A 72,089-nucleotide genomic window follows, 5' to 3' on the forward strand; every position below is an offset into this window, starting at 1 on the left:
TAAAATTTTGTCCGCATACAACGCTTTATAATTTGAATCGTTTATTTTCAAAACACGATAAGTGCATTTTGAATTTTTTTTTGTTGAACCCACAAAAACGATGATTTTATTTATTCTTATGAATTCAAATTTAATAAATAAATAATTTGTTGTGTAAGGATAATATTTGCATTTAAAGTAAAAATCAAACTTGTTAAATACAAAAAATATTTTGTCAGCTACTTTTTTTGATGAAAGGGACTTATAATGTTTTGAAAATAAACGATTCATTTATTTTCATTTTGAAATCATATATTTTTCGTATAGGTGTAGAAAAAACTTTATTTGATTGTTTGGTTGATGATCTGCCCGACAAAAATGTTTTTAGAATAAATGTGTGAGAGAAATTTTCTTTCCTTCGGCCCCCCCCCTGAGAATGGGGGCTCTGGGCACGGGCCCCATGTGCCCTTATGGTAAAGACGGCATTGGCTGCAATAAGTGTTCATTTATTAATATCTTTAATGCAACATGGTTGCACTATTTATTGCTAGATTGTTGCGCTATCGACTACAACGTGGTTGCACTATCGACAGCAACATGAATATACATTTCGATTTCTATGGAATCTTTTCAAACAAAGTCCTTGTTATTTATATTACATAAAATAACTAAATTAGTAACAATACTGTCTATAAGGAGAACCGAGATTGATTCCTCGTCTCCTGCTCCTCATCTTTCTCCACGTGCGTCGGTCGTCTTCTGACGACGAAGACATCACCATTTCATTTATGAAATAAATTTTTTTTTGTTTTTTTTATAACTTTTACTACTTTTCAATGTGTGATTTTTAAACTTTATTTTTCCTTTGCAAAATATTCGAAAAACAACTGAATACTGTCAAATTGAATTTTACATCTGAATTTATGAACTTAAAAACACCTTCAGAGAGCAGTTTAAATTCATTTGGATTTAACCAAGATTGAATTTAAATAGTGAATATTATGGACTGGTATTGAGTTCCACGAATCTCCCACTCAGTGCTGCCACCCCAAAGATAATTGATAATTTTAAGAAAAAGCGCAGTAGATTGCAATATACCGCAGTAGATTTTTAAATATACAAACAACATTCAAATCACAGAAATATATTTTACTTCAACACAAATTAAAAAATTAGCTCAACAATTAAAAAATACAAAACAGCTTTATCTTCGGTTCCACGTCATTTCACATCATTTTGTTCGCCCGAAATCTTAACAAATATTGCGAGTTGCACTTTTCACCAGTAGCCAAAATAAAACTGAGCAAAAAGATGTCGGTAACTTCTCAAATTACCTGAAAAGATTTAAAAATACGGCTAGTTTCCCGAACATGAACAGCTTTTCGCCCGGAACTCACAAATAACAAGTGAAGTTCAATTTTTCGTTTGGAATTTTGTTCACGTAAAACTCACGATAGGGCTGCATTTCAATTTTTAGGGAATACATTTAGAGTGAGTGAACGTGGTTCAGTATTTAAAATTTTGAAATGGACAACAATCAAACTTTGGTTAGGTACTATTAAAATTTTTAATAGGAGAGTAGATTCGTTTTGCTGCGCAGTAGATTTTCATTTGGTCTAAAATGCAGTAGATCTACTGCTAAAGGAGTAAGGTGGCAGCCCTAGACTGGGCCAAAAAAATAAAATATTTTTTTTTTTGAAAGTTACTTCGAAAATCTTGTTCAGGATGATGAAAAAAAAATTTGGTGAAAATTTGAGCCGTTAAAAAAAATTTTAAGAGGTCTATCATCGGTGTTTTTTATTTTTATACATGATATGATGTTTTACAACAGAACTGCTAGACGATCAAAGTAAAAAAAATTTCTGTTCATTTTTTCTTATATAAAATTAAATTTCCTACAAAAAAGATCTAATTGAAAATTTTCGTCAGACGAGCCGTATTCGAGTAATTAAGCTTTTTAAATCGAAGTGTTTTTTCAATTTGCCTGTTTCACTTTGGAATTTTGTGATGAGCAAATAAGTAAATAGAAAAATAAAACCTCGACAGATTCTTATAGGAAATTTAATTCTCTACAAAAAAGGTCTCATAGTAATTTTCCCTTAATTGAGTTTTGAAGAAGTTATTCACGATTTAAATCGAGAAAAAAATTTAAAAATCAATTTTCAATTTCAAAATTTTCTAATTCACTGAAAATTCAATATTTTCAAATTAGCAAGATGTTTTCTTGTAGGGAATTAAACGTTCTATAAAAAGTTCCTTGGCAGCAAATTAATTGCTTTAACCGTTAAGAAGATATTTGTATCAAAACCAATGCCCACTGATTTCAATAATTTTCTTATGACAAGTATGCATTTGCGATTTGAATACGATTATCTTCTAAACGGTTAAAGCAATTAATTTGCTGCCAAGGAACTTTTTATAGAACGTTTAATTCCCTACAAGAAAACATCTTGCTAATTTGAAAATATTGAATTTTCAGTGAATTTGAAAATTTTGAAATTGAAAATTGATTTTTAAATTTTTTTCTCGATTTAAATCGTGAATAACTTCTTCAAAACTCAATTAAGGGAAAATTACTATGAGACCTTTTTTGTAGAGAATTAAATTTCCTATAAGAATCTGTCGAGGTTTTATTTTTCTATTCACTTATTTGCTCATCACAAAATTCCAAAGTGAAACAGGCAAATTGAAAAAACACTTCGATTTAAAAAGCTTAATTACTCGAATACGGCTCGTCTGACGAAAATTTTCAATTAGATCTTTTTTGTAGGAAATTTAATTTTATATAAGAAAAAATGAACAGAAATTTTTTTTACTTTGATCGTCTAGCAGTTCTGTTGTAAAACATCATATCATGTATAAAAATAAAAAACACCGATGATAGACCTCTTAAAATTTTTTTTAACGGCTCAAATTTTCACCAAATTTTTTTTTCATCATCCTGAACAAGATTTTCGAAGTAACTTTCAAAAAAAAAATATTTTATTTTTTTGGCCCAGTCTAGGCAGCCCTACTCCCACTACCTCCCACAATTCTTTCGAATTCTTCGGTTTCACTTCATGGCCCTAAATTTCAACATCCCAGACCCACAAGTTTTCAATGGGGTTAACGCATAATAACGCATACCTTTTTCTCTTGAAACCATTGTTTTGCCCTTTTCGAAGTATGCTTCGGGTCATTATCTTGTAGGTGTACCCAAAAAAAACGGTTTTTTCTCTAGAGCACAGGGTAACATAAATTCCTTAGGAATTTTTACATACGCCATTATACCCTTGATTGAATAAATAAGCCCAACCACATTGCATGAAAAGCATCAGTTTTGCACCGCCATGCTTCACCGTTTTCCCGGTGTATCGTGGATCGTTTACTGCATTTGTTGTGTCTTCTCACATACTCCCGACGACCCTTGGATCCCAAGAGAGATATAACTATGGTTATGATTTTCTTTTGTTCTTTAAGTTAGGCCGTATGTATGTAGCTTTATTTAAAATCCATCACTTAAGATGAAATCGTATTAAAAATATATTATGTGATATTAATATACTATGATATTTAAAGTGGAACACATTTTATACAGTCTTTACGTTATAATATAATAAATATAATTTTGTACATTTGTTGTTTTATTGAATGATTTAAATTTTTAATTATAAATCTATTTTTCTTAAGGTAAGAAGATGTAGAGCTACGAAATATTATTTAACCTCTATAACTGTTAGATGTGCATTTTTGTATAAAACGGAGGAAGAAAGGTATGGTCATCTTAAGTAATTTCGAAAAGTGCATTCGAGTTTTCTCTGGCTATACTTATTGGCGAGTTATAGAACCTGTCAGAGACCGAGAAGCCAATGTTCTCATCAAAGATGTCTTGGACAATAGGATTAGAATAATGGTGAATCAACTGAATTCTTTTTTTGGAAATAGCTGACACATAATACAGCATTTTATTACAAAACCATTTACCAGACGGACGTCTATATTTGGATATGCACTTCCGAATGATTCTTCTCTCAAATCTTTGAATCTCTAGTGCAACGTTAGGTGTAATTTTGAACCAAGACAAGAAACCATAAATTTTGAGCATTGCGGCTGCCGTTTTGAATTTGTTAAGAGCTCTCCTAGCATGAGGGTTCATTTTAAGACGTTCATGAAAAGATATGCCCAGGTATTTGACTAATTTCTTAACTAATTTAAGTTGTTTGCTTTCACGAACAGCGAGGTGGTGGCCGTGGCCCGAAGCGTTCTTAAAACAAATAAATTCGCATTTGTTAAAATTCATGTCAATACTTCATCTCTTATAGTAAGGTTAAAATTCGAAGAAGATGATTCTTGATTTCACTTAGAGCTTCATGCGGTCTCTCATGACTGCTAAAGATGATGGTATCGTCCGCGTAGAGAGCAGAGTTAGAGTAGGGACATTGTGCGGGGAAGTCTGAGAGGTAAACATTAAATAAAAATAGTCCCAATATTGAACCTTGTGGTACTCCTGACAGGATATTGATTGGGTTGGACGTTTCATTGTCAAAGAGAACAATAAACAGACTACGGTTTGACAAAAAGCTTTTCAAGATTTTAATAAAATAAGTAGGGAAGTTCAAAATGTGAAGTTTATAAAAGAGCCCATCGTGCCATACCGAATTAAAAGCTTTGGTAAGATCAATTAACATGCGACAGTGCATTTTTTTGCTGTTAAATTGTTTAAAATATTGTTTTGTAAAAAGAGAACTGCTAATGTTGAATGAAATGGACTCTCATCAAAGTGATTGTGAATTTTAGTAAGTAGAATTTTTTCAAGAATTTTGCCGAGATTGGTCTAGGGCTGCCAGACGTCCCGATTTCGCCGGGACAGTGCCGACATTTAGAACATGTCCCGATATCTGTCCCGATTTACAAAATGTCCCGATTTTATCCCGATATTCTTTTTCTTAATCAGTCTTTGTTCGAAACCTTTAGCGAGAAAAAAAAATGAATCACTCTTGTAGGTAACAGGATTAACACAATTTTGTATTCAATGTCAATAGTATTTTTATACCTAAAGACCTTGTTTTATACCTAAAGACCTTGATTTAAACTTCTAAAACAAAATTGCCACAGTTTTAAGCGATCGGGAGCTAATGATAAAATTCAATGAAAAGTGAACTCCCGAAACCTCAACGCAAGATATTACCTTTAAAATGGATACAAATTATTTTGTCTTCTGTTTAAACTCAAATAAAAGAATTTAATAGTTACGTAAGCAAGTGAGATGTGGAACATTCAGAATAAAAATATGTTCTTACTTTTTTGTTATGTGTTAAAATAAAAAAGCAAGATAACTTTTGCAGTTCAGAAAATTGCAGTCGGTAATTGCCAAAAGCTTAGGTTTTTCTAAAATTTCACCATTTCAGATTAAAAAAAAAAACACTTTTATAACAATTTTTTTTTTCTTCAACGCAGCACAGTGGCCAATCACGAATCTAGCTGGACAAAATTAATAACTGGCGTTAAATCGACTTTTTTTCTAAACAGTTTTAAACAAATGAATGTGAATAGATAAAATTCTATAAAAAAGAAAGTTTTTTTAAAAAGAAATCTATAATTTCTGCAAAAAGTGGATCAAAATAGTGATCAAGAAAATGCATTTTTGAATTTATGTTTCCGTAAACATATTCTATGATTGGATATACTTAATTATTTAAAAAAACGCTTGAAAAATCTCAATAAATAAAAACTCTATTGCTATTCACGAAAAAAGAGAGGCAGAATAATTAGTTTTTATTAAGAAATAGAACTTTTACACACGTTTTTGACAGGTGACATATATGATTTATTTTCTCAATATCATGCTTTAAATTAAAATTTTAGCAATGATTTTAATTAAATATGTTTTCCAATCAAAAAAAATGGCATCAACTTTGAAAATATCTGCAGATAATTTAAAAAAGTAACTCCTTTTCGTGCGATGCAAACTTGAAATTTAAGGGCCTATTAAAAACAGCTGTGTTTATATTACCTTCGATGATTTTCAAGCTAATAATTCTCTAAATTTCTTCGTGACCCTATTTCTGGCCTTTTACACTTGCTTGCTTTTTGCATTTAACTTGTTTTAGGTGTTCCGACAGAAAAGCATCATTCATCAATGATAATGCCTCATTAGTTGAAAATTCCAGTGGTTTAGTGGTTCCAGAGGATCAGAACTTAATCTTTTATACATTTTGATCCTTCACTCAAAGAAAATTCGATAAATCCTTTACGGTTTTATTGGAATATGCTTTTTCAATTTTGCGGAGAGCGATTCTACTGATTTAAACTATTTCTAATGGATAGGTGCACTTTTAACCTTCCGTTTGTTATATTTTTCCCGTTTTTTTAATTTTTAAAAATTCTTTTCTTCTTTGTTTCACTATCTACTGTTTTTGTTTATTTAGTTACCACATAATATTGGTCAAGCAAAATGAAATTCAGTTTAAAGAGCGGTCCAAAGTGTCTTCCACCTTTTTTGTTTTTTTTTTTGCTTAACTTGAAGAACAAAACTTTTACATATGTTTTTAAATTTTATTTATTGTCAAAAATGTTCCAAAGATGATACCTGCTCATTTAAAGTACAAAAAAACTGTCTTTTCGATCTTATTTGGCAGTTTTAACACATTTTTCGAAAATTTGTTTTTTTGAAAATCTTGACTTCATTTTGAAAAGTGAAAAAAGTTGTATGGCGGTCGAGAACACGCGAGACCATTGTTGCCAGGACCGGCTATTTATAGCCAAACCGGCTCCTTCAAGTTTTCTCCGGCTCCTTCAAATTCTGATTTCCGATTTATCAAAAATTGGCTCCTTAAGTTTTCAATTTGGCGGTTTTTGGCTCCTTCAAAATTAAACACTTTTATAATAAAAGAACTTGATTATTATGATCACGCCTTAAGTCTTCGAAGTACATAGAACTAAACTTCTTAGAAGTAGAACCTACTTTTATTTTCATTCATATATGAGGCATTCAGAATTATAATGGGTCAAGTCCACTTCTCTTTAGGTTGGATGTTTTAAGGTCTTAAAAATTAAGGGTTTCGTTTTATGTCAAATAAAATAAAAGAAAGACATTTTGGAGACAGAGCTATCGATCTATGTAACATTTATTTCAAAAGTCCCTTTCTGAAAGTTCAGAATAATGCACAAATTTCTAATGGACTTAACCTATTATTATTCTGAACACGTCATATAACTTGAAGTCTGATAAATTTAATACAGAGTATTATTTTTTTTTATCTTTTTTTAATTTTTTGTTTATGTTATCATATATCTAAGTTAATTTGAAGTTGAAAAAAAAAATGATTAAAAAAAACAAAAAAAAAATGGTACAAAATGCATTATTATGAGTTTTTATGAACAAATTTTTGAAATTGGCGATTTTTGGCTCCAAGACTTCTAAAATTCGGCTCCTTGCCTCTAAAATTATCTGGCAACACTGCGCGAGACATGTAAATAGCTAATCTCAATGACAACACTCCACAATACATTAATTAATTAATTTCAGACCGGAAAAATGCGGAAAAATTAACTTTACCTCTAATTGAAAAACAAAGATATTTTTTTTTTGCACTTCCTAGCCTTCTTACAGAATTTTTTTTTAATAGTTGCAATGGTAATTAATAAATAAAAATTATAATACTTTACCTCCAAATGTAGATTAACAATTAAAAAAAAACAATTACAACAAAAAAACTACCACAGCGTTTTTAATCGTCAACCAAACTCAAGCGAAAAATAGAAAACTTTGTATCATCTCCATCCAACTGTTGACAAGAACCAACTTTCAAGCTTAGCTTACGCTAATCCGAGATAAAAACCAAAAAACCAAACATGAATAAATTACAGTTACCCATTGTATTGAGAAGCTCAACTCATGATTTAAAATCATGTGGCTAAACTTTTTTTTTTTTTATTTTGTCCAGTCAGATTGGCGAATTACCACACGGTGAGCAGGCTTAAAGTAAAAAATATAATAAAATACAAATTAGAAAACAGTTGAAAACATAAATGGAATTAGTACATTTACTAAGAGAACCATTAAAAGACAGTTTTTAAGCGATAAATGTGACTATGGAAGATTAAAAAAAAAAAATTTAACCAGCTCATACTTTTGCAAGAAGTCCACAAAGTGTATGAGTAAGTGGTATGCATGGAAAAGTTTGTAATCAGCTACGTAATTATTTTTAATATTTTCGATTTCACGTACTTATTTTTTGCTGTCCCGATTTGTCCCGACTTTTGAGACCTGTTGTCCCGACATTAATAAAATTTTATCTGGCAGCCCTAGATTGGTCGGATTGGGCCAGCAGACATTTTGTTGTTAAGTGATTTTAAAGTGGATTCAATAAATGACGTCGATGCAAAAGGTTCAGAAGAAATACTGCCCTAGCGAGGTATTCCTTTTCGGAGCGGAGATTTTCGGCAATGCATACTTCGTCGGAGGTTCAAATTGCATTCGAGGTGTCTTTGATCGGAAAAAATACTAGACAAATGCGCCAACGCACCGCATCGCAATAATTTGACATGCGTCAGATTCAAGATTTTAATAGAGATGTACAAACAAAATATACCGATAAGTTGGTATATCTTCCGATATTATTATATAAAAACACCAAAATACATTTAAGTTTTCATATAACTATATAGAGAGTTTCATTTCATAGTTTCTCATAAGTAAGAGTGTCAACATACAGTAAAATACACCCTTGCGTTTATTAGAAAATTAATCTATATTGCGATATTTCTATTCAACAAAATATCGATATTTTTTTTTTGAGAAGGCGATCTCTATAATTATCACAGATGACAGAAAAAACAATTCAAAGAATAACAAACGAATTGAAGTTATTTCATTTAAGAAAATTAAAAAGTGTCCATGGCAAGTGTCACGTTATTTTTGGAGGCCGAGTCCAAACAAATAAGGGCAACAAAACTCAAGAAAAATGGAGGATTTAAAAAAGTGAAAGAAAATTTATTTGTGCCAGTGCCCGCGATTTTTTTTTTGTTTATCAATAGTTTTATTTTATGTTGGACTTATGTTTTATGTATAGTCACGAACATCTTTTTTTTCCATTCACCAACATCCCTTGGTCCAATTCAATTTGACTGATTGGATCTTCCCAAAACAGCCACAATTTTTGGTGATCTTTTTGTATACTTTTGTTTTTTTTTTTTTTTTCGTTTTGCCTAAACATAAAACTTCATAATTAATGACACAACAAACTTCAATAGACTTTATTTCGTTATAAGGTCTGTTTAATGAATCTGAGCCGCACAGAAAAGATCCGAAAACTACAGGTTTGTGTGTTTCATGAAGAAAAACCTTGCCTAAACTGTTCTACAAACTGTCATTTTGTGTTCCATGAAGTTTTCCAGCACAGATTAGTACAAGTTTTTCTGCTCCTACTTTTGAGGTAGAGCAAACGAGTGAGAAGTGTCAAACAGCAACTTGATTTGTTTTATTCTTACAAAACTATATTTAAAATTTTTTTAGAATCTTCATAATATAAAGAAAAATTCAAAATGTGAACAAATATTCTGATTAATTATAATTTATTTGAATGAAAAGTCATAACAAAAAAAAATATTTTAATTTTAAGTTTCAAAACTGATAGGCAAAAGTCAACCCTTTAAAATAGGAAGGTGTACTTTTCTGATCTTTTTTGTTCTGACAGTTTTCAAGAATATGTGCTGTTCTAATCTTTTCTGTTCCAGTTTTTCTTCATTAAATAGACCTTATAATCACATTTTAATCAACTATTCCGCAACAAAAACTTGTCAGAGGGCTTCGGAAAAAAAAAAATGATTTGTATCTGTCAAGAATACAAACATTAGACGTACTTCATCTAATGCAAATGACATGCGTTTAAATTTGTCGGAGAAAATTTCCGTTCAGCTGATCGGAGAAAAATACCTACCTCGAAGCAAAAATTCTCCGATTCGTAGAAATGGGAGAAAGTTCCGCTCCGAAAAAATCATCAGGGGAAAAGGTTACCAATTTGAAGTTGTTGTTCCAGATTGAAAAGGTACTGTTAATGTGCCTGCTGACATTACGGTTTCATTGTCTTTGTAAAAGAACTGTTGTTCCAAGTGAGTTCCTGAAGGGAGGCGCTATTGAAATTTTTTCTCTGAGTTAACTGGTTAATATATTTAAAAACATTGGGGGAAGGTTTAAGAATTCTTAGATTCGACAAAACTTTGCGTTAAGATCGACGACGCACAGTGGAACGAGTGTAAGGGAAAAACGGCAAAATTAATATCTTGGGAATAAAATAAAAAATTCAATTAAATATGCTTGAAATATTATTTTAGCACTTATATCTATGATTTTAACCTAAAAAAAGGAAATTGGTACACTAAAACATATAAATCTAGGATATTTTACATAAAAGAGCTGAGCAGCGAACTTGATTTTATTTTAATTTTTACTTATGATTGTTTGCTTATGATTTGCTATTTATATTACATAATAAATGTTCCAACCTAGATTTCCTTTTTTTTTTGTGCCTCGCTTCCAACGCTTTTTTCGAAAGAACACCTATAGGTAGATCAAAAAACCTTATTATATGTCTTTTGCATGGTGCAAAAGTATATAGTACCAGCTGTACATTTAGAGGTAAAGGTCTTTTGTTTCAAGAATTAGCTCTCCAAATGTGTCCATATTTATTTCTCGACCAGCAGCGAGTATTCTCAAAATTAGTCCAAATTTAAAGATGAGATCCTTATCTATACCAGTTATTTCGGAACTCAATTCTGGATTCGAAAAAAAAAACATCGCACAGTTTTGGGTATGTCCACCAGAATTATCATTTTTTCCTTGAAGTTCTGTTGAATATTTTTTTTCCTTTCATCAAACAGAAGCTTATGTTCTGGTTTACGAACTTGCCAAGTTTTAAATTCAATTCTGTACGAAATGTGGAGAAGGCACTGAAAACACCGTATCTAACATTAGATAGTTTATAGGCCGAATTTATAATGCTTTGTTCTTCAACAGATGGTAGATTCATTTGTGACGGTTTTGCTCCATCTTCCATCTAGCATAGTTAATAACATTTTATAACTAATCGTTATTATTTTACCATCAACATCCATGGCTTAGTTTTCTAGCTCCGAAATAGTTTTTCAAATGTTTGCTGCTCATTTGTCACGAGGCTGCTACTTTCTTTTGAAAAAATTAGTTTCATGGGTCTGCAGTAAAACGAAGAACCTGGTCTTGCATTAACCCAGACTTCGCGGTTCATTGAAGTATCAACAAGCTTCAAAGGAACAAGAGCTGTTACAAATAAAAAGCTGTCGGTAGTTTCCCTGGTGACAAAAGTTTGCTTGTAATTGCTGTGGCCAGAACTGCCATCGAATCCCCACTTGCAAATAAGCTCAAAAGAATATCCCTAAACCAATATAAACTATAACAACCGTCTCCGATACAGAAGTCACTTCAGGCAAAAGTTCTGCTTTATATTTTTTAAGCTGGTATTAAGTAGCTAGGAAAACAGTCCTTGCTTACACTGTTGACGACAGTTCTGAGCAAAGTGTATTTCCGCTTTGACAATCCCAAGTCAAGGAATAATGTTAAGCTTTGTTGCAAAGACAAGACATTTTCACTTCTTTTCGGAGACTGAAGTCGCGATTTTCGCAGCATAGCTTAGTTCATCTGGGGTGTTCAACTGAACTCGAAAATAGCACTGTATTATCAAACAAAAATTATTTCAAGGATAACAATAGCTGTTTTCCTCGTGATCCGGATCAGATCATTGTTTTTATTAGCTTTACAACAAAGGCAGGACTTCGTTTTGTTATTGTTTCGCAAATAAATAAATGATCTGATCCGGATCACGAGGAAAATAAAACACAGCTAATATGTAAATAATTTAGATTTTAGAAGTCTAATTTCCGAATAAAGGGTTGTTTTATTACTTACCGAAAACAAAACATTGATGTACTGTCGACGAGCCGGCAAAAGTTTTTTCTTAAACGTTTTCCAGCGGAAAAAGTATTGATGTTTTTTTTTACCGAAGAATTGATTCTTTTTTCGTCTTTTAATGCAAATCTACACATATTTTTACACTGATTTTAGCACGCACTACAAGTTTGACAGTTTCACTACAAGTTTGACAGTTTTGCAAACTTCAAACGAAATTATTATTTAAGGAAAAAGATAATGGAAGAGAATTCGTTGGTTTTATTAATAAATAATCTTACCTACAGTGGAAAAAAAAGATATTTTTCTTGTTTTTTGAAAATATTGCCTTATTTTTTTTTTTAATTGAATTTGATCGTTTGGATTTAAAATTTTGTCGCCAACAACACCACATAATTTGTATTCTTTTTGAAAACATATATTTTCCGTATAGGTGTAGAAAAAACCTAATTTGATTGTTTTGTTGCCATAGAAAAACTAAAATTTTTTTGTAGATGGTATGCCCGGCAAAAATGGTTTGAGAATAAAAGTGTAAGAGATATTTGCGCACCTTCGTGGCCCCCTGAGAATGACGGCCCTGGGTACGGGCCCCGTGTGCCCTTATGGTAAAGACGGCATTGCACTCTTTAAAAAAAAAACCGAAGAAAGGCTATAACTTATGTCGAATTCCTTTCAATTTTTTGAATCGCCTCAAAAAAATCGAATTTTTGGTCTTAAAAAGGAACATGAAAACAGACCGAATTCTTTTTGCGATTGTATGTGTGTCATTTGACAACAATTTTTACACGAACGTCAAGCTGAAACCAAAACAATTTCTGCAAAATAAAACCAGAGATTCCTTTGATCAATAATTTTGTTTATTTTCTTCGGTAATATAGATTTATTTTAATCAGAATCAAAGGGAAATTGCAGTTATTATTAAGATCTGAGTGAAGATGAGGTAGAAGGTTATTATTTTGGCCGTATGCTGTGGTTTTACAGAGAAAAAATTTTCTGACGACAATTACGAGAAGAAAAGTCACAGTAATTTGACTTTTTCACAAGAACTATACCAGAAAAAAATATATTTTGATCGCACATTGTTTTTTTTTATTTATATAATATTTTTCCGCAATAAAAATACGATATTCTATTAAAATTTAGTCTTTATTTGAAGTTGGTGTTCTCAAATAAACAAACAACACGAAGAAAACTTTCAGCTTGACGTTTGAGAAATGTCAAATGTTCCAAGTGTGTGTGCAAATCCGTGTAAATCTCTCAAAAAAGAGGGATTAAAAAAAATTCGAATTCTGCTTCGTTTGAGGCGAATTTTTTTTCTATGGAACATGATTTTCAGAAAAAATTCGCTTCGAGATCGCCGAAAATTCGATTTTTCAATTGAAAGGAATTCGACATTATTAACCAATAGATAAATGCAAAAAATTTTAATGCATTTTAAGCTTTCATATATTAGGGATCACTTATCAATTAATTTAAAGTACCGCTAGAATAGTTGTATTTTGCAATTATTACCATGAGTTGTCCCACTGTGCGACGGGCAGAGGTGTTGTTGCATTTAACATGTAAATTGCTTACTGCTGGAACACAATGGTGTCAGAGCCGGAGTCGGAGTCGTAACTGGAAAAGCTGTCAAAGTATTTAATGTACGTATAAGCAATTGTCGGAGTCGGAAAAGTTGATCAACTTTTAACTTTTACGTACGACACATGTGACGTTTGCATTTTTGACGTGAATAACTTGGTGATCATATTTTTTTTATAGTTTTTCAGTAAAAAAGTGGATAAATATGTATTTAAGAAATAAAAGTGAACAAAAAAATATATTTTTTAAGAAATTTGATGTGGTTGTAAACTACGAATATACCAAATAACATCAAAAAGCCGTACGACACATTGTGTGCGTAATTTTTGTGAGACGTTTTTTTGACAGCTTTTCCGATTCCAGTTACGGCTCCGATTTTGCATTGTATTCCAGCAGTTAGCCCAGACTGCGTTTTTTTGTCCAGTTAAGCCCGGTCGTATAACAGGCTGCCACCACAGCACGAGCTGCGTACCAAGCCTGGTACGCTGCTCGCTCTAAATTTTAGCTCCCATACAAATTAGCCGAGCTTAAATCTATTCCATACAAATTATCGATAACTTGTATGGCGGCCTGTAAAAAAAAAACCCACCTAATATGGTGGTTTAAATTTAGAACAATTTTAATCCAACATCTTTCAATCAAAGCTAATTCTAATATCCTGCATTGCTGAATTCAAACTAAAAGAATATTCTTTTCATATGTGAACACTGAAATTAGTACCTTCATAAAATCCTCCTGAACACTGAACCTTCATTTATGTGTGTTAGAACGAGAACAAGAATATACTCCAACATGAAAATCTCTACATCTGTCTTATTCATGTTTGTACTAAAGAAATGGCATTAAAGTTATGTACTAAAAGAAAAAGAAGTATTTTTCTTCACTTCAACTTCATCTGCTCACTCTTTCAGTCTCATTTAATAAATTTTGTTTTACATCTGCCACCGATTTTTACAAAGCAAAAGCAAGCACAGTCGAAGACGCGTAGGGGTAGAGTATTGTATTATATTAAATTGTATACTTTTCGTGTGTTGTTGGTTTTGTTTTGTTATTATTTTTTGTAATACAAAAAAAAAAACTCAAGTTATCCACAACAATTGAAAGAAAAAAACCATGAATATAAAACAATTCGATGTTATTGTTTTGCGAAATTAGCATTCTAACTGCAAATATCGTTCGTTCGGTCTAAAATTGAAAAAATTCAAAAAGGGAATGTTTTCGGCTGAGTGAAGTGCTGTGTGTTTTTTTTTCCTTTTTTTTTCATTTTCCTGTAAAATTTTTGTGATATCGGTGATATACATAAAATGTTTCATTTAAATTCATCTGAAAGAATGTTTCTTTAGGTAAAATATATTTTGTTTGTTTTATAATAAATTTTAAATTCCTTATTCTGTCTTAAAAACCACAAAAGTAGGCATTTATTTCAATTTTCAAATAAAAAGGAAAAAAAAGGAATCCAAATTAAACAAAAAAAAAAGAAGAGAAGAAAAAAAAAAATCATACGCCTACATAACATCTTGTAACATATGTACGCATTTAATTTTAATGTGTATCTCATGAAAGAGTATAGTCTACAATGTCTTGTGTCTATAAAACTTTTAAATTGCTTCCTCTGAATTATTAATTGCCTTAATTTAAGAAGAAAAATGTAGTTGGTATAATATAATTGAATAATTACAGGCCACCACAAAAGTTCGAAGCCGAAGAAATTATTTGTCTACCTTTTTAAAGATTCCACGAACATTTCTCGAATTGAACTCGTTTTGAAATAATTTTTGAGTATACCATAGATGCATTTATGTTTCATGTCTTTTTGTTTACATTGAAGACTAATAAATTAAAAATAATAATGCTGTTGTAGGGCCACTGTCGTCCCCGGTAAAGTACATAACAATATTATTAGGAGATGAAGAGAAGCCTTCATTTTCATGTTCATTTCATCTCATAATTAATTGATTGATTCAATACAAATTAAACATCATGTTCCATGGAGTTGTTATATTATTTGGTATGCATTATGCTGGTTGTTTTAAATTTCAAAACTCTACTAATGTGTTTAGGGGGTTAGTAGTATTGGGAAGGCTTGTGCGGCTGAAATTGCGCAACCGAAGTTAAGAGGGATAACAAATGAATCATGAGTATGGAAGAGGTTTCTATATTTGTCATTAATATGAATATTTTTAGTAACATTGTTTAAAAACTGAAAAATCATTAGGAGGATGGGACCGACTAACATGTTAAACATAGGAATACGTACACAATTTCATCTAATTATCAGTTCAATAGTGCTATCCGATTAGGCCCGTAGCCAGGGGGGATGGGGGGGGGGGGGGGGGGTGGGGCATTGAGGGACAATGCCCTATCTTAAATTTAGAATGCCTTACTTTAAAATAGCCCTACCTTCGAAAATACCCTATATTAAAAAATGCCCAACCATCAGAAAGGGATTACCTTCAAAAATGCCCTACTTTCAAAATGCTCTTCTTATAAAAATGCCGTACCCACAATAATTCCCTGGCTTAAAAATGCTCTACCTTAAAACATTCTCTAGTTATGAAAATGTCCTACTTTCAAAAATGCTCTAGCTTTTAAAATGCCCTACCTTCAAGAAAGCTCTAGCTTTAAAAATGCCCATCTTATAAAGATGCCGTAGCTTCAAAATAGCTCCAGCTTTAAAAATTTTCTACCTCAAAAATGCACTACCTTCAAAAATGCCCTATTTATGAAAACGTTCTAAGTTCAAAAATGCCTTACTTTTGAAAATGACCTTCATTTAAAAATGTCCTACTTATAAAAGAGGCGTTTTATTTCTCTTTTATGATATTATAGTACGCCAAACAACTGAAGATATCTTAGACAATAAAAAAAATATCGGAAAGATTTAAACAGTTTTGACAGAAGACAACGTTTTTTAAAGGAACCGGCACATTACGTCGCGTCGGCGTAAAGCAAAATTGTTCTAAATCCACTTTTTACCGAAAATGAGTTAATGATGCAGTTTTACTAATTTGAGGGTGCTCTTTCGGAATTTGAAAACCGTTTTTGTCAAAAAAAAATTTTATTCCGCAGATAATATAATTTAATGGGACACAGAACAATAAAAACAGGGAAGTAGCCTTTTGAAAATGAGCCCGAGTATTTTTGATTGTTCTAAGTCCCATCATAGTTTGTTTTAAGTCCACTTTTTACTTAAAGCCTGTAACGCTGCTCGCGCTAAATTTTAGCCAAAATAAAATTTCCATACAAGTTATCGATAATTTGAATGGGACTCATTTTAGCCCAGCTAAAATTTTTCGATAATTTGCATGGGAGCTAAAATTTAGCGCGAGCAGCGTACCAGGCTTAAGGAAAAAACGTACTTTTATAGGAATTTTTCTATGTCCAATTTTGCGTTTTTATTTTTAAAAAATATTTAAAAATAGTATGCACCTACTAATGAGGTAAACTTGTATATTTTATTCAAGAGAAAAGAACAAACTTTATAAAAAACATATGTTGAACGGCAAACGAGCAGAAAATATTCGCTTTAAACCAATTTGAAACTTAAAAATCGTCCCCCGTAAAATTTGCTTTTTGTGACTTAGAACAATTTTGCTTTACGGCGACGATTAGAGCATAACAGTAAAAAACGACTTTGTTTTTGCATTTTTGCAGCACATCCTTAATATTTCAAAAACGAAAAAAGTACCTAAATATTTTGACTTCGGATTCGAGTTCAGCAGTCCCAGGAAATAAGGCCGCAATAAAAAAATGAAATAAGGCCCCAAAAAATACACACAAAACAACAAATTTTGGGGTGTTTTTTCATTTTTGGAGCCTTATTTCTTTTTGTTTTTGAGGCATAATTTCATTATGATATAAGACCCCAATGAAATAAGACCCTAACACTTAATTATGGGGCCTTATTTGATTTTTCATAATTTACATGAAAATGCTTAACTGAATTGTTCTTCAAAAAACTTTTGTGAAATTCCGTTTATCAAGGACCTAGAATTGTCAAAGTACCGCTTATTGTGGACTCGCTGATGGTTTGCAGCAAGATTTTTAGATTGGAAAGCATATGTAAGTAACAGAATAGCGGACAAAATCGCGATTTATAATAATAACGCATAATTTCATTATGAAATAATACCCCAATTTGGGGCCTTATTTCATTTTTTTGGGGCCTTATTTCCTGGGGCCTAGTTTTGCGGAGCCGAGTTCAGCACATAAAATAAACTTTAAAAAAAGTTCAGTTTAGTATCAAATACAAAATAAAAGGTTAATGTTGTTAACAATGAAATAAATTAGATTTCACTATTTGTCAAAGATAACGCTGTGTGACAAAAACTAACATTTAAAGATTACTTTAGTCAAAATTTAGTACGTTAGTAAAGAGAAATACTTTCTTTGTTCAATATACCCCCGAAATTTGGATTTAGGGCAAAAAAAACAATAGAGGTATTCCCGATTCGATGCAAAGGGTCTCGCATTTTTTTAAAAGTAACATTTTCTTACACTAAAACAACCAAATACACCTACAGACTATAATTTTGTTACACTTTTCGTATATATAAAAAATACAATGGTGCAAAATTTGTCTTATTTGTAGTTGTAGTAGTAGAAAAATAAAATTTAGCAATTTAATACTTTTTTGTTGCACCGGATCGTGAATAACCCTAATTTTTTTCGACCTTCGTTCAGCAATTGCAAAAATCCTAGCTTTGTCAATTTTCAACTGAACTGAATAAGATATTGAGGCCATTTCAGGAACATGACTCAGAAAAAAAATTTAAACGATTACCTATGCCCTACCTGATAAGACCGTTGCCCTACTCTGGCTACGGGCCTGTATCCGAAGCAATAAGCAAATGCATCTGTCAAGCATCTGCTTTTAAATTAAATCTCAACAATTTTATAGTTCAAACACAAACGCCTTCCATTTGAAATAACTCATTTCCTTCCATTTGATTCTCAAAGCCATATATCAAAGTTTTAAAACGAAAACTATTTAAAATATTTGTCTAACCACCGACGAATTTCTAATTTTAATTTTCCACTATATCCAGCAAAAATAGACTTTTGTCTGTCTGATAACTACAAGGTCGCATGTAGAAAACATGGTACATAAATGCCTCAAGAAAATGAAATTGTTTTTAAGTACTCTTAATGTTAATTTTGTCTTTAGAGAAAGAAAGACGTTTTCATAATAATATGGCGGACGTAAATTGATCACAAAACATTTTAATTTCCGCAAAAAACTTAATGAAATGTCTTAAAAAATCAATTATGTACGTACCTATTAGATCGAGAGCTGACACTAAATCTCTTGAGTGAGAGGTAAACGACTTAAATCAATATAGTAAATAGGTCTATTCAAAATACAAAGTGGCGCTTTTTTGAGTAAAATTTGCAACAACATTGCAGGTTTTTTAATGTTTAAAAGTAATGTTTATAAGTAAATGTGTACATTAAAGAGGTTTAGTATTAAGTGGGGGTTCCCTTTATTTTCCAATAATCCCTTATTAATCTTTCTTAAAGTGTCTGGCATCAAGTTATCGGAATGCCAGTCCATGCTTTTTGAATTGATGACAACAAGTCGTCCAAATTTGCATTTGTTTTGTACTTTATGGCCTTATCGAAATCGTTCCACAGACTCTGTGTTGGCTAAATCAAAATTTGATTGTCTCAAAGCGAAACCTGTCTGATTTGGTGTTTTGTTTTGGATCATTGTAGTGATCGAATTTTCAAGTCAAGGGCAGATTCTCAAACGCAAAAAGTTCCATGCTACCTTGTAATATCTCCCCCTGTAGTGATACTGATCCGTCCTCTCTAATACTTTTGTAATCGGACCAACACCATGCCACGAAAATGCTATATACCGTGGTTAATCGTCTCTGTAGTATAATTTGGATTAAACTTTTGATTACATATTTGGATTACGAATGTACCCTTTTCCATCGGACCCGAATCTGTTGAGCTTAGATTCATCGCTACAGAGCATATTTTTCTAGAAGACGCAACCATTTAGGCCTGCTTCAGCAAGGCAATAGTGCACAATTCTAAGCGTTTATTCGTCCTTTTTCAATACATAGCTTTTGTTGTTCTTCTGCCTGGTTTCTTTCTAGGAATGCTTTAAAATGTCGCAAATAGATTAATCTTTTTTTTGGTTTAACTTTGATTTTAGCTTATAAATTACCAAGGATACTTTCATGATGCTGAGATTGAATTTGTAAAATGCTATTATTAAAAAGAGTAGCCTGACAATGTGCAAAAAAAGATATAAATATATACATATAAATGGATATTTTTTTCGACAAAAAAAAAAAGGTTTAAAAAGTTTCAAAATTCTTTCTGGTTATATATATATCTGGTTATACTAATCCCATTAGTTTTCTCTTTTCTTTATTCAGCTACCCCGTCTATTAACTGTTGAACCTTAAGTGTATAAAAAATATATGAGTAAATATATACTCTACTGAAAGTTGAACACAATTATTTAAAATGTGATCTGAACAATTATGTAGATGAGATTAGTTCCTGTTGATAGTAGAAATCTAGTGAACAAATTACACTTTCCTTTTCTGGCCGCTCCGCCAAAGTTACAATTAGTGTTATCTCCACAGGTGGCAAGCAGTTTTCAAACTTTTGCAAGAGATTCGAGATATACTTTGCAATATAAATCAGAAGATTTTCCTGGCAAACTATCGACTATCAATATTTTTACCTAATGCTCTTTAGCGGCATAAAGAAGCGTACAAGTATTGGAAATATTTTTGTACCTTCTTCCATGTTTTGTTGGCCAGATGACAACATTTTAATCAGTTTGAATTTCTTTTAATGTAGTGGCAGAACATTACAATTTACATATGATTGATTCGCACTTCGTTCTCGCGCGTGAATATTTATCGTCGAAACATTTCTTTCTATTAATTTTGATGTGCAGTCGTTGGAACAAAACGAGTGATTATGTTTTATGGTGTGAAAAGCCAACGTACCTTCGTTAACGTTATTTATTTTTTTCTGATTCGTTTATTACTTCATTTCCAAAAAACGAAGTTTGATTTTAGCTTGATGCCGCAGCTATTTACGTTTGCGGTAGTTTTCACAAAGTTTGCGCTTTTATGTTTATATATTTTTGAATGAATTTAAACAATTTGCATAACAACATACAGAAGGCATTCCTTTAATAAAAAATATCAACTCTTGGCCTTAACACCCTACCTGCTTGATTTCTTTATTAAAATTAAAATTGCGCCCGTAGAGGTTAAAGTCTTTTCTTATTTTTTTACAATTTTGACTGACCTAATTTATAATATCCAAAAACAAAAAAAAAGCGATTATACGATGTATACGCACCATAACCATTAAACCATTGAGTACTGCAACCCCTCTGCTTGGACACACTCTATGATTTGAGTATGTTCAAAGTTGGGTGCGTACAAAGATTCCTTAAATTTAAAAAAACTCCTTAAATACAAAAGAAACTTTCCTATTTCCTGAAACATACTAGTCCAGTGCATTTATAATTTGACCCAGCAGTTTGTACCACCCCCAAATTTTTTTTTCTCATTCGATAGAGCATTGGCTGAATATCATTACCCTTATTTTTCGCACTCGTGAAATTTACCTATCGGCCGCCATCTTGGATTTTAGTTTTTGTTGAATATCTCGAGTGCTCAAAACTTTAAAATTGTCACTTTTTTCTGGTTTTTTTACTTTGTCGGCTTGTAACTTTTTTAATATTCAGAATATCGAAAAAGTGTTCTTAACATAAAAGACGCGAAATTTAATTGCCTACGTTTCTTGTATACATAACTTTTATGTAGGATAAATAGAAATCGAAATATTCAACAAAAACTAAAATCCAAGATGGCGGCCGAAAGGTGAGTTTCGCGAGTGCGAAAAATCAGGGTAATGATATTCAGCCAATGCTCTATCGAATGAGCAAAAAAAATTTGGCGGTGGTACAAACTGCTGGGTGCCCATATATGAACATCATAAATGCACTGGACTATTATACCCCTTTTCCAAAATCCTGCAGTGAGCCCAAGCGAGGAGTTGCAGAGGGTACGCCCGTGTTTATTTTTTTAATAAAAACGTTGCCCAGTGCCCATGTTCTGTAACTTTTATCACTGGCGATAAAATATTTGAATGACTTTAAAATCCATTTTATTTCATCAAAATAAAGGAAATTTCCTTCAAAATCATAATTTCTTAATTCATAAATTCTAAATTTGAAAGAAATTTTGTTTTATTTATGGAAGAAAATAGATTTTAGAGACGTTGGAAAACGTTTATCGCTAGTGATAAAGTTACAGAACAGGGGCCTAGGTTCGTAAATTTCTACAAAACACTGAATACCTTCATTCTGAAAAACTCCAAAAACAAAAGTTCTATTTTTTTTTTTTTTATTATTTTTCTTATTTTATTGTTTATGTTTTTTTCATAAATTAGTACTATAAACAAAATTGTGTGTTTTTAGGGATAAAAATTAATTTAAAAAGATACGTACAGTAGTGGTGCACATAGCTTCCGATCGTTTAAAAATGTTCTGATTTAATAGTTTATGTAAATAAAGATCTACAGGTGTAATAAATACTACTGATGGCTTAACATTTTAATACACTGGAATTACCGAAATCAATTGAAATTACTACACATCACAACCGCAAGCGATGATTTATATTTAAATACAGATAGAGAAAACAAATTTGTATGGGCTTATGTAGTAAACTTCATAGTATCACGTGTGTTTGAGAAAGACATTTTTCTTGTGTTTGTATCCTTCTTGATACTTTTTGACTGCAATGTCTAATAAAAGAACCTTAAAAATTTAAAAGACAAAATAATTTTCAAACTAAGAATTTTAAAGTTTTTCATAGATTTGTGTTAAAAAGTCATTGAATACAATAATTTTCATTTTTAGTATTCAATGCTCTTATTGGTTGTTTGTTAGTCAAACGCCTTAGACTAAACGGGTATTATGTCTTCTAGTTTAATAAGAACAAACAATTCAAAACTACTTATTAAAAAACATTACTTTGGTATATTGGGCTTTAAAACGAATCGGTTTAACCTTGTCATAATTTTTTCAAGGCCTTATGAACACTTCATTTTATTCATCAATCACGTCAATATATTTTTTGTTGTCTTTAATTCAATTGCTATTAGCTTTATTTGTTCTAAAATATTGATTTATTTCTGTATACAAATATAATTAATTTAAATATTGACATGTGATAAAAAGTACATGGGTATCCTTTAACAGACTAATTAAGTGCCTCTGTGTCTCTGAAAAGTATGATTACTATCTTTTACCCTATACAAAATATGTTAAGGTACCTATATTTTATGTGAAATAAGTTTAAAAATGAATTTCGAGACATTTTTTTTCTTGTATAAATTTATTTTGATATACAATGGGAAGGTTCAGAAACGTTAGGGACTAAATATTTAGGTATCGGTCTCTGATTGGTCAACTATCAAAACAAATCCTTCCAATTAAGGTAATCTTATTGGAAAGCTGACCGGAAACTTAGGCAATAAAATTTTACCTAAAAATTTAGGTTTTGACAGCTGATTGTTTTTAATTACTGAATTACGGTAACAGAATTAAATCTTTTTGTGTGAAAAACGAGTAAAAAGTGCATTATCTGTTAAAATTAATATTATTTATTTATTAAAGTTAAGAGAAATTCGGTGTGTACCCCATGGGAACTGTAAAATTCTCAAGCTAATTTTGAATTTTGACAGTAATGAAATATCCAAACTAATTTAGTCAATTTACTCAAATTTCCGTTCCGATAATGACGTTGCCTAAATATCTAGTCCCTAATATTTTCTGAACGTGCCCAATATCATTATAAATAAGTTCATTGTTTTGTTTTCTTAGGAATAGTTGCAAATAGTATTTCATTTCTGAAAATCAAATGCTCAGAGAGTGTTAATAAAATGTCCTCGATTGATCTATATCTCACTACCTTTCTCTTTTGTTCATCGACATTAATTTTGATTTCCATAGCATGGTTATGGGATGAGTATTTAGAAATGTAACAAGGAACTGAGCACTCAAGTCCAGCCTTCCGACATTCATTACAACTAAGAGGCGTTTCCCTTTTTTAGTGCAGAAAAAAAGCTCTGAACAGAGTCTGAACATTCTGAGCACACTTTGAAGATTCTCTGAACTGAACGTGATCTGATTCTGAGCGCTCTGAATTATTATTGAAACAGAACTGAGAACAAACTATCACCAAATGACAATTGTCAATTTATAGCTTTCATTGACGTAAAGCGTTCAGGTCCGAGCTCTGAACGGTTTCTGAACAAAAAAGATACACTTATTTTGAGGCTCTGAAAAAATAAGAAAGACTATTTTTTTTTTCTGACGGTTCAGTTCAGACTCTGTTGAGAACTAAAAAAAAAAAACCCCTAAGGATGGGTGAAAGGCCATCCACAGTTTTTACTTGCGATATAGGTACTATATATCAAGTTATGCATTCGTACAAAAAAAAAAAGTTGAGATAACATTTTTCCATGACATTACGATGGTAGACAATGCCAAAAAAGTGGGTCCCGGAAGACCGTCTGTCTGTCTGTCAGTCTGTCTGTCAGTCTGTCTGTCTGTCTGTATAAGGAGCTACAGCCTAAACGGATGGACCGATTAATGTCAAACTTGGTATGTAGCGTTATTTGGCGACTCTCCAGAGGGGTTTTTGGAATTAATTTTTTTGGACCAAAAATAACGGTACTTGTCATATACCGATTTTAGTAAAATTGAAATATCTCGAAAACGGCTCTAACGATTTTGTTTAAAAAATTCAAATGTTAGTTTTAAGCTAAAGTCTATCTTTCAATAGAAAACATTTTTTTTGAAAATCATTATTAACGGTACCTGCCATAGGACCGCTTTTTTCAAATCGGATTTTCTGCAAAACTACTTATTGTATTTCAACGAAATTTTTTATACAAAAGCATTTATATTATTTAAATATAAGCCAAAAATAAAATTTTGAAAAAAATAATTTTTGGATTTTTAAAAAAATTTTTAAAATTTTTTTTTGAAAATTCAATTTTTGAAAACGGGACATTGAATTTTTTTGAAATTAAGTTTTTGGATGTTGATTAGTGATTTCTACCAAATGGCATACTAATTTTATTTTAAAACTTTTTTTCCAAAAAAATATTTATAAAAAATTAGTTTTTTAAAAAACGGCTCTAACGATTTTGAAAATTTTTTTTCTAAAAATGCATGTTAATATATCAATCAAAACTGCATACTTGTTTTGGAGGGCAATTTAATTTCAGATTTTATTTTATTTTTTTTTTTCAAAAACGAATTTTGTTTTTTTTTCCAAATTTCTATATAAAAAGTCTTAAAAATTTAAGCAACTTTAACTCTAAGAGCAAGTTCGTGAGACCCAGTCGTGCATTTTATTTCATTATCGTTCAGTAACACTGTGTCCAGAGTATTTTAGAGGCAAGGAACTAATTTTGAAAAATCTTCGAGCCAAAAAGATCCGTAACTAGTTACATAGCAGACTAGCCTCTTATTTACTTTTTTAAAAGATTTTTGAAAGAGTATGAATCGAAGTTCATCAAGTGAGCTATAACTCTACCGAAAATCGATCCCAAGCTCCTTTTCTTAAATCCAACTTGACTATTTTAAAATTTCCAGCACTTTTGATGGATTTGGTTCTTCTCCAAATAGATATTGCCTTCATTTTGAAGACGGCAGACTCTGTGTCGAAGGAAAAGATTATTTTCTTATCGTTTCGTCGAATTAAAATGAACTAGGTGGGAAAACTGTTCAGGGTTAATTCTTCTTCATGGTTTTTAACAATTTTACATTTGTGAATTTTGGTGTGAGTGCGGTAAGCAAAACAAGGAGATCAACGTCCTCGCCATCTACAAACACAGAAAAGTGATCCTTTTCTACCTCAAGATAAAACTCTCCAGCGTCTTCAATTGCTTGATAGTGTTCACAGCCCTGACCAAGAAAGTTAGTGCCTCAAGATTTCAATAAATTTCAACTAGTTTTTCATTCTTTTAATCATATTGGTTGACTCGTAGTTTTTAACAGTAAAAATTGTTCAGACATCATCAGCATAAATTAGCATCACTTCACAGAAATACGTGAAAATGGCCCTAATCTGTCAAATTTGTGTTTTATTGAACAAAATAAAAAAATAAATAATTTATTAGTATGGTATCGTCGCATGTGGTATGTAACATTTTACACGTACGGAAGTGTTATTTGTGTTTAAAAAGAAGTGTCCTTCCAAAAAAAAGATTTCGACCAATGTGAATGAAAACAAGCAATAATTGTGTATTCATGAACCTCATGCTTTAATTAAAAAAAAATTTGAATAACAATTTGTTTATTTAATTGTTTTTTTTTTGATTTGAAGATTGGAAAAAAATCTATTTTTGTATGAAAGTGATAACAAAATATGTAGGTGTCAAAAGAAAAAGTCATAAAAATGTGATAATCACATGTAATTGATTCACAATATTGCAAGACGAGCGAGATGAGATTTTCCTTGACGATTTTAAAAACTTTCAAACAAAAGTTTTCATGAAATAAAAAGTAGTATTAGTCTAGTCTCTAGTGAACATGGTTGTTGCCTTTGAATCCTACCGCTCAAGGTTCAAATCCCGATATAAATTGAGATCGTTTTTTTTCTGCTTACAAAATCGCAGCTTTGTGAACTGCCTAACGATTTTAAAACGAGTTTTGTATAAATGGAAAAAGCTGGGAAAATCGCAACGCTCTCGTCTCGTCGTCTCGCAATATTGTAAATCAGGCATGATCTTACGCAGATTTAGTGAGTTGTGACTGTCATCTAGATCTATAAACTATAAACAAAATAAAGCAACATAACCTCAATACTAATGCGAAGAAAAAGATAATTACATTTCCTAGAACTTTGGTCTGATAGCCATTTCTCTAGGAAGAAAATAGTGTTTGTTCGAGTAGAGTATGTTTGAGGAGGTACAAAGCATTTATAAATTTTTGGGTTTATCAATTTCTCGAAAATCGGACTTCAGACGTTTTTAATGTTTTTGAAGTTTCGCAATTTTGGAAAATAGAGTGGACCGCGCTATTTTTTATTGCTAATAATGCGTGAATCAAAGCAAAAAATAAAAAATATTAAAACTATTTAAAATATCAAAAATTTCTTTGGTAAATATAAGAAAAACCAAAAATATCGATATCCCACCAATGAAAATAATTGACAAAAACGACTATTTACTGACTTGGATGTAAGGAGATAGGAGAATTGAAAGACATTTGAGAAGTTGTGAATCCAGATCGTCTAAGCAGGTAGCCAAAAACATAGACAAGTCAAATATAGTAAATGTACTGCACGTCAAATATGGAGGAGGCTCGGTGGTGGTTTAGGGATATCGGGCCTTTAGTGAGAATCGATGGCATCATGAAAAAAGACAAATATTTGTTCTTTTATAGAAAAATTTGCCGCATTTAACTGCATCAAGGGGCTACAACAGGTGTGAAATAACTTTTCAGCAGAATGAAGATAATGTGGATGATTTGATTTTGGTAATATTTTCATTTATTTCAAACAGAAAACATGGAACTCTGTTATTAAAAAAATAAAAATTACATTAGATTATTAGATTTTACTATACTAAAACGCATTTTGTAAATAGACCACTGATAGAATCTCTACAGAATATATAAAAACAATTCCGAACTTTGAGTTTTAGAGTAGAGAAAAAAAAACTAAAATAAAAAATAAAAAACCAAAACTTATCAGTACGCATACTAAATGTGCGTGTGTTAAGTATAACTCAATCTGCATAATGTTCAAATAGATTCGTGCTTGCAATTTTATAATATTCCGCATGCCGCATTTGCTTAACGTTTATTTTGTTTCAAAATGTATGATCAAAATAGGATATTGCATAGTTACTGACATTAATAAAGTAATTTCAAATTTATGTAGAATTGCATTTAGACTTAAGAACTTATAGGTTGGAATTGAAGAACTTATGGGAAACTGATTGGCAATCGTTGTCATTGATTTCCTCTTTTACAAGAAATTCAAAGAAATAATCAATTTGTATTCAGGCCGCAACAAAACAACATGCACGTCCTGTACCCACAGTTTTTATAAGAAAATCACTGAGTAATCGTGCATATTGATATAAAAATGCCGGACGGCGCGGCGTTTAGGTGCAAATGAACGTTTCGAATAATAATTCAGAATGGAGAAATACTTTAAAAGGAATAATGATGCATGTAAAAACGTTTTGTAAAAAAAATTAAATAAAGAAAACTACGTGAGTTAACCAATGAAAATGTTTATTGCTTTTGGCCATCACAACAAATGTGTATGTTTGTGTGCATTATAAAATAAAAAAACAAGCAAAACTTGTGTTTTTAATTCAAATGCATTCTCTGCTGCAATAGATGAAACCGAATTTTAATGCTTCTAATGTATAATTGATTTTTTATTGATATCTTTTAATGATTATCGTGTTTTGATGAGTATTAATATTTTTAGGGGAAAACCACAAATCCTTCAATATAACATAAAATTCAAATAAAAAACACCATAACTAATAAATTTTTTTTGTGTAAGAATAGAGACAATTTGTGTAGCAATAGTGCATTGGATTTAATTGCTTTACAGCTGACTAAGATGTGTGGGTTCGAGTCCCCACTCTTGACAACATCCTTTTCCTCTTAGCTTCCACTTTTACCTTATGCTATATAAACATGCATTAATTACAAAGTTTAATATAAATGTTATTTTCATAACCTTATAAGGATTTTTACCATTTTGAACTTAGAACTTTTTTAAAAATATGGTAATTTAACTTTATCAATTTTTTTTTCTTTTCAGAACTATAAAACCTTAAAAAGACAAAAATAAGCTGTGAAATTAAGATACAATGCGCTCTTTAAGCTTACATTATTTGATTGCGTTGTGCCTTTTGTCAAATTGTACTGGTAACACCGGACATAAACTCCAAACATTCGATTATCACAATTTTTCAACACAATTCTCTGAAGCGGAACCAGTTTCTTCTTTATTGAACGATGATAGTTTTGATAAAACAAAAGACACAATTCCTGTTTTTGGCAGCCCAATTTTGAAAAGTGAAGAAAGTGATCAATTAAATAATGATGAATATATTGCAAGACCTGATCCCGATGAGAAACAGGACTTTTTTCAATATCCAGATGGATTCGATGAAACTGAAGATGCCAAAACATTTAAACATCAAGAGTATGAAGAAAATCCATTGGGTTCTAGTTTAGCAGCTTTTGGATCAAAAATTAGTGCCAAAGATGTCGGATCGACGTTACCAGTTTTTCTAAACGAACCACAAAATTCGTTTGTTGTTAAAAATAGACCTGTTACATTGAAATGTAAAGCAGCATATACTCTTCAGGTAAAATACACATAATATTTTGTGTAAATAATAAGATTGCTATCGCGCAGATTCACAATCTAGTTTTATTTCATGGATCGATAGGGACTTATTTAAAGAGCTTAAAACCAAATTTAAATCATAGTCATGTTAAATTTATTGGATGTTTTATTTTATTGGAATAAGATACTGTGAATAGCTTTTCTCCACTGTTCTTCTGCTAGAAAAGAATTCAAGAGTGTGGCAGGTTTATCCCCGGCATTTTTTTTTTCCAATTTTTGTGACGAGTATATGTAGGGTAAAGTCGGGTGATATGGCACCACGGGTGATATGGCACCCTTTCAATATCTCCTACTTAATGACTTCTTTTCAAAGCAAAAAGAGCAAAAAAGAATTCAGTCTGACGTAAGCTTTCAGTGGATGCATTCGGATCCGCAGTAATCATTGCCACTTAAATTTAAAAAATGGATAAACAAAAAAATGAGTTCAATTTGAGCGAAAAGTTTTTTTGTGCAAAATTGTTGTACGTGTGGTTCCAAAAGTATTTGACGCCGAGGGTTCATTTTAACACAAAAAGAACGGTAACGGTTATATTCTTGTGTTTGCTCATTTCCACAACTAAGAAAACGTGATTATTCGTGTCATTTGAAAAAAAAATAGAAGTGTAGTCAAATGGGGGATATGGCACCCAAAAACATCGGGATATATGGCACCGGTGCAATTTCCCCCGCATCTATTTTGAACCTATTTATTTCTCAACTGACAATTGTATTTACAAAAAACATCAGCAAACCAGGCAAACCAGACTTAAACCCAGATCACAGCAGCCGTTGGATCTGCTGAATGTCAAAAAAAAGCAGGACCTAAGAAATTTGCGATTCCCTTCACATTTCACTACATTAAAAAGGCCTCTTAAATGACCACAACCATAAAGTCTGCCAATTAGCCTTCAGATTGGCTGAAAAGTGCGGAATAAGGCAGTAATCATGATGTCACTTTTGGTCTCATGATTCGTGTACGTCTTTCAACAACACATGCAACAAGTGTCACAGAAAAATATCAAAAAGAAATAGGGTGCCATATCACCCTCGATAAGGTGCCATATCACCCTCCATTTTTTCAATCATGTTTTTTTTAATGTTTTTTATTTTTGCAAAAAATAACAAGAAATTATTTTTGAATTACACTTATGTACCTATTTTGTATTTAAGAAATAGTTTAAAAATAAATCCGCTTTTGTTTGAAACAAATATCTTCTTTATTTCTCAAGTAATAACGAAAAATGAAAATGGGTGCCATATCCCCCGACTTTACCCTATTCATATAGAGCAAATGGAAGCCGATATCTTCATTTCAAAAAGTCTCAGACGTTTTATTCGTGACAGGGTAAAAAAAAAACAGTTTTTGATGACGGAGGTACCACACCACAAGTTCGATATACCTATCAGGAAAAATCAGGAAATTACCTCCATTACAAAAATTTGGGTCCCAGACGTTTTATTCGCGGCATTCACCATACTAGACGTCATTGAAATCCTGAAATGAAACAAATTAAGCAAATATTGTTTAACTTTAAGTATAACCATTAAAAATCACCACTACCTCTCGATAGAAAGTAAGAATATTATACATTTTACCTAATTTATTTTTTAACTGATATGAGATATTGTTATTTTGTTGTCTTAATTAATCTTCATCTGATGAATCGTTCTTCAAATCAATTTCATTTTTGGATTCTTCTTCCTCTAAAATGTCTTCTATCTTATCTGGAGTAGGATTTCCTTCGAACCATTTTAATTAAGGAACGCCATCCTCCATTGTCCATCCAGATTCTCATGGTGAAATATTAATTAACAAAACGCGTATAACGTATAACGTTTAGGCATAAGGTTACAAAATTATTTACAGAAATTAAGAATTTAACTTACTTTTAATATTTCTTAAGATTTTTGTGGATGAAGGCTTACACGTAATGTAAAATAGTTCATAAAGTTAATGTTAATCTACCTCATATAAAATTTTGGTTATATTATTTTTTTAATTCTTTTATTAGTAATATTTCTTTTATCTTTTTTAATTTTGAGCCAAAATTTAATAGAGTTAACATGAAAACAGCTGTGTCAGGGGATTTTAGTAGTAGTAGCTATGTAGCCGGGAGGAAGATAGGTTAAATTAAAAATTATTCGACTATTGACCTCTTCTTTGGCGTTTTCATATTCATAAATAATAGTAGCCAGTGTTGCCAGAGCCGGCTATTTATCGCCAAATAGGCTCTTTGAACTTTTAATTAGCTCGATAAATTTTGATTTTCGATTTATCGGATTTTGGCTCTTATAAGTTTGAACTTGGCGATTTCAGGCTCCTTTAAAATCAAAGCACTTTACAGCAATAATCCACCAAATGTTAACAGACAACTAATTTGCATTACATTTTTCATTTGAAGTGAGAATGAAAACCACAATATATATTAACAAAAAGAAAAAAATAATTATAATTGAAGTCTGATAAGCAAAAGCTATTTGAAAATTAAAAAAAAAATATTAAAATCTCATTCCACAAACATTTTTTGCGTTTTGTTGGACCATACTGAAAAAAATTGTTTGTGGAATATCATCATGTGACACATGTTTTTAAGGTATTTTTTGATGCTGAATCTAATGACATACAAAATAATGTCAATACGATTGCTCTAAGAAAAGTTATAGCCGATTAAGGGTGCTTGTTTTTTTACTTCAACAGGTGATAAACATGCTACGCTGATGAAATACGGAATAAAGGTTTAGATCAATTTGCTTTTTCTTAAAAAAAAAAAAAATAACTTATGAATATGAATTACTAAACTTTACAGAAATTAATATACAGTAAAACCCGGATAAGTGCCTCTCGCTTAAGTGCCTAACCCGCATAAGTACCTTTGTTTTCTTAGAACCAAAATTTTAAGCATTTTTTCACATAAAATTGATCTTTTAAGTACCTTTCGCTTAACTACCTTCCCCGCTTAATTGCCTGGCTTTTCAAATTTTATAATTGAATTTACTTGCAAAAAATTCTTTTAAGTACACATTTGAAACAAATTTGAACTGTAAGAAAAACTTCGTTTCCTAAACCGCTTTAAAATTCTAAAATTCTACCATAGGTAGAAATTAGTTAGTTAGCTATTTTAAACATTCAAAGTAATTTTGTTTTGTGAAGATTATGTTTTTAGTAATCAAACATGTTTTTTTTATTATTAAATAAATATAGAGATAACTGCTTATGAGCACTTAAGCGGGTTCTTGTAAGTACCTTACCCGCTTTAGTGCCTATCAAAATGGGGCATTTAAGGTGAGGTACTTATCCGGGTTTTACTGTATCACTTCGCTAACAACCATTCGTACTTAACGTACTAAAAACTAACACTTTAGGAGGGAATGAGAATACAATGAAGTTAAAGCATTCGAAAACTTAAAGCCTCAAATAATTCTTCACAAATTAAAATGTCAATTACCCCAAACGGAAGAAAAGTTTTTTTTTCTTCCAGTTTCCTAACATCATGCATACACACTACAAAGATACAGACAGAATTGATTTTTGATTTTCTATTATGTGCGGAACAAAGTGATATAAATGTCGAATATTTACAACTCGAAATCATCAAACAATTCTCCATCTGAGCAATGAGCTGCATTCTTTTGCTTTCCACAATTTCACCCTTATACATATAAAAGAAGTGATGTCATGAATCATCAACCCACCCTAAATCTTTGAAAGCACAATGCAAAGTGAAATGATTTGTCCCCCCATTTTGCATCTTAATATTAAAAATCCACAGTCATTCACATCCAATAGATTCTAAGTTCTTCTTATGTTTCCTTACAACTCAACGCATTGTGAACCAGCCGACATTACAAGGGTAGGTAATCGCTGTATTTTATTACAAAAAAAAAAAAGAAAATCAAAAATATATGAATACAAAAGTCGTAAGGGAACTATTTGAGTGTAAGCTTTTTCTTTTTTTATCTGTTCTTTTTAGAGCAAATAAAGATATTCCAACTAAATAAAAAAAATTGTTCAACATATTTCTGCTCCTTAACAATCAATGTTTTGTATATTCCGGTAATATAAAAATGAGTTGATAAAATGTTTATGGTGAATAGTTACTAAAAACCCAGTCGTACAATATAATACAAAGACGGGACTGCAAAAGTTGTCCGAATATAAAATAGGGGTTTGCGAAGTAAACACCGATTATGGTTTAAAGTTTTTCGATTTTTTTAGAAAACTTAATCAATCAAAATTGAAACCAACTTTTAATAATACAGTCAGTTCAAAATTTAGACTTTTGAAAAAGAGAACATATTTGTAATGCGGTTAGTATAATCTTATAAGGCTTCTCTCTCCCTAAATATAACCACACCAGAAAGTTGAGGATTCTATTTTCTAGTCAAGTCGAAAAATAGTTTGAGGTTCTAATACAATTGTTTTCAGTTGTAGAATAATTCGCAGAAAATTCGGGGAAGACATTTTATAGATCTTCACCGGGAGAAAACACCGTATTTACCTCATAGAAACAAATTTAAAAAAAATTAATTCTCAAACAGAACAGATTTGTTGTATGAGAATTAATTTTTTTTAAATTTATGAGTGTAATTTTTTGGAGATAGCCTTCAATGACCGGTAAACTCATTTTTGCCGCTTCCATTAACACATGCAAGCAGCTGACCGGACTTCTGAAGGATGGTGCTTCTGGTGTTGACATAAGAGTTCGTTCTGTATTATTCTTTCAAGAATGATGTTGGAGAAGTCGTATGACAGCGCGTCGCATTTTCTAAAACCTTTTTTTGATACAAAGATATCGGTGAGGTCTTTGCCAACCCCGACGAAGGAGCACCGTGCATTCTAAATCCAAAACTCCCAAAACTTGGTATCCAAAGTTAATTAACCCGTTTGACAGGATATTTTTCTTTCAATGTAAATTGAATTTTTTTTTTCGCAGTAAAATTAGTTTTAAGTTATTAGATTTATGTACTTACTACAGATTAAATACATCTGATTCAGTTTTGCTCACATGTTAAAAAAAATTAAAAATTAAGTTTTGATATAAATTAATACTTTTCAACAGGTTCATTTTAAATGCAGTGGAAGCTCACAACCACCACCCTCTGTTCATGAGTCTCATGTTGACCCACACAGCGGAGTGCACATGGAAGAAGTTACAGCAACTATTCATCGAGATTTGGTTGATGAATATTTTGGAAAAACTCCCTTTCAATGTGAATGCCATGCTTGGTCATCAAGAGGAGTAACCAAAAGCCAAGCAGCTACTATAAATGTTGCATGTAAGTAAACGAAAATAAAAACACAGTTTGTACTATTTTTGTGTTACTGTCTTACTTATTTAAATTCGTATTGAAATGTATTAATTTCTTTGTTCCACGAGCACATTTCACTTTCACTCGAAATGGAAATAAAATCGATCTAAACTAAAAACTAGATATCTTTTGTATATTACTAACCGATAGTAAACATTTACGGAAAAGCCAAAAAATTTAAAGTATAAATAGGGAATTTTTTTTTAAATCACTTACCACTGTACAGATTTTAATTTATCGCTTGTTAATAGTAATTCTCATAAATTAACAATTTATTTAACATCATCTGAAATTTCCTGGAATTTGGTTTACTCTATTTCAGATTGCATAAATATAAGACCGCTTTTTTATTATACTCAAAATACCGAACCTGTGACCCAATTAAAAAACATTCACGATTCTCAATTGTATTTTGCATTTATAATTTTTTTTTTTCTAATTAATCAATTGATAATTACGAATAAAAAAAGTTTAAAAAATCTTTAAGACGCGACACATAAGAAGACAGACGTCGCATGTCGCATCTATAATATCTCTCCGTTATTTGTCTGTAATTCTTTTATTCCAATGCTAGATACTAATGTATATAATTTGCCAGCGAATCATTTGCATCGTTGCTTATAAATTTTAAAGGCAAAAGTAATAATTATTTTGCGTTGTTTCTTTAAAGAGTATTCCCTACATCAAAATATTTAACTAAATAAGGGGCCAATTTCTCAATAGCTAGGTAGAACTAACGAATTATCATTTTTTTACCTAAAACTCTTCAGAAATTGAATAGTTTAACAATGCAATCTAGATTAAAAAAGCCTCATTGGGATTTACAGCTATCAATCGATAGATAGATGATACAAATTAAATTTCCATATCTTATTACTTAATTAAAATAATTTTTTAAAGTAGAGAATGGTCCTAACCGTTATTTAATGAAATCTAATTACAAAATTCCTATAATTTAGATTTAAAAATCCCAAATTTCAGTATTTATCAACTATTGATTGATAGTTGTAAATCACAATACGGGTGTAAATCAACGCAAATATTTATGTAAATTTTGATATGCAATTAAAGCGTTTAAAATAGAAATCATACTATGCATATTTACGTTCTCTTTAAAAATTATTAAATAGTTGAAAATTAATATATTTCTTATATTTTTGTATAGACATTCGAAAACAATTTGCCGTTTCACCCACCTCACTTCGGGTTGAAATCGGTTCGCGAGCTGAACTACATTGTAAGCCACCGAATGGAATACCCACACCTACTATTAAATGGTATAAGAATGATTTCCCAATAATAGACGTAGAAGGCGTTGAAGTAACGAACGATGGAAGCCTAGTTTTGAATAAAGTATCTTTGCAGGTAAAATTTTATCTAATACATATCTTATTTGAAATATTGACTTGACCAAAAATTTACATTTTCAGGATATGGCCAATTACACGTGCTATGCAGATAATATTGCTGGAAAACGGATTTCGGACTCAGCTGTGCTCATTGTTTATGGTAATCTTTTTTTTTTTAATTATCCATGTCACAGTATAATCTTTTGAAACAAAAATGAACATGTACATATATGTATAATATGGGCTGGTTAGATTGGTTCTCTGTAGTGTAAAGCATACATTGAAATTTATTCTTAATTTTGAGACTCGTTTGTCTAAAAAAAACAATTATGTATGTAAATAAGTTAAGGACATTATGGTAGATTTTCATGATATCAGCCAAATCAAGAATCAAAATATCAAAAATCCAATCATGTCATGCTAACAAATACACTGAAACGTTAACTCAGTTAAATGTATATGACAAGCCTAACTTACACCATATTGGCAATTTGTTGTCAATGCATTACTAGAATTTTTACTTTGAAACATCAAATTGGCAATTCCCGTACTTGGGAGAGTAGAATTTATCATGAAGCAAATAGTTTTTCGTACTCGCTCGGTGCTAGAGTCCTCAACTGTGCTTATCCCGAGTAGTTGAAAAACAGCATTTTCCCAGGTAATCCTTAAAAGAAGCTTGATAAGTATTAACTCACGACATGAAACATCATGAAACAAATTATAAAACAGAATACAAATTTATGAACAGTAAAATATTTATGAACAAGTCCAGACGTTTGATTCGCTGAATAAGAAGTTAACTTTGTGATTATTCAATACAATGTTGGATAGTTTGAAATCTGATATTCTCTATATTAATTAAAACTTACTTATTGCATACAAATATCAGTGCTAAAACTTAATTCATTTTCTAACAACTACTCAAACCTCTAACTTTTCATATTCGTTTCGAATTTCACATATAACTACTCTTATCATCGGAAATTGTTCCGTATGATTACTGTATTGAATTTAGATTTTACAGAAATTAAGCCCAGGATTTATTTTTCACCGAATATTAGAATATTAAAAAATTTAAAGTAGACAAAATTGAAATTATTTAAATTGCCATTTACAATTGACTTCAAATTATCTTATTTCTAAGATTATTTTATTATTATCACAATGCCTAAGTTATAGAATATAAATAAATATACATAGTACAAGGATAAACTTAATTTATCAAGTCTGCTGACTAGGTTGTCCTCGGGGTGTTCAGACCCGGATTTCAAGTTGTGGGGTTGGTTGTATGTATGTACTTTTAGCATTATTTCTTCTACACCTTCCTTTTATCGTATCTTCTTTATTTATCCTTCATGATATTATTTTTTTAATAAGTCAAATTTATCAAATATGTGCTAACTGTAAAGGATCTAATCATACTGGACATTCATATTAAACAAATCAAACCTGTTTTCAAATACTTCGACGGTTTCTTGTAACCATAAACTTTTGACATGATAGTAATCATTAGATTTTTTTTATTAAAAAAAATTCTTCAATTTAAACTTTTATGTATTTCCAGTTAATGGAGGATGGAGTTCATGGAGTCCATGGAAAGATTGCAAATGTATTGGAAAACCAAGTCAAGGACGTAAAAGATCAAGAACTTGCAATAATCCTATGCCCTTAAATGGCGGAATAGCTTGTAATGGACCACAAATTCAAAAATCTTCAGATTGTCTTAGTTGTCCAGGTAAGTTAGATAGTTTTATGATATTTTGTAAATATTTTTACTATTTGATTTCTTAATGTATTTAAAGTTCAAATGTAGATACCTACCTTAATGTCCAATTATGTCAGAAATATCAAAAAAAAAACTTGTTTAGGTATTGATATCATTGTACATTATATTCTTCTTCTTCCTTTTTTCTCGGCGCTGTTATGATCTCGATGTCGAGGGGATCATAACCTTCCCACGTTACTGCTTCACACTAGTGATCCGCCTGTGGGGTTCGCCGGGTTGACCTCAGAAATCGGCGGCAAGCCTCCCGGTTTTGTATTGTTCCCTTTCTGAGGCCAACTGAATGCTGGTGTTTTTGCATTTGCTTGTACCAGGAGTTTTTAGGCCTACCTTTCTTTTTATTTCGTGTTGGAACGTTATATGATATTGCTTTTTTGACGGGGTTCTCAGGATCTCTCCTTTGAACATGGCAATACCAACTGAGTCGGTCGTGTTCAATTTTTTGGGAGATGGTATTTTTAACATTGTACATATGTATATTAATATTGCATTATAAGAGCTATGGAAGTATCAAAATTTTGAATTTGAAAAAATAGACGTAGCGCAAGGCAGAGCTATAATAAGTTTCTTTTCGAAATGTCAAAAGCATTATCATGGACTAAGCGAATCGGATGCAAATCTGCCTTTTGTTTGACATTTTGAAAGTTTTTTTTTCAGTTAAGTGCGGTTGCGAGCGCTGTGCCCCTCCGTTTCGTTCACTTAAAACAACTGAACTATAATAGCGTTTTCGTTTGGTCGTCCGGAGCTGTTCGGAAATACTCCAAATGATTCTGAAACTCTTCTTTTGACATTCAATGATAGTTCTAATTCTGAAAATAAGAGAAAATCGTTTTCGGATTCAAACACGGAATCGATTACAGAAGCAGAAAAATGCCGACTTTTCACGAGACGATTTTAGCCGCACAATATGTCGCACGGCTAAAGTCTACTAATATTCTTCTAGGTCGATTGTCACTTTAGTCACCTTCGGCTTAGGTTCACACGAGTCGACTTATGTCGAAAAGCTTCCCGCACGGCAAAAATCGACTCGTGAAAGTCGGCAAAACACTCAAACAATATAAATTTCAAATCGCAACTTCAATTTGTAAGTAATTTTGTTTGATTTTTGGAGGAAAATCGTTTTTGAATGATAATGTAAAATAAAAGATACAATTAAATGGTAACCGATGTAAAAGGAATTTTAAATGGGGTTAAATTAATTATTTCTTTATAATCTTCGACTTGTTATTTTTACAAACACAGTGACGCACAAACTTCAGGATCGAAAAAATGATTTAAATTTGTTCGTTTGGCGTCCCAAATTGAATTATTCCAGGCAGTTCTAAGAAATACCAATCGAAAACGCTAAAATTCTCGCTATCAATTTGATATTTGTTTGAAGAAATCACTTGGTATCGAATTGGGTACTGACGATTGGTAGGTGTACAAAAACAGGTATTAGTTGATTTTGAGGAGCTAGCAAGTACCGAGTCCTAGCTATTTCTCCATCGTCGGTGCCAAATTGACAGTGATAGGACTTAGTAGGTTTAGGACTAGGACTCTGTAAAAAAATTGGCAGTTAAGCTTTTATCTTATCACCGTTCAGGCACAAATATTTGTTTTGTCAATTTTGTTCTCTTGCTGTTTTTGTCATTTATCATTTCTCATAGAATTGATATGATGGAATTTTTAAGAACAACAAAGTAGAATCATAAAGTTTCATACCTTCAGAAAATGGAAATATTTATTTCTAATTTTCTGATTTTTTTTGAAGAAAACTTACTAAACTGTTCACTAGGTTTATAATATTCACTATTAGCTATATAATAAGGATATCAACCGCCAGAATTTAAGAAAACACAAACTTTTTTATTTGTCCTATTTATTAACTTTCCCGCAAATTGAAAAATGTACCAAAATACACTCCATACACGTATTATAGAAAGCGACGACTTTCAAATGCTTTTTTTCAAAAAAAAAAACGTCTACTTTTCTTTAATATAAAAAAAAATATTTGAATTTTACAGAAGACATCCATATAATTAACTCGGACAGCTCAGATGCATTTTCTGGTAAGTAAAAGAAAGAAAAAGTTTAAAATAGTACAAGTGTGTGTGCTCGAAATCGTTTTACACAACATATCCTTACATTAAAACCATAAACAAAAACACATATAATACTGTATCTTAAAAAAAAAAATATTTCAGCAGGACGATGGTCGGTATGGGGTGAATGGAGTTCATGCTCTGCTGACTGTATACAAGTACGTCGTAGGAAATGTATTACTCAGTCGGTGGATGATGCTTTAATGGATAGTGGCAGTGCACACTCGCTAAACAATGGCTTTGTAAAATCATTGTGTTCCGGAAAAGATTTTCAAACAGCAGAATGCAGAGGGGAGCTTTGTCGTATAGGAAAAAGTGGTGAGTAAAGGCAACTGATGTGTTTGATTTATAGCGAACATAATTGTTAGCTTCTCTATTTTGCTATCTGTTTATGCAACCGTAAGTATTAATGGTGAACATTTTTGTCATTGCTCTTTTAAGCAATAACACATACCTAAGCATTTAGATGTTTGTTTATATTTTGTTTTCGTTTTTATTTTCGAAATACATACCTGTATTATGTATTATAAATGATTCTGAAAAACAATATCAATTTGTTTAATTTAACTTTAAGTATGTGGCATTTGAATTGAACTTGTGATGCTTTGCATTATTATAAGAGGTAGCTATTAACTATCTTTTTTCTCGTCTATACCATGTTAAATCTGCATTAGACAATTTCGTCTCATCTACTATAAACGCTAAGGAATTTGTGGAAACTGGAACAATTGTTTGTCTTAAAATTTAAATTCATTTATCTAATTTGAATCTTTGCGGCTTTTTATGAATCACAGGAGTTCAATGGTATTTTTGGAAACATGAAAAGAGTACATCTGGCCACATTTTACTATTAAAGCGTTTTAAATAACCTCTCGATGATTCAACTGTTGCTGGTTTGTTGGCTATGAACAACATCTCTACATATCCGTTTCCTTTGAACAACAACTATAAACATAATCGAAGTGGTGAAAACATAAGAGTTGTGACTCATTTTAGGGGTGATGTATGCTTTTAAATTAAACCGAAAAATGACTTAAATAAGAAAAAGAAAGTAAAATACAGAAATTAAATCTGACAGATATTTATACACTTCGACCAAATGTAGGTTGAGGATTATTCACTACGTAAATAGAAGACAACTTCTTGGACAACTTTTAAACAAGCCTCAAAATCATCCATGGTTTACATTTCACTTCGTATGAATTCAAATGCTGAAAGTGCTTTGGGGTGTGCTGCATTTTTTGTCGGTGAAATATTTTTGTAAAATATTGTTAATGATACATCAAGTATGTACCTATTCGTTTTATGGGTTTACAGAATACATTTTTTCCTTAACTTATAAATGCTTGGCCCTCCAAAAACCGATTACACTGGTCTGCAAAGAAATTCTCTGTTAAAAATTAATTATACGTAAAAAATTACGCGCTGGAACTGTATGAGTCTCAATAAAATTAATTAAAAGACAAACTTCTTATACTCATACAAGAAGTTTGTCTTTTAATTAAATTCTCTTTTAATAAAAATATTATGTGTTTTTCTAGAGGGATTTCGTATGCTTATTTCGAGTAGGAGTGTTATCTTATATATATATCTTATATATATAATTCTCCTGTGCGTTTGTTTGTGACCCTACTCCTTCTAAACGACTTGATAGATTTTTCTGAAATTTGGTGGGGGTGATAAGGTCCATCCGAGACAGGTTTTGTTTTATAATTGGACCCAGTAGGTGACGCTGTTGTCAAGTTATATGCAAATTCCGTATTTGGGGTCGAACGACTGAACAGATTTTTGTGAAATTTTGTGTGTGCGATAAGGTCCATCCGAGACAGGTTTTGTGTTATAATTGGACCCGGTAGGTGGCGCTGTTGTCAATTTATATGCAAATTCCGTATTTGGGGTCGAATGACTGAACAGATTTTTGTGAAATTTTGTGTGTGCGATAAGGTCTATCCGAGACAGGTTTTGTGCTATAATTGGACCCAGTAGGTGGCGCTGTTGTCAAGTTATATGCAAACTCCGTATCTGGGGTCGAATGACTGAACAGATTTTTGTGAAATTTTGTGTATGCGATAAAGTCTATCCGAGACAGGTTTTGTGTTATAATTGGACCCGGTAGGTGGCGCTGTTGTCAAGTTATGTATATGCAAATTCCGTATTTGGGGTCGAAAGACTGAATAGATTTTTGTGAAATTTTGTGTGTGCGATAAGGTCTATCCGAGAAAGGTTTTGTGTTATAATTGGACCCGGTAGGTGGCGCTGTTGTCAAGTTATGTATATGCAAATTCCGTATTTGGGGTCGAATGACTGAACAGATTTTTGTGAAATTTTGTGTATGCGATAAGGTCTATCCGAGACAGTTTTTATGTTATAATTGGACCCGGTAGGTGGCGCTGTTGTCAAGTTATGTATATGCAAATTCCGTATTTGGGGTCGAAAGACTGAATAGATTTTTGTGAAATTTTGTGTGTGCGATAAGGTCCATCTGAGACAGGTATTGTGTTATAATTGGACCCGGTAGGTGGCGCTGTTGTCAAGTTTAATTCAAAATCCGTATTTGGGGTCGAATGACTGGATATTTTTTGTGAAATTTTGTGTGTGTGATAAGGTTTGCCCCAGACAGGTTTTGTGTTATAATTGGACCCTGTAGGTTGCGCTGTAGTCAATTTATTTGTGCTCCACATATCAACCGAACCGAGTGAACCGGAAAAAGTTTAACACATTACAGGGCTAAAATTTGAAAACAAATACTTGGAAAGGCGGAACGAAGTCCGCCGGGTCAGCTAGTTTAGATATATGTATCTAATACCAGCAGAATTATGACCAATATGGAAAACCTACTTTTTTTGAAAACGGTTTTAACGGCTCCCATTTTTGAAATAGTTAACAATCAAAAGTTTTGGTTTGCACACATTTCTCAATACCCTAAAATGTAGGGACCTTTAGCCATTGCGAAAATTCTAGCGTCGTCAATTTTCAACCGATTCGAGTTATTTTGCCTATTTTTAGTTTCAGTAGATTCTCAACCGAATGAAGAAATTATTATGGTTTCTAAATATAAATTGAAAATAAGTGTTTTAGTGTAGGTAAGTGTATGTCCACAATCGATGTCAAAATTGAAAATTACTTAAAAAAACGAAATTTGGAAGTCTTGTTTTTTTTTTTTAATTTGGAATTTTTGAAATGGCTAAAGGTCGAAAAAATATTTGTTTCTTTTTCTCGCAAATGTCTTATCCGATATCCACGAAAATTTATGTGTGTAGCCCTAATATTCACTTTTAAATTTTCAAACGACTGATTTTTGGATTAAAAAAAAAAATAAAATGGTTCGATGCGATGAATTTTCTGGGAAATTTTGTTTTTACACAGAAAAAAAACACTTAAAAATAAGCGAATTTCTGAATGTTTTTTTTTTTGCCAAAATTACCTCCGTATTAAATTAAGCGGAAATCCACTTAAGATGAAAATGTTCTGTAACGATCGGGTACCCCGGGTTATTGCAACCTGTTTTTTTTTAATAGTTCTATTAATGGAATTTTTTTATTTTAATTTTGTTCAATTTACACCCTAATACTCGTAACTATAAAAATTCATGCTTGGGTCTCATTATAGGGTGTCTATGTTTATTTTTAAAATTATACATATACACTTTAAAATCCACTTTTTACCGAAAATGAGATAATGATGCAGTTTTACTAATTTGAGGGTGCTCTTTCCGAATTTGAAAAGCGTTTTTGCTTAAAAAATTATTTCAGCAGATAACATAATTTTATGGGACATAGAACAATAAAAACAGGTTATAAGCCTTCTGAAATGAGACCCGAGTATTTTTGATTGTTCTAAGTCCCATAATATTTTGTTCTAAGTCCTTTTTACTTGCTATATAGGTACCTACTATATATCAAGTTATGCATTTGTACAAAAAAAAAAGTTGAGATAACATTTTTCCATGACATAACGATGGTAGAGAATGCTAAAAAGGTGGGTCCCGGAAGTCCATCTGTCTGTCTGTCTGTCAGTCTGTCAGTGGGCACGTTCAAACAGTTAACATAAAGCTATCGGATAGCTTTTTGTTGTTGTAAACAATGTTAAAAAATAGCAAAGAAACGAACCATTTTCTGTCAAAAAATAATCTGAAGGTATCCGAGAATTTTTGGTATACCTCAGGTATTCGAGTGATCAGCTGATAAATATTTGGCTATTTTTTATTTTGATTTCTATTCGCGCGATTATTCAGCTTGAAAATAAAATAAATTTGCAAGAATTAAAGTTAAATTGATTGTGCAAGTACTATGCAACAATAAAAAAAAAAAACAGGAATTTGCTCAAAAGAAACAATTTCCTCTTTTCAATATTTTCATTTTTTTTGTAGCTGCTTTGGCAAGCTATCTGGATAGCTTTTCGTTCAAAGAGATATTCCAGATACGGGTATCCCAGATAGCCTATCCGATAGCTGTTTGAACGTGCCCAGTCTGTCAGTCTGCCTGTCTGTCTGTCTGTCTGTCTGTATGAGGAGCTACAGCCTAAACGGATGGACCGATTAATGTCAAACTTGGTATGTAGCGTTATTTGGCGACTCTCCAGAGGTTTTTTTGGAATTAATTTTTTTGGACCAAAAATAACGGTACTTGTCATATACCGATTTTAGTAAAATTAAAATATCTCAAAAACGGCTCCAACGATTTTGTTTAAAAAATTCAAATGTTAGTTAAGCTAAGGTCTATCTACTAATGAACATTTTTTTTTTTGAAAATCATTATTAACGGTACCTGCCATAGAACCGTTTTTTTTTTCAAATCCGATTATCTCCGAAACTGCTTATTCGATTTCAACGAAACTTTTTGTGAGGAAGCATTTATAGAATTTAAATATAAACCAAAAAACAAATTTCCAAAAAAATAATTTTTGGATTTTTAAAAAAATTTAGAAATTTTTTTTTTGAAAAATCAAATTTTCGAAAACGGGACATTGAATTTTTTTGAAATTTTGTTCTTAGATGTTGATTAGTGATTTCTACAAAATAGCATAACAATTTTATTTTAAAACATTTTTTCCAAAAAATTATTTATAAAAAATTAGTTTTATAAAAAACGTTAGAGCCGTTTTTTGAAAATTTTTTTCTAAAAATGCATCTTAACATATCAATCAAAACTGCATACCTACTTGTTTTGGAGGGCAATTCGATTTCAGATTTTATTTAAAAAAAAAAAACAATTTAATTTTTTTTTTCCAAAATTCTATATAAAAAGTCTTAAAAATTAAAGCAACTTTAACTCTAAGAGCAAGTTCGTGCGACCCAGTCGTGCATTTAATTTAATTTAAGGAAAGTGAGTACTTGTATAGGAATTGTTCTATGTCCAATTTTGGGATTTTAGTTTTTAAAAATATTAAAAAATAGTATGTATTTACTAATGAAGTTAGTTTGAATGGTTTATTCAAAAGGAAACAACAAACTTTATAAAAAACATAACTTGAATCACGGACAGCCAAAAAAATATCGCGTTTAATCAATTTGAAACTTGAAAATCGTCCACTGTAAAATTTGCTTTTTGTGACTTAGAACACCTTTGCTTTCCGCCGACGAATTGTTTTTTTTTTGCTGAATATTTTTGAAAATAAAAATTGAATCATAATACCCCTAAGCGCCAATTTTTACTACTATGCTATGATGTACAAATATTGGTTTAAGTTACAATAATTGCTCAAGAATCAGTTCTTTGAATGTTGCAAAGTTCTGAGTTAATTTAGTCAATTAATAAATTTTTTGTTTTTTTTTCAGATTCTGATTGGGCTTTGTATTTGGGCCTCGCTTTTATAGCGTCTGTGTGTATGGCATTTGGAGTTGCAATAATATGCTGTGCTCGAAGAGGCATTACCAACAGTCCCGACTACAATATTGCTAGAACAGGTAATTTTAACTGAATTTTTAATATCATAACACCAAATCTATTCGAAACTTTAATTATTCACAGTCTTGGAATCAAAATATGTTGGAAGTAGTGATAAGAAAATGATTCATAGGAACTACGTTGCAGATGGAAATGTTAACTATGACTACGCCAATCCTGGTCATACTTCATTGAGTGGTGAACAAGCAATATCTGAACACCATTACGATGTTCCTAATTTATCGACAAAGTGAGTTCCCGAAATTTAAGTAAAGAAAAATACTAATGTTAATTGTTTAGCTACACAAATCCAATTGACGGTATCAGTGTGGACTACATAAGTGATACAGCAGAGACATCTACTTGTACATGTAAGAGTTTATGAATTTTTATTAGTTTTACCAATTTAAAATTATACATGTATTTAATTTGTAGCTGATTCAACAGACTACGACTATGCAACGAAACAAAAATGTCTTTCAGTGTCTAAGCGGTCCTGTAAAATGAGCTCTATCAAAGATGTTTTCAATGAAGCTGGTGGATATCTCCGCTTGTACGATGGAAAAGTAACTCTATACGTTCCAGAATTCGCCTTAGGAAACTATGACAAGAAAGGTGTTTCTATAGCTGTTCTCGGAGAAGAATTTTCCAGAATCAATGTAAAATCCTTCGACTCAATGCTCATTACTAGCACAATAGTCTCATGTACACCACTAAAATTTAATTTCCTTAAGCCTTGTATACTAAAGATTCCCCATTGTTTAACAAATCCATCATTGTGGAATATAAGTGTGTACAGTTCAGAAGCAAGTAACAACGACATAAATGTTAAATGGGAAACAATAACTAAAATAGGTGTTAGTACGAATACTTCTAAGTTTTTTATAAAAGTTGATAAACATTTTGCTTATATAATGACAGAACGGATGGGCCGTTTTGCTATTTTAGCCCAACCCGATCCTAGTATAGAAAATTTATCGATCGAAATGAAATTGTTAGCATTTGGCCAAGTTGCTCCTAACTGTGCTGTTGGTAGTCTGCGCGTTTATATTGTCAAAGACTTTCCAAATAGTTGTGAAATTTGTTCTCGCATTGAGTCCCAACTTGGCGGTTCATTTATGGGAGAAAGCGAAACATTTTCATTTAGTTTAAACGAGAGTGATCTAAACATTCGAATACGTTCCACGGGTGAATGGGAAGCACCAAGTCACTTGCAGGAACAAGTGATACCATATAATCATATACTTAGCAACAACTCCATACTACATTGCGAATTTAATTTACGACGAAAAGAATCACATTTTATGGACATTAGTTTAGAAATAGATTTTTGTCAAGCAAACAGCGAAAAGGGTTTCAATTCATTTGCTGTGCCACAAAGCAGTCTTCATACATCACATACTCCCGAAAATGAGCGCCAAGTGGTGTTTGTTAATAAAAAGGGTTGTTATATCAACGAAATATACACAGACTCAAAGATTCCCAGAGAAATCAAAAATATATTATGTGTGACCCTTGATCCTTTGCGTGTGGATAAAAATGATTGGCGAACTCTATCGATTAAATTAAATTTATTAGAATACATCGAATATGGTGCATCAAGACCTAATCCAACAGAAAACCTTCTCAATTTGTGGGAGTGTAGAAACACCAATGAGAAAAATATTCACGATCTAGTTCGTATACTGAAAGAAATGCATAGAGATGATATAGTTGATTTGATTGAAAAAAGTGTTGGTCCTATTTGGCTTTAAACAACATAACAGAACAACAGCTTAGAATTTACTTGATAGAGAACAGCTTTAAAGATTAAAAAAAGAAAAAAATATTTTACACACATAAGCATGTAGTTTGTATATTTGTGGCCAAAAATTATACAATAAGTAGGTTAAAGTAAGTACATACATATATATATTTAATTGCTTTAGTCGATATTGAACAAAATAGTTCTTAATATACATCTATAAAAAATATATTTAGAGTTAAACGGTTAGGTATATAGGTATTATGGGAGCCTTTCGTAATTTTTGTGGGCTATTTTTATACGTTAACAAAAAAATGTTCTTTGATATTGTTGTTCTCATTCTTTTATTTTTGTTTTGTTATTAATCAATTGCCATTGTTTTGATATTCAACATTCGGGGCCTATTTCAAAGCTTACTACATTGTTTATATCAGCTACATCAATGACTTTGAACATTAATTGCGGCGGCCTGTTGGACTTCCCGAAGTACTTTTTTGAACATTTGCACTATTTAAACCAAAACAAGTACATATTTCCCGACGTTCAATCAGACTCAACTATTGGGTTTTGAGGTGGCTGATGTAGTTAATGTAGCTGATGTAGTTGATGTAGTAAGCTCTGAAACAGGGCCCCGATTTTCTTTGGTGCCCCGATTTGATTTTCTATATTCTACAGCAAGAAATAAGATTCATAGTTTCCTTGAAGAATATTTTCAGTATGTTATTCTCAATACTCTTTCAAATTGTATTGACAAATGTTTGATTAAAGTTCTTTACCCACTCATTCATGTTATACATTCCATTTACCCCAAATTTGTAATTCATTTTTAAGTTATTTGAACCCAAAGATAAAACAGTCAAGTAGAATATATATCACGAATTCTGAAAACTAGGGTTAACTCCTTTTTGATACAATAACGCTCTGACAGTCTTCAAGGTCCATTTTAGAGAAAAGCTACGATACTTTTAACCAAATCATGACGACAAAAAAGTTTATAAAGGCTGCATAGTGAAAGATTATAGGATGGTTATGTAAGGTAGAAATGGCTGTCAGGAAAACGACTGACACACTTAGACCACTTATTGGTGCGTTGTGATACCATGATTATGCAATCATGTAATCAAACCGAGATTGTTTTTTGAATTTGTGTTTGGCTCTGATGGGTCAACTCTGTTTTTAATGTTTGAGCTACTTGTAAAATGAGTATCTAGTAGCAGATTGAGTGATTCTTCACAGGAGTTGGTCCAGGCCCCGTTATTTGTTTTCAAGGTACTGGGCATTAAAGGGTTTGTTGAGAGAATTTTTCTTAATCTAGAGGCTTCTGAAGAGTCTTCTATTTTGTTACAGAAATTTCTCCAAGAAGATGTTTTACATTTTCTTAGCAGTTTTTCAGGGATACTTTGTATAAGTCCCAGTCTGAAACATCTCTAGTGAATTTGGCGAGATTGAAAAGTTTTCTACAAGCTTTCCTGTGCGGTTCTAGCCCTGAGTTCTACAAGTGTGGCTTCTGCTTTCCTGTTACTTGTATGAGTGGGCGGGAGTAATTCATTGATAGGTTAATGGCAGAAGTGAGATCGTTGACATTGTTGTCGAGATCAGTTGTATTTGAGGGACGACTTAGAATTTCGGGCTTGAATAAGCTTTTCAGAGTTTCCCTGTATCTTTGCCAGTTAGTTTAGGATGGTCGCCAGTAGTTTTTAGAGCCCCCGCACACTACAAACTTTCTATCGGCCGACAGTTTAGTCGGTCTCTTAATCAGAATGAAAATGTATGAGAGCGCGCACACTACAACGATTAAGTATCGGCCGATCAAAAAGTTTGTTTGATCGAAAAAAAAGTTTGTTTTGCTACACAATTGCCTTCAAACTAAAATATTTCCTAGCGACCCGATTGTTTAGTCGGCTGCCTGTGCGCACACTAGGAGCCCAACCCGACTAAACTATCGGCCGATAGAAAGTCTGTAGTGTGCGGGGGCTCTTAACGACGACTCTACAAAACTAAGTGAATATGCTTTTTCTCCTCCAGCGAAACCTACTTGAATCATTCAAATTTGATCACAAGATTGAGCTACTTATGATGATTTACATTGAGAGTTAACGTGGGAGAGTGAATGCAATCTACACAGAGAAAAAAAAAATAACTATTTTAATAGTTAAAACCGGGATAACTATTTTAAATAGTCATTATTGAATATTGACTATTAAATAGTCATTATTGACTATTTAAAATCATCGAAAAAGTGGAGAAGATTAAAATCTTGTTTTCCTTTGGCTTTTTTTGCCGCAATGGTTGTAGCAATGAAACAATCCCGACGTTTCGACAGGGGTTGCTGTCTTCTTCAGGGGATCTTTATTTTAACCAAATAAAAACAAATAATTTATTAACAATTGTGTAACAACTTAAAACAATATTGCAAAAATGCAAACTTACGTTATATAAAAATATAACAAAAATTGTAAATAATCTACATTAAAAGCAAAAAATTTAAAAATGAAATAAACTATTAAAATAATCACATATAAATATTTTAATAGTTAAAATTGACTATTTAATAGTTAATTTGGAGAATACGAGTAGTTCAATTGACTATTGAAATAGTAAAAATAAAATTTTTTTTTAATTTTTTTAATAGAGTTATCCCGATAATAACTATTTTGTTCTCTGAGTGTAATACCCATGACACCAGTGGCAGTAGCCTTCATGTCGAACTGCTATTAGACACATACAATCGTAAATAAGTTAATCCAAAACGAGATTTAAAGTTGTATATTCAAAAGAGTTACTGATAACTTCGAACAGTATTGTCCTCACTGTTCAGATATCTTGAACTCTTTGATTTGTGAGATGGATGCTGAGGAGTTAAAGAGACTGTGACCTTTTTATATACTGGATGTAGTTATAACTTAAAAGTTTGTGCTCGAGTCCAATTTTAAACATCGTTAGTTTATAATACACAGCGTTAGCTGGAACAACCCAAGAATTCCTTTTTTTCTTTTGCTTTATACAAATATGTTGCAGTTGGTTCGAATTTTATCGACTTCTTCTGATTTGAAAATATGAAAAACCTTTCTTTTGAATTACAGACAATTATCGGAGTAAATAATTTTGTTTTGTATCAGAAAAATGTTTTCGCCTGGTTTATTGAAATGTATTCTTTTATTTTCGCCATTCACCAATGCTGATATCATCCATCTGAATGAGTTTAAGATTCATCTTAAATGAAATTTAAAAAAAATCGCTGATTACGGCTACTTGCGAAAAAGTTTGTTGACAGTCGATTACTTATTTTTAAGAGAAAATCTCATTTTGAAACAATGGAACATTCATACTAAAAGAGCTTTAGGCAGTGTGTGAATTGGGTTAAATATTTAGCCTCTGTTAAGTTTTGGACACTATTCAGCTGTATGGCTTATTGCTTAATATGTTTCTCTGCCTATTTGCCTCTTTTCTGCCATGGTACTCCTTTTTAATAAAAAAAAAAAAAACAAATCAAAACCATCTGCCAAAAAAATTTAGCCTAAATTTAACCGGGTCCCAGAACCCATTCAATTTTCAACATCTGATAACACTCAATAGTGTCAAAAATTTTACAGAGGTTATATACTTAACCCAATTCACACGCGCCCTTAAAATCAGATTGGCTTAGGAGAGCTTTTTCGTGAGCAAAATTTGCTTTACTTTGCTTTGTTGTCACGAAAATACGGCTATAGTCTGGAGGAATTTTTGTAGGGATGTCTTTTGAATTGTTATATTCATTCGTAACCAGGTACTGCGTTTTCAAATCTACAATGAATCGTATACTTTTTTTAGTTCTTAAGCTCAATAAATAATTTATCTGCGTTTGTTATATAGATAATAATTTCTCTTTTCATAAGTTTTAAATTTATATTAAAAAACAAAACTGTAAATAAATTGTAGTGTATATATACTTAAAACAAAAATATTTTCATATAAACTCCACTGCCAAATGTAATACGTTTGAATAATGTAAATTATTTTATATTTTATATACAATGAAATTGAATGCATTTATAATCGTAAAACTCATTGTCATAAGCTTTTTAAGCCAAAAACAAACAAAAACAAAACATAAAAACATTATTTACTCGTACACATGTTTAAAAAAATCATAAATTGTGAAAATTACATTAAGATCTGCTTAATTTAGTTTGTTATTAGTCTTTTTTTTTTAAATTTGTTAAATTATATTTTAACTGATAGGATCCGGTTAACAACAAAGTGCATTAGTTGTAAACTCCTGTTAAACAAAGGAATACTTTTACTATCATTGAAAAGCTTTCAGTTACATTTTAAATAGTTTTTAAATTTAAATAGCATTTTAAGTCTGCAGGTAATTTTCGTACTTTTTTAATACGTTTCTTAAAGAATTTCATTTTCTTTAAAACCTTAAATAGGCTGATTTAAAAATCAATCAGTTTAATTTTTTAGAGATATTCAAACTAAAAGTAATTTTGTCCGATACAACATTCAATATAATATAAAGAGTTCTATGCTTTTATTTTGTTTAGTTTCAAAAAGAAATTTTGAACATCTTTGAAAAACAAATGTTGAAAGAAGTTGTAAAATTTTAAATTATGAACGTATCAAATTATGCTCTAGTTTTTAATTTATATTATTAAAATAGTTTTTGTTTGCTATGAAAAATGTATCCACCTAAAATCTTGTAACTGTAGATAAAAACTCACAGCTCAAATCATTTTAATTTGCAAACTGGTGGATTAATTTGGAGAGGTCATCTCAATGCTCATAATGTATGTATGTCAATACATAACTTTAAATTAATTTAAAATATACCATTTATTTTTGATAGTAGATACTATGTATTTTACAAGAATGTACAAAACTGTTTTAACAAAATTATGAGAAATAATACAACGAAATTATTACAACACTATTTATAAAATACTGTGTATTGATATATTATGTTTTAACAATATAAGAATATAAAATAAATAAAAGTAGGTTTTGTTAAATATAAATAAATCAAAGGATTTTGTTATTTATCTGTTGGTGAAAATTATTAGGTAATACGAAATCAAGAAATCCTTCCGAACCAATTTACTGAAAACATAGTTAAAAAAAAACACCTATAGTATACGTCATACGTCGCTGAACAGTGGGCCAGATTTTTATTTTTCGATACAAAATTCATAATTTTGAACGGGTAGCGACATTTTAATTAAATAAATATGAAATATGGAGCTACGAAAGGAGTTCAAAATATTCGCGGAAAAGCAGGGAAAGGGGTGGGTATAAGATATTGGGCCACTTAATATTTCACCTATGAGGATGTATATGAGCCATTTAATAATCACAAATTTCACAAAGTTTCATTTAAATTGCTTTCTGTGCATCGTTATAAACATCCTTCTAGGTAAAGTATTAAGTGGCCAAATATCTTAAAATGCGGGTTACATATTGTACTAACAATGCTTTTAATTTGATCCTTTTATCACAAACTGCACAATTATTTTTCATACTTTTACTTTTGCACCCACTTCATCAAAACATTAATTTGTATAAAAATTTAATAAAAAAAAAGCAAGCAATTTAAGTTTTGCATGAAAATTCAATATTCCATGGTAAGTATAATTCATTTTTTGATTTTTTTTCATTCTCATACGATGTATAAAATATATATGCGGTTAAAAAAAATGCAAAAATTTTCCATGTGCTGCAATGGTACTATTTCAAAAGTGTTCTTTCTCGCTAAAAAAAAAAACACCCTTTGACCTGAAATTTTTTGATGGACATACATATTGTAACGTTTTATTCCGGGTTCACAATAAAACTTATTTAATTTCCACTTATATTTCCGTTCAAATAAGAACACACTTTATTTCAACTCAATTTACTTTTATTATTCGCTCAAACAAACACACTTTTAAATCACTTTATTTACTACTAACAATTCGCAACACTTTATTTCACTTTGTACTGTACTCTTTCACTTTCAAGATTAAACTGTATCCGGTCGGTGTCCACGCTGCCCTTTTATACCTGAATTCTGAAGTTCGAGAATGTCTTCGAAGGTTCTCGTCTTTGCTTCTCGAAACTTCCTTTCCAAGAGGGGGCGCTTTATACTTCCAGTCCAGTGGGATATTTTGGGATATTTAGCAGTCGAGGGAATTTCTTATGGATGTGTTCAGAGGGTAGTTTCTTAATTACTAAAGGTCCGTTCACATTTCTACCTTTTCAGTAGTAGGTAGTGTTTTCAGACTTTTATCTTAAAAGTAGTTCGGTAATTCATCATTACATTGCCCCCCTCTTAGGATTGTTCGTCCCGAACAACTCCATTGCTTCTTTCACCATTATAACGATGTAAACGGTCACAATGAACTACTTTTAGTTTGCCTCTTACTCCTCTCTGTATACGGTAAACCACGTCGTTGATTCTGGTTATTACTGTGTAAGGGCCTTCCCAGTTTTGTTGTAGCTTCGGTGATAGTCCCTTCTGTCGGTGGGGATTGTAAAACCAAACAAGTTCTCCTTCTTGAAACCCTGTTGCTGTCGCTCGTGCGTCATATCTTGTTTTCATCCTGTCACTAGACGATTTTATATTTGTCCTTGTCCGTTGTTGAATGTCAGCCAGTGTTTCTTTCAGGTTTTCTACGTACTCATCCATTTCATGAGGCTCGTTTGGAACACATCCAAATTTTATCTCACTTGGCAGGCGTATTGTTGAGCCAAATAGGACTTCCGATGGTGTATGTCCAGTAGAACTATGTGTTGCACTCCTATAAGCCATCAAGAATAATGGAATATGTCGATCCCAGTCTCGTTGATTATCGTTGACTACTTTTGACAGGTGTTCTTTAAGTGTCCTGTTAAATCGCTCAACCATCCCATCAGATTGTGGATGAAGCGGTGTTGTTCGCGTCTTCTTGATGCCAAGGAGTGAGCAAACTTCTTGAAAGATCTTAGATTCGAAGTTTCTTCCTTGGTCGGAATGAAGTTCCATGGGTACTCCAAACCTGCTCACCCAACGAAAGACAATCTTATCCACAACTGTTTTGGTTTCCTGGTTTGGGATGGCAAATGCCTCAGGCCACTTGCTGAAGTAGTCCATCACTACAAGGATGTACCGGTTTCCGTTGTTGGTTTCGGGAAAAGGGCCTGCTACGTCTATTGCAATTCTCTCAAAAGGTGCGCCCACATTGTACTGCTGCATCTTGCTCTGGATTTTTCTTGCTGGTCCTTTGCTAGCGGCACAAGTATCACATTTTCGGCACCACTTTTCAACGTCTTCTCTCATACGTAACCAGTAGAATTGCTGTCGTACCTTTTCCAGCGTCTTGTTGATGCCTAAATGGCCTCCAGAAGTTCCATCGTGCATCTCTCGGAGAACATCATTAACCTTTGACTGAGGTACAACTAGCTGCATTACATAGGATTTACCGTCTGCGGATTCCCACTTACGCCTGAGTAACCCTTCTTGCACATGAAGCGAGTCCCATTGTGCCCAATATGCTTTGAGAGTGGGGCTTCGGTCGGAGATGTCGGCCTATTCTGGTTTCTCTTGATGTTCCTTACATGCAAGGATGGGTTCGATGTCCGAATCTTCCTGTTGGGCCATTCTGAGTTCTTCATTACTCCAGCCGCAAATGGGATCAGCTCTCGTTCGTCTAACAGCGACAACTTCCTTTTCCTCTAGCCGTGTGCAATGCTTGCAATCTTGCTTGCACGGGCGCCGAGATAATGCGTCTGCATTTGAATGCAGTTTTCCTCTGCGATGTTGAATCTGACATTGATATGTCTGAAGTATCTCGATCCATCTTGCTACTTGACCCTCTGGATTTTTGAAGTTCAAAAGCCAATTTAGTGCACCATGATCTGTACGAAGAAGGAACTTCTGTCCATAGATGTATTTATGGAAGGGCTTTGTTGCCAATACCAGAGCAAGAAGTTCCCTCCTGGTCACGCAATAGTTTCTTTCTTGTTTCGACAGTACCTTGCTGAAATAGGCAACGACTTTTTCTTCTCCATCATGAACTTGCGATAAAACAGCACCAATTCCAACATTACTTGCATCTGCGTCAATGATGAATTGTTTGCCTGGAGTCGGATAGGCCAGCACAGGAGCTTCACATAACCGCAGCTTCAGTTCCTGAAAGCTTTTCTCACACTCACCTGACCATTTAAAGGGTTTACCCTTCTCCGTAAGCTGGTGTAAGCTTTTGGCGATTCTCGCAAAATCCTTCACGAATCGTCGATAGTACGTTGCCAGACCGAGGAAACTCCGAAGTTGATGCTTGTCCTGAGGGGTTGGCCAGTTCTTCACAGTGTCAACTTTTTCAGGATCAGTCTTTACTCCTTGGGATGAGATGATATGCCCCAAATATTTAACCTCGGTCTTGAAAAGTGCACATTTCTTTGGATTCAACTTAAGATGTGCTTCTCGTAGCCTCTGGAATACAGCCTTTAGGTTTTCACAATGGTCATCAAATGTTTTCCCGTAAACGATGACATCATCCAAATAAACTAGGCAAGATTTCCAGGTTAATCCATTCAACACGCACTCCATCAAGCGCTCAAAAGTAGCTGGGGCATTACATAGCCCAAACGGCATGACATTAAACTGCCACAGACCATTTCCTGTGGAGAAAGCCGTCTTTTCCCGATCTTCTGGATGGATTTCTACCTGCCAGTAGCCACTCTTCAAGTCCAAAGTCGAAAACCATTGTGCTCCTTCCATTGCATCTAGAGTATCGCTGATTCTTGGCAGTGGGTAGCTGTCTTTCTTCGTCACATCATTCAGTCTGCGGTAGTCGACACAAAATCGAGTGCTTCCATCTTTCTTTTTGACGAGAACTACCGGTGATGCCCAAGGGCTTTTGGAATTTTCGATCAGCCCATCTTTCTTCATTGTCGATATCATTTCTTCAACTTCACCTTGTTTGGCCAAGGGGAGACGTCTTGGTGGTTGACGAATCGGCCTAGCATCTCCTGTATCGATTCGATGCTGCACCAGTTGTGTCCGGCCGTATTGTCCGCTGGGTGAAGAGAAGATATCAGCATATTCATGAAGAAGACTTCCCGCAACATTAAGCTGATGTTGATTCAAGTTGTCTGATTTTAGAATTTGAGTATTTAGTTTCTCAGAGTTCACGGTCATCTGTGTGTCCATCTCGCTGATCTTAGTTATTGCGGACACAGATTCACATTGCCCAACAATTTCTCCTTTCTTGAGCTTGATTGGGTACGGTTTGATGTTAAGTATCCGTACAGGTACCATGTTGTTCTTTGGTGCCACAAGAGTCTTCCCGATGATGACGTTTTGGGAACTTTGCTCAACTTCTGGCTCAACCATGAGGTATCGATGGCTTCCAATATTTCCTTTTAGTTTCGTCCATACAAAAACTTCTGAAGAAGGAGGCAGGCACATGTCTTCTTTGATGACAGTTCTAATTGTTGTTGAATTTTCGTTGCCATAGACCATTGGGATCTCCACATTTCTGTATTTCAGGACTTGATTACCTATATCCAAAATGATTCCATGGTCCTTCATGAAGTCGATCCCAATGATGCACTCGTCACATATATCTGCCACCAAAAACACATGTAAAAACTTTAGTTCTGCTATACGGATCTCAAGACGAACTTCTCCGTACACTCTTGCTGCTTCTCCTGTGGCGGTCTTCAGACGGTAGCTGTTGGTGTTATGTAGCCACGTCATCTTCACCAAGTCTCTTCGTACAATAGAGGCAGTGGCACCGGTGTCAATTGTAGCCACGTGTTGGTTGTTATTTATGGTTGCCTCTACTGTCAGACTTTTGTTGTCTCGTTTAGTCTGTGAGACTTGAATTGTGGTTCTGGGGCCATCGATACCAGAAACCAGCTTCTGCCCCTCGAAGTTGGTTTTTACTCGTTTCCCCGAGTGGAAATCAAGATGAGCATGAGTGTTAGTTGTATCGCTTACCTGTTGTTGGGCAATATTCCTGTTTCCACAGTGTTCGCAAGCAGTTCTTCTTGGTGGCAATCTGCACTGCCGCTGGAGATGTCCTGTCTTGTTACAGTTCCAGCATCGAGCAGCTCCGTCCCGCTGGTTTCTTTGGAATGCGAGTTTTTGACAAGAGCATTCTTCCACTGCAACTTCTCTTACCCGATGAACGCCTTGAGAAGCCTGTTCTGCTGCTTCCATAGTAAGTGCGAACGCTAATGCTTCAGGAAGGCAACGTTTTCCAGCTGTTCGTATCGCTCGCTGAAGATTTATGTCAGAAACAGCACGAACAAAGGCTTCTGTCGCAAACTGATTGATAATGTCGTCTCCTGCTGTCGGATATGCCAGATGAGCTAACCTTTCAATATCAGCTTGGAGTTGTTGCAGAGTTTCTCCTCTTTTCTGGATTCTTGTATTGAGTTGGACGCGGAAGACCTCCTGCATATGGCCATCTCCAAAGCGTTTTTCAATGACCTGGACAAGAGCGTTAAAGTTACCATTCTTTTCTGGTGGTAAAGTTTGTAACAACTCAGCAGCAATACCTCTTAGAGCAAGAGTCAGCGCTATACATTTGTCTTCGTCATCCCAGCCATTTGTTGTGGCAGCTGCCTCAAACTGTTTCTTGTAGATCGACCAAGAACTTTGTCCATCAAAGGTTGGTGGATGCATTTCCTTTTTCTTTGAATACTCACCAGAACTTTCTCGGGCCTTATTTTTTCGAACCTTGTCCAACTCTTTAGCCATGTCTTGGAATTTATCTTCGAGCTTTGTGTCCATCGCCAACAGCTTTTCTTCGACACGTTCGTCAAGAGCAGTGAACTTTTTCTCGAAATCAGCAAGTTTTCCCTCTAAGAGATTTTTCTGTTCTTCAAGAAGGTTCTTTTGCTCATTGCCTTGTTTCTCCATTTTTTCGAGAAGATTCTTCTGTTCATCCTTTTGTTCTTTACGTTGCTGTTCCATTTGATCTTTCTGTTCTTCAAATTTTGCAAGGAGAACAGCCATCATGGATGACATATCGGAACTAGTACTTACTCGTTCTTCTACCATTTCAACTTCGAATTGGAATGTATCCAAATCTTCGTTTTTCTGGGTTAAATAATCCTGCAGGCGAATAATGAGGTCATTTTTCGATCCAGCAGTAGGAAGACCTCGCTTAGTTAATTCCGCCTTCAGCTCAGTCAAACTTAACTGATTTAGTGTTTTACCCATTTTAACTTTTCAAAACGCGTGTGTTAAAACACACGCGCACTTTTTATTTTATTCGCGAAATTATCTGATTCGCACAAATAAATAAGTTTTATTCCACTTTTCTGACACCAATGTAAAGTTTTATTCCGGGTTCACAATAAAACTTATTTAATTTCCACTTATATTTCCGTTCAAATAAGAACACACTTTATTTCAACTCAATTTACTTTTATTATTCGCTCAAACAAACACACTTTTAAATCACTTTATTTACTACTAACAATTCGCAACACTTTATTTCACTTTGTACTGTACTCTTTCACTTTCAAGATTAAACTGTATCCGGTCGGTGTCCACGCTGCCCTTTTATACCTGAATTCCGAAGTTCGAGAATGTCTTCGAAGGTTCTCGTCTTTGCTTCTCGAAACTTCCTTTCCAAGAGGGGGCGCTTTATACTTCCAGTCCAGTGGGATATTTTGGGATATTTAGCAGTCGAGGGAATTTCTTATGGATGTGTTCAGAGGGTAGTTTCTTAATTACTAAAGGTCCGTTCACATTTCTACCTTTTCAGTAGTAGGTAGTGTTTTCAGACTTTTATCTTAAAAGTAGTTCGGTAATTCATCATTACAATATTTTATTATTTTTTTCTATGGTATATGAAACGTCCACACGAAATTTTATCAACCTACCACTTTTTATCAAGGAGTACTTGGTAATATTCTGACTCTTGCTCTTTGAGTAAAAGACAATTCATAAAAAGTCCAATAATTTTTTACATGATGGTCGAGACATTTTGGTATTGATTTAATTCGATAGGGCGTTAGAAAATACCTCGAAATCATGTATCATATTAATACAAATGTTTCATTGCCTATACTATGATATGCAACAAATAGAGTGCAACACAGAAAAAGTCTTGTATCTACCCTTCCGGATGGAATACAAGGTGGCCCAATATCTCAAAAAAACTCTTATATTGAGTACTACCAACGATGTTAATTTCATGCTTTTATCACAAAGTGCACGATTGAACTCTTTTTTAATGCTAAGCTGCCTCACTATAACGCATTTTGCAACATTGAAAAAAAAATTATCTTGGATCATAATGGATTTTGAATAAAAAATAATTCCTTTTAAAAGCGCAATCACCAAAACTGAAAATTTCAAAAAAAAAAATTGTCTTTGATTTGAAAAATAAGGACACTTCGCTTCCAGTGTTTCCTAAAATAGCAAAACAGTTTCATGATTGAATATGGCAACGGATTTTAATAAGTTGGTCCACTGTTAATCAACTGATTTCTCTAACCAATGACAGTGTATATGAGAGCATTTTTATGGCAATGACTCTTCTATGATTTTATGGCACCGATTCTAGTATAAAATATTTCCAACCTTAAAAAAAAATAAATTAATCATGCAGAATCACTTTAAGCCAAGTTCCTTTAGCTATTTCAACAACCACCATGCTAAATCATGCATGTTGTTTATTTTCATTCGAGATGGCGTTTTATAAAGTTACAATAAATTTAGTGGATGTAGCCGAAACTACTATAAACCTAAAGTACTATATTAACGTAGCGTAATATCGTAAAGCAAAGTAGCGTAATCGTATGATTTCCTTGGTTGAAACAACAAAACCTGTATCATTTTTCTTGCAATACTAAATATTCCCCGCGATCTGAATTTTCAGAGGCTTTGATTGGTCAGATGTCATAAACAGTAAGGTGGCATTTAGTTGCGTTTATTGACATTTAGTTACGATTTTCAGGTGGAATTTTTTATCTGAAAAGTCAGATGGGTGTGTTTGTGTGTTGAAGTTGGTAAACCTTCCAAATGTGCTACACACCAAAATTTAACTTTGTGATTTTAATACAAGTTATAAATAGATTTGTTTATATTTCTTTTGTGTTTGGACATTTGTTGCGGGGTTATTGTTATTTGTTGATATGATATTTCAATGTGCATGTATTTAATATAATTTTTTGTTCTTCTTCCGCATGTTTATGTGCAGAAATGGAATAATGAAAATAAATGAGGAAATAAAAACAACTTAATGAATTTGGGGACCAAAGCAACATAAAACATATAAGTGGATAGCATATAGCAGAAAGGGATGTTATGAACCCAACTACATAATTTTTACAAATATGTCCTGAAGTGATCTCACTAAAAATATTTATTACCTAATAACTCTGGGGTCGAATTACGGCACACGATTACGATCATACGTTAACGTTTTGAATATTTCTGTCTCTATTTAATTATTAGAAAACGATAGGGATACATCGTCGCCCTAGTATTGGAGTACCGTATACGCCAAATTGCATTTTTTGAACTAGGTATGCAGTCGTATGTTTTCGAAGTTGCTCTTTTCAAATCTGCTATCCGTTTTTTTCTATCTTTTTTCGTTGCCGAGATATTCACTATTATTTTGACAAAAACAAGAAATTTTGGCATTCACGTCAAATTTTTCATGCAATGCAAGAAAATTTTGAGAATTGTTTTGACGTACGTTATGTTTTTTTTTGACGTACGTGTATATGAATAAAAGAAACTTCTGATTTTCATGGCGTATACGGCAAACTCATTTTGGACAAAAATTTAAATATTTTGACAACTAAAGGAATTGCAGATGTCCAATAACATGTATATAAAAGACACATTTTAATTATATATCATACTGAAATATCAAAAAATACCAGCGGTTAGTTCTTTCGCAATTATCTTTCGAACATTTAAATGCGATTTCCCAAAAATGTAAAAATGGCGTATACGGCACTTCAATACTAGGGCGACGACATAGCAACCATTCGTTAACGAACCTTTGCAATCAGTTCAAATATTTTTATTATTCTAGAAAAAAATGGTCTTATTTTAAAGTCAATCCAAGTAAAGAAAATAAGTAGATTCTTCGTTAATGTCACCTGAAATTCAGATAATTTTTTTCAATCTGAGAGTTGCTTCTGTTTGTTTTTTTTCTTAATTCTCAAGAAAAACTTTGTAAAAATTTAATTGTTATAAACGACATTCACGTGAATCGGATAGCAGAATATGGGTGATACAACAGACTAGAAAATTATAAGCGTTTCACATCAAGAGACAAATTTTGAGCCTCATGCACTAAATAAATTGCCATAAATTGACATGAGAACATTTTTATGGCAATGACTTTTATGATTAAGTGTCACCTTATAATAAGATGATGCGCACTTCACCACCTTAAAATAAGGTGTTATTCACTTAAAATAAGGTGATTCCACATAAAATCAGTTAAATTTAATGTGAACTTCATTTTATTTTAATGTCAGTATTCATCTTAAAAAAACCGATCAAAAATAAAAATTTTAATCTTATAGTCACACTTTAGCTTTACTTGCAGTTTATCATACTCATTTCCAACAGTGAGATAGAACAGTGGTAAGGCACTGGCCTAGTGCATGGGTATAAAAAGACAAGGTATGATCATTAGAGCCGCCATCTTACAAAATGGGGTAATAAGGTTTTGACGTTAAATTTGGCAAAGTCAAAAGCAACAACAATTTCCAAGACAAAATTTGTTTACAACAACAATTTCAATGGGCAGCTGTCAAAACCTTAAGTAGCCATTTTTAAGTTTTGACAGTTCTCGATTCAGAGTTTTTTTTTATAATGATTATACCTTATACCATGGGCCTAGTAACCCAACAGTTGTAGGTTCGATCCCCGGTGGCTGCCAGGTTTTTTTTTTTATTTGTGCATTCAAGAAATTAATGTGACTTGTCACCTTAATTTAAGGTGATGTCACCTTACTTTAAGGTGAAAGTCATCTTAGCAAAAAACCATGCAGAACTCCTCTTAAATTTTTTCTCCGTGTGGCACCGATTCTACTATAAAATATTTCCAAACTTAAAAAAAAAAAAATAAATAATCATGCAGAATTAGTTTAAAATAAGACAAGTTCCCTTAGCTATTTCAACAACCATCATTTTAATTTTTCATTCGAGATGGCGTTTTATAAAGTTACAATAAATTTAGTGGATGCATCCGAAACTACTATAAACCTAAACTGCTATAAATATGTTAAATGTTAAGTAATATCTTAACGTAACGTAATATCGTAACGTAAAGTAGCGTAATCGTATGATTTCCTTGGTTGGAACTTTGTACATATATAAAAACTAGCAACCTAACGTCGAAGTCTTTTTTAATTTACGCTGATGATATTAGAATTTTCAAAATTATAAACTCAATTAATCAATTAATGACTGCTCACAGCTTCAGGAAGATCTACATAGATTTAGGGAATGGTGCAATATAAACCGACTTTTTTTGAATATAGACAAATGTAAAACTATGTGTTTAACACGCAAAAAAAAAAACAATTATAACTTATAATTACAGCCATGGACAGAGAAATAGCACACTCTTGAGAAAAATCATGCGAATCGAATTTTAGATATTAAAAATGCGTTTTATAATTTTTTTTCTCTTGTTATATTGTCGAAATAAAGTGATGGAGACATAAATATCTTAAAAGTACCGTTATTTTCTATATTTATTTGCACTAGCAATACAATGCTTTTCCTGTCTCTTTCGCTAGTGGACACAGAAAAATCCAATGATGTAAAAAAACACATCAAAGATCGCCTAACATTAGCTGAAAAACATCTGAATAAAAACATGCAATTTTGAATGAGAGTCTTTTGGAGTCCATCGCCCTAAATGTAAAAAAGGGCAAGCCAAAGTATTATCTCAAGACGATGAATTTGATGGTCTGGGGGCATTTCCTGGCATTCTAAGGACCCATTTGTTGGATGGATGGCAGAATTGATAAATTCTTTTGTCTTAATATTACATTAGAATACCAAAGAAGCATATTTCTCGCCAGTTAATTAGATATTCATACATGATAATGACCAAACATGCGCCAAAAATAGTACAACATAGGTTTTCGGACGAAAAAATCGATGTTTGCACCTAGCCATCTCAAATTTACGATCTTAACCCCATAGAAAATTTATAAATTGATGTCAAGGTTCAGTGGCGTATTGAGGTAGGGGGGCTCAAGCCCCCCCTCCCCCCCCAAGCCTTCAAGATCATGTTATTATTTAGCTGATTTAATCATAATGTACTTGATTATCTTAAACTTTTTGGTAAATCTTAGAGATTAAGAGCCAGGTCAGATGGTCGAGCCCCCTCCAAATTCTAAAACGGATGTTTTGTTTGAGTGAGAACATTAGCTGACGTTGAGGGTAAAGTTAATTTTTTTTCGGATTTTAGTCCAATTCCAATTTTTTAGTATTTTGACGTCGAATTACATCACCGTTATATTTTGCAAGACTTCTTATGCAATCTCAAAACGCCGCACACTGGGGCCTACTATATGGGAGGGATGCCCATAAGTCCATTTCTTAAATTATAACTTTTACGTTTTTTTGTGTTTTATTTCATGAGTATATGTGCTTCCCTATCTTTTTCTAAGCTTTATATCATGAATTAAGCACAACAGCCTAAGAAGTGAAGCATCAAAGTCAATGCCGTCTTTACCATAAGGGCACACGGGGCCCGTGCCCAGGGCCCCCATTCTCAGGGGGCCTCGAAGGAACGAAAATTTCTCTCACACATTTATTCTCAAAACATTTTTGTCGGGTAGACCATCTACCAAAAAAGTTTTAGTTTTTATATGGCAACCAAACAATCAAATAAAGTTTTTTCTACTATACGGAAAATATATGTTTTCAAAATGAAAACAAATTATGTGGCGTTGTATGCGGACAAAATTCTAAATCCAAACGACCAAACCAAAATTCAATTTTCCAAAAAATAAGACAATAATATTTTCAAACAAAACAAGAAAAATATCTTTTTTTTCCACTGTAGCTAGGATTATTTATTAATAAAAACAACGAATTCTCTTCCATTATCTTTTTCCTTAAATAATAATTTCGTTTGAAGTTTGCAAAACTGTCAAATTTTTAGTGCTTGTGTAAAAATATGTGTAGATTCGTATTAAAAGACGAAAAAAGAATCAATTCGTCGGCAAAAAAACATCAATACTTTTTCCGTTGGAAAACGTTTAAGAAAAAACTATTGCCGGCTCGTCGACGGTACATCAATGTTTTGGTTCAATGGAAAAGGCCACGGTACAATGGTTGGCAACCCCAAACATTTTTTAATTTGAATTGCTAATTGCTCTCGTATTTAAAGATTGACACATAAAATTCATTAAATAACTTAAAAAAATTGTTTTTCAAAAAAAATATTTTTTTGTTAAATCCAAAAATAATTTTTTTTTAAAGTTTTCTTAATTTTAATATCAGTATAAACCTTTCTTATGTCAAAATTTTCATTAAAATCGATTGTGTCGTCTACATTAAAAAATCGGTTCTATGGCAAGTAGGTATCGTTAATAACGGTCCAAAAAAATATTTTTCTTATTTCAAAAGTGCGGCTTATTTGCAGCATTACATGTTTTTTTTTTCAAACTAAAATCGTTATCCGTTTTTGAGAAAATTGCAATATCTCGAAAACTTTATATTGGAGATCCGTTAAATCCGTACAAATCGTCTGTACCGAGTTTTAAGCAAATCTATCAATCCGTTTGAGCTCTTTTTTCCAATTCTTCAAACTGAAACTTATAACGGGTACAGGGTTATTATTGGCAGTGGCAACGATTGATGTCTCAATGCACGTATTATTGGCGCCCCCTGCCAATAATAAAGACGCTAGGTACTTTATATACAACGATATATTGGCTCGCCTTTTTCACCAACCATTGCTTTGAAGCCAACCATTGCACTTATTTTACTTTCCAAAAGGGCCCCAAATTCTCGTGTGCCCAAGGGCCCTAGGATAGTTAAAGACGGCCCTGATCAAAGTGCAAAGTTTGATACCATTGATTTCATCCACTTTTAGTGGTTAATCATGGATATAATTTTTTTCTTCGTATTAAGTGAAAATAAAAATAACTAAAAATTATCAGCTATGGGCCAAGGTAAGTAGAGTTCACTGAAGTGTTTTTTAGAATTATACTTTTTAAAATATCAGAGATATTTGAGGCTAAAGTCGGAGGTCTTTTTTCGAGAAATTATTATAATTTTAGTTATTTTTATTTTCACTTAATACGAAGAAAAAAATTATATCCATGATTAACCACTAAAAGTGGATGAAATCAATGGTATCAAACTTTGCACTTTGATGCTTCACTTCTTAGGCTGTTGTGCTTAATTCATGATATAAAGCTTAGAAAAAGATAGGGAAGCACATATACTCATGAAATAAAACACAAAAAAACGTAAAAGTTATAATTTAAGAAATGGACTTATGGGCATCCCTCCCATATAGTAGGCCCCAGTGTGCGCCGTATTTTATCGTCTTAAGTATATTTACCAGAGATACCCAAAGGAGATGGGAAACTTTCGTACGTTTTACCCCCCAAAACCCATTTGTTTATTTCGTGTTGTTGTAATCTCTTTTGTATTCGTGAATAAATGTGAAAAACACACATAGTGTAGCCAGGGTGTTTTTACGCACACCTAAGCAAAAATGTACGATTTTTCACGCATACTTAGCCAAAAATGTATATTTTTTCACGCATACTTATCCAAAAATGTCTAAAGCAGCTTGTAGGCAAACCCGTATGACGCCCGAAGTTTTTCATCTCTTTTGGGTATCTCTGATATTTACTTTTTATCAAAAATAATATTTTTCTTAAAGATATTGCAAATACATAGATATTTTTGATATCTTAAGATCTTAGTGGACAACAAACTAATGGTTATTTTTAAGCAGTACGCGCTTCTGATTTAGATTAAAAAAGCAACAAATTGCGAAAAAATATGTATTTCGGATTAAACATCAGAAAAAATTTCATCTTAACCCCTTACCGCATGATTTTTTTTTGCGTGAAAAAAATATATATCGCACATGTAGTACAAAAGTGTCACAACTCAAAAAACACATTTTAGTTTTTGACAAAAAAAAATTATTTGAAATTTTCCCGGACAAATCTATCTAGTTGCCATTGATATAATTTGAATAGTTTTTATTCCAGGAGGTAAAATGTCGTTTTAGATGTTTCATTTGAAATAAAAAGTCCTTTGACAAAAATGACATATTTTTAGTTGCGACGTGATTCTTGTTAGAAAAAGTTGTTTCATAAGTATTAAAAGTGTCTTAATTTGAATTGTGTCATTTTAGTTGTACCATTTTCAAGAAAATCTAGTGTTGCATTTTGAATTGAAACACTTTTGCTGAATTTTCTGGGCAAAGCATTTGTTTCATTTTTAATTGTGACATTTTAGTTGATTGAGGTTACCGTATCCCCTTTGTATTATTTTAAGTTACAACACTTTAGATAAATGAAAAGTTGTAATTTAGAGTTAATACAGTTTTGTTGTTTATTTAAAAATATTGCTTTTTAAAGCTCAATTAAATCCCAAATGCTTCCAATTTTTTATCAAACCTTAAGCTAGCTAGTGCAGATATTTTACAAACACTTCAACTCAAAACAAATCCTATTTTCATACATTTTTTGATGTTTTTCGAGTTATGACACTTTAGACGAATAAACTTCTAGCTACAAAAAACATGCTGACTTCAAATAAGTCTGAAATTCGCCTAAAAATCCAAAATAAAATTTTTTCGTTCGTTGTGTTCTAAACAATATTTTGACATGAGTTAGATGAATAAAATATTTCAACGGCTTATAGGTTATTAAGCTAGTCTCAAAGAAATGTTTGTGGTTTCCTAACGTGAGTATCTCAAATCCCTGTTGTGATTCATCTCACCGAAATCTCTTATATAATGTGATTTTGTGCTTCGGTCTTATAGTTTTCTTAAACCTATGTTTTTTTTACCACGGTGTTTATAATGAGATCAATGAGTACCTCAAGATAAACGGTGCTACCAAAGAAAATTTCTGAATAATTTCCTATTCCAAATAAAGTTAAAGTTTTCAGTTTAAGAGAAGGAAAGGCTCCGAAAGAGGTGTGATGAATAAACGACATTGTATTGAAATAATATTCAATAATTTATTCTTAACAAAATATGAAAGCGGTGAAAAAACTTGATTTAATTATTTAGAATCAAGTACATCATAACTGTCACAACTCAAAAAAAATTTGTCTAAAGTGGCTGAACTCAAAATAATACATTATTTTTTGTGTACAAAGATCACCAAAATTGTCACAACTCTAAAAACGTGAATTTCCAAGGTTTAAGATAATTTAAATGATGCTGGTTGTCTGAATTTGGTTAAAAGTGTATTTCCTCTTCTAAAAATTAACTAATTAATAAATATACTCATTCTATTCTCGGTAAATTGGTTTATCGCCTCTATTGAAAAATAAAGATTTTTGAGTTGTGACACTTTTGTACTCCATGTGCGATATGGTAGATTATGTTAAATAAAAATACACGTGTTTCAGGATTTTTCAATTTTTTGATTAAAAGTCGGAAAATTTTTGGTTTTCCGGTTCGGATCATATTTGGCACATTGAGCAGAAAACGAACAAAAAAAAATTAAATTAAATTAATTATACGTAAAAACTACGCGCTGGAACTGTATGACTTTCAATAAAATAGATTAAAAGGCCTTTTAATCTATTTTAAATTAAATTTATAACATTCCGCACGCAAACGTAAAAAAAAACGGGTATAGATAATAAGAAAAAAAGAGAACTTGTTCCCTTGTTGCATGATGGCTCATATATGAACCAACAGGAGACCAACATTTCTGCACGGTGGCTCATATATGATCCATTCACTTAATGCCACTTTCAAATGACTAAAACTTGATAAATGTAAGAAAAAATATATTAGCAATAATAATCACATTATATCTTTTATTGGCATATTTTTTTAAAAGTTCTTACTCATTGTTTTATATATTTTATTCAATTTTCAATTTTTCAAATATGCTCGCCCGAATCATTATAGATGGCGTTTTATAATGATATTTAGGGGCCTTATATTACTTAATTCGAAAAGTATAAAGAAAACTAGATTTTTTTTTTAAACTTTAAAGTATTAATGCTTTTTATGGTTTGGCTCATATATGAGCCACTGTGCGGTAAAGGGTTAAATTAGTTTTTGAGACTTTAATGTTCTGCATTTCACGTTTTGCGCATTCGCTTGCCGAAAGTGAAAATAGGCCTTCTGCATTTTTTCACTCATTTAGATTTTCTGATCGAATTCATTTGTTGCTGTTTGTGAATTTGCTACCCTTTTCAATGAATCTGCAAATTTTGGGCAAAATATTATTATCAAAACTTATGTTTTATCGTTTTGCAATGTTTACTTGTTGTTAATTTAATACGAAATACATAAAACACATGAGGCATGAAATATCATAATTCATCACTGCCTCTGTGTTTCCAACATCATTCGCTTAGCACTTTACCTAATTCATTTTTAACATTTCATTTACATATTTGATTTGTCTCGCAAAATGTGTCTTCTTATTTTTCTTTTAAAATTGCCAATAAAATTGCATCCATATTCAAAGCAGCAGGAATTTCAGTTTAGAAACTAAAAAAAAATTGGATGATCCTTCAGTTTTGACAGTTCGAAGCAATTTCGAAGTTTTCGAAATCGATCGAAATGAATTAGGCACATGATATTTTTCATTTCACGTGAAATTGAAAAGTGATTTCAATTCACTTTCGGTCAAATTGCGGAACATGGGCGTTTATATTGAAAATAGTTATGAGTTTAACTAAAAAACTAGACGTGATAGGAATAAATCTGTTAACTGTTTTGAACTCAGCACATGAGAAAGTTCGAACGAAATAAAGTGTTTTTAAAGGGATGATATTTTACACAAAAAGCAAGATGTTGGAACCTTGCTGTTTGTTTAAAATGTTTAGGATACAAGAACTTTGAAAAAACACTACTTTGAATATTAAAAGAGGAGACAGCAGTACCTACGAAGCTGTCGATCGAAAGCAGTTAAATGCTATACTATACCACTTTCAGTACCGCAGCACAGAGCTTCACTCTCGATCAAAGATGAATGAAAAAGCAAGAAAAGATTTTCGTAGGTACATTTACCCTCTAATTTTGAAAAATTTTCCAGCCCCCTCCAAATTTTTTTCTGGATACGCCACTGTCAAGGTTAAGATTGGGGAAACAAAATTCGAAAATTCAAACGATCTTTGGGTCAGAATAAAACAAGCGTGGTACCGTGCTCCACAAAGTGGATACCAGATGTAAGTTGAAAGTTTACCAAAGAGGTGCCAAGGAACTTTGAAAAACCGTGGTCTACTAACAAGTTACTAACTTAGTATTATTGAATTTATTGAAAATTGTAAGAATTTTTGCTTTGAAGTGATTATTTTTATGATTTCCGGAATGTGTGATATTTCCTTGTCCACAAGAAATAAATTGCACGACTGGGGTCGCACGTACTTGCTCTTATGCTTAAAGTCACTATAATGTTAAAGCTTTTTATTCAAGAAATTTAAAATTTGATATTTTGAAGAAATTTCATAAGTAGTATAAAAAAATTAAATCTGTTTTTATAATTAATTAAACTCCGTTTTAAATTATCTTAAAATAAAAAACAAATGTGCTATTTTATTTCTCGTATAAAAAGGTATTTTTAGAAAAAAATTTTCGAAAATTGTAGGAGCCGTTTTTTAATAAAATAATTTTTTGTATATAAAATTTTTTTAACATTTTTCAAAAAAAAAAGTTGGTATGCCATTGTGAAGAAATAATTAATTTACACATAAAACCTAAATTTCAACATTTTTCATTGATCCGTTTTCAAAAAATTGATTTTTCAAAAAAAAATTTTGAAATATTTTTTAAAAAACCAAAAATGCGTTTTTTGAAAATTTTCTAAAATTTTAATATTATCTTTACTTACACACTTTTGTATAAAAATTTTCATTTAAATCGGGTTAATGTTGTACGAGATATTCAGAAACGAAAAAAACCGTTCTATGACAGGTACCGTTAATAACGGTACAAAAAATATTTTTTTTTTTTTTTAAGTTGGCCCTTATGTGTAGTACTACACACAAAAATTTTAATCAAAATCGTTAGAGTCGTTTTTGAAAAAAATTAACTTTTCTATTTCCGTTATATGGCAGGTACCGTTAGTTTTGGTCATAAAAAAAAAATTTCAATTTCCCCTCTAAGGAATCACCAAAAACTGCTAACTACCAAGTTTGAAGAAAATCCCTTCACTCGTTTAGGCTGCAGCTCCAGATAGAGACAGACACACAGACAGACAGACAGACAGACAGACAGAATTGCCGGACCCACTTTTTTGGCATTCTCCATCATCGTAATGTCATGTAAAATTGTTATCTCGAGTTCGATTTTTTTTACGAATCCTAAACTTGCCCTATAGTACCTTTATCGCAAGTAAAAAGGGTATTCTCTACAAATAATAATTTTTAAAAATTGAATTGAAATGAAATAATTTATAACTATTAATTTTATGAATCCCCATAAGCTAATGCATGCCCTGATATAAAAATTATAATATATAAGTTAAAATGTCCCAAATAAATCCAATTTTTGTAAGAAAAATCAAAAGTGTGCTATTTCTTTGTCCATAGCTGTATATTTTAGACTCTTCTTCTCTCTGTAAGCTTTCCGAGTTCTCTGATTTAGGAGTTATTCTTGACACTAAGTTGACGTTTACTGACCATTATAAGTTTGTAGTTAAAAAAGCTAATAAGATTCTAGGTTTTATCAAACGATTTTCTCGTGATTTCCGTGATCCCTATGTCCTCAAGCTTCTTTACATTTTATGGGCTTTCTTACTATTCTGTTCATATGAATAGACTCGAAGGTATACAGAGGAGGTTTTTGCGTTTTTGCCTTCGTTTTCTTCCATGGTCCCAAAGATCCATACACCCACCCTATCCTCACAGACTCTTACTTATAAATCTCCCTTCACTTTTACAACATAGAAAATATCCTCAGCTTTGTTTTATTGTCAAATTAATCAATGGTTTAATAGTATGTACATCAACTCTGTGTCGTCTAAATTTCAGCTTTAGTCAAACTAGCATAAGAAGTCAGTTGCCTTTATGTCCGATTTTCAGCAGAACAAACTATGGTGTAGCCCATTAAATCAATTGATTTCAGTCTTCAATAAATAATATTACTTTTTAATCTCATCTGTAAACGCCAATGTCAAAAGCAAAACATTTAAAGAAAACTTTTTTAACATATCATAGTTATTATTTATTTTTTAGGTAAAATTTTATTACTAAAATTGTATGTACATTATGCATAAATAAATATTTTTTATTTCATACACCATTTTGTTGCAAATTAGTTAACAGTTCCATGTTTGATAAAAACTATCGGGACAAGTTTTTTAAATAATAAACCAGTGTCACACCATAAAAATTTTTTTTCAGGGTGTTGCTCTGAAAAAAAAGTAAGAACTTGAATTTTAATAAAACATGGAACTGTTAATTAATTTGCAGCAAAATGGTGTATGAAATAAAAAAATATTTTGATTAATTAATTATTTCTTATTATTAGACAATGTTTTAGTGTTAGAATTGTAAAAAACAAAATCAATTGTGTTGCAAAATCGGGATTTTTCGAAAATGCATTAAATCGAAAACCGTAAGGAGAGCCCTAAAGCTGGCCTATCAGCATATTTCGTTTGATCCATTACTTTTGGGACACCCTGTATAAGAATAAAAAAATTCAGAAAACACAACTCAAATTGTACAATTTTTAAAATGTTTTGTTTTTAATCTTCGAATCATTGTATTTATATTCCTATAAAAGCAATACCTAGTTTTTAATGCAAGAGTATCTATTCGTCAAAAACCTCAGGGTCATCAATAGTAATCGCATTTCTTTTCCTAATGTTTCATTACATTACGATTTTTCACATTCGAACACTGAGGCACGTTCACATT

The 72,089-nt window shown here is 32.1% G+C and overlaps 1 protein-coding gene across 2 annotated transcripts; it reads left to right on the plus strand.

Annotated features, from left to right (window-relative positions):
• Positions 1-14,233: 14,233 nt before the first annotated feature.
• LOC129920992 (netrin receptor unc-5) lies at positions 14,234-50,549 on the plus strand. 2 transcript variants are annotated; one of them, XM_056002586.1, is made up of 12 exons: positions 14,234-14,823; positions 28,333-28,885; positions 33,966-34,182; positions 35,381-35,580; positions 35,646-35,724; positions 37,129-37,299; positions 39,354-39,398; positions 39,534-39,749; positions 45,208-45,336; positions 45,401-45,566; positions 45,617-45,687; positions 45,752-50,549. In XM_056002586.1, the coding sequence occupies exons 2-12, from the start codon at positions 28,382-28,384 to the stop codon at positions 47,068-47,070; spliced, it is 3,117 nt and encodes a 1,038-aa protein (XP_055858561.1). In that variant the 5' UTR covers positions 14,234-14,823; positions 28,333-28,381; the 3' UTR covers positions 47,071-50,549. The 2 variants fall into 2 exon arrangements, with proteins under 2 accessions (XP_055858561.1, XP_055858562.1); XM_056002587.1 differs by lacking the exons at positions 14,234-14,823; positions 28,333-28,885 and adding an exon at positions 33,472-33,814.
• Positions 50,550-72,089: the final 21,540 nt, after the last annotated feature.

The sequence above is a fragment of the Episyrphus balteatus genome, chromosome 1 (assembly GCF_945859705.1).
Source record: "Episyrphus balteatus chromosome 1, idEpiBalt1.1, whole genome shotgun sequence".
NCBI lineage: Eukaryota > Metazoa > Arthropoda > Insecta > Diptera > Syrphidae > Episyrphus > Episyrphus balteatus.

Bases quoted from the DNA above. Each gene is read 5' to 3' on its own strand.
- LOC129920992 (XM_056002586.1), top strand. From the start codon at position 28,382: ATGCGCTCTTTAAGCTTACATTATTTGATTGCGTTGTGCCTTTTGTCA. The intron at 34,183-35,380 runs GTAAGTAAACGA...ATTTTTGTATAG, and splicing joins AGCTACTATAAATGTTGCAT to ACATTCGAAAACAATTTGCC. The intron at 45,567-45,616 runs GTGAGTTCCCGA...TTAATTGTTTAG, and splicing joins GTTCCTAATTTATCGACAAA to CTACACAAATCCAATTGACG.